Raw genomic sequence first — 71180 nt, 5'->3', positions numbered from 1 at the left:
ATGAGGAGTTGAAATCTTTAGTATTTTCCATTGTTTTTAGCTTATGAGAACGTAGTTAGTTCTGGTAGTTATTCCTTGGCTTTATTATAGTTTTAAAGGTTTTTTTTTGTGTCAAAGTTGGACTTGTCCTTATCTTTTGTCATAGTATCGTATTAAATAAAGAAGTCTTTTCATTAATTTAATGTTTAGTTGGTTACGCTTCCGCATTTTGTCAGAATGACTGTATTGGAAAATACGGGTTGTTACAGCCATTGAGTTATGACAGTTCTTACACGGGCATATTGTTTTCCCCCTCATTTACATGGCACTTTGCCACTTCTAGAAATTGTGCAACTCCTTCTATATAATATCTTGAGAATCTATCCCTAAGCTTAATTAAATCCTTATTCATTGTCCAATATTTCTTTTAAACAAATTTGTAAATGTGTATAGATGGACAAAGTTTAATCCTGTAGGAATTAGGACAAAAATTTAGACTAATTTATTTTCATAAACCTAAGGATAACACCACAATTTCTAATGGCTCAAGCTTGGAGAGAAATATTGAAATTTAACTTAAGAATACTTAACTCTTTTTTTTTTTAATAATACAACTTATAAAGTGGGAGTTAGTATCTAAGCTTTTGACCCATGAATGATCGAATCCCCAACTACGAATAACGTCTCAGAAATTAGTTATGGATCTCCTAACAAGAGAGGACAAATTTTTTTATTAAATTCCCAACTAATTTTTGTACAACTTTTCCACACTTAAATTCTTAATCCAACATGAGTGACAAACTATTCCCAACTAATAATTCAAGGTAAGAATTCTTCACAAATTTAACTTAAACAAGTGTCACTATACAGGCTTTGAATATTGGTTCCACACCATCAGTAGCAAACAAAAAGGAGAATCATCCATCAATATCGTTATGTAAAGCAGGAACATTCTAATGAGCAGGAACGAACTTATATTCTGATGAAAGGGTAAAAGTTTAAGATAAGATTCTCATTGGATCCAATAGGCCTAAATTTGTGCAATAAGATAATTATAAGTGGAGCAAATGTATCACATGAAAATAACATGTACACGTCATTTTTTTCTAATCATATATTTTAACTCGAAAACGTAAATACTATCACCTAATCAAATCCAAATTTACACTTAAACCGATAAAAGTCCAATTAATTTAAAACTTTGAAAGTTTCCTTATTACATTCAATTTAAAAGAGAAACTAAATTGAATAAGGTGTGGATTTAGATTCAAGCTCCCACTTCAAGTGCTTAAATCAAATAAAGGGTTCAATTGAGAGTAGCAGAGAATCTTAGATTGATTTGGTGGACTGGTTCAATCGAACTCAATTGGATTAGGCTTCGTCGGATGGTTCAGACGGCTAGATCCATATCACCTCCTTAGTCTAACCTTAAGTGAACCTAGTACGATAACTTCACCCATAACAATTTGTTCTACCCTTTAGTTTCTTAAAACTAAAGTTACTAATTATTCAAAATTTTAGGCAATATTTTATGAAAAATATTTAAGTTCTTATCTTCTTACTCGCCACCATTAAAATATTGATAGCTCATTTATTTATTTTTTTAAAAATACATTTTCGGTCTCTTTTAGCTATTCTATTTTCATTGATAACAAGTTGAAGAAGATTGGGTAAGGATCTAAATACTATTTAATTTTAAAAACTAAAAGGGGAAGTTCTAGAAATTCACTATTTTTATTTTTAACATTTCACTGACAGTTCAAAAATATTTTTCTAAAAATGAAAAATAAAATCATGTAAAAAAAACCAAAACAAAAAACAGAGTCATCCTTATAGAATTCATTATGCCAAATAATGACATTGAAAAAAAGAAAAAGAATGAAAATTTCTCCCACCCATTTCGTGTCAGTTCTGGTGATTTTCAGCCATCATCAATAGTTCTCTCATTCTCTTATTTCTTTAAATCAGAAACAATGCTATTAGAAAGCATGATATCAGTTAAACTTTGAGGTAAATAGAAAAAGGAAACATAAAAGCTACAAGAACCAAAAATGAAGTTAGAACTCAGAGGTCTTTTGGCCAACAATAGGAAAAACAAATAAACTACTTCAACTAGCTATGAGAAGTCTTCTTAAGAGTCCAAAGATATTAATAGTTTATTTTTCTGAAATCAGATTCTGCACTTTTAGCACAAGAGGATATAGACCAACCTTTTAAGGTAAATAAATTTTCGTTTTTCCCTTTCCTTTCTCTACAGAGTGTTACTTCCAAATAGAAGTCACTGAAAAAAAAATGAAGGTGGAGACCGTAGGAGTGCAACAAATGTGGTTAGAAAGTAACATTTCAACAAGTAGTTTATAGAGTAAAACATTTAAATCGTGGATGCAAAAATGAGAACTGATTTGAATTGTGGATGCAAGAATCTTATCACAATCAAACCAACAAAAAAAACAAAAGAAAGAGGGATTGGCTTACGAAACCAAATCATGGATGCAAGGATGGCATGTAACGCCCCACGTTACTCAGGTTAGGTTACTCTCGAGTCTCGGGGCCTCCTTTCTTAGAAATATTTTTAATTTAATTTAAGTGTTTCATTTCATTTTATTTTGAGCTACTGTGGAAATTATTGTGAGTTATTGGCGTATATGTACTTATTTAATTATTGTTTAACGAGAAGTCCGCTTCTTTGGCAATTGTCCTGGGTCGTTGGACCAACTACTTAATTCTATTATGGAGGTTGGAAATAGGATTCTAATTTCTTGTTCGTGGGCTTTGTTTTGTTTTAACAAAAAGTAATTGGGTAAGTGGGCCTTCCTTATTTTAAAACAAAAGAGAAGTAAAGGGAAAACCCTAGCCCAAGTGGGTTTTCCTTTTAAAACAAAAGAAAAGGAAAGAGAAAACCCTAGCCCCCAAACCCACCTTGTTCGTGAAACACCCACCCCCCCTGTTTTCCTTCTTTCCGTTCTTCCGTCTACCGTCAACCCATTCCTTCTCGAAGCGAGTTCAACGGTCGGCGACCTCGATCTCCGGCGGACGGCAGCAGCAAGCGCACGGTTCCGGGCAACAGCGGCGCGTGGCATCAAACAGCAATGGACGTGCGGCTTCGGGCAGCAACGGCCGTGCGCGCGGTGTCGGGTAGCAGCAGGTGGCGGCGGTGCTGCGTGGGTGCATTTCCGAGGCGTTTTTTCGAAGGCGCATCCCCCCCCCCCGCGAGCGGGTTCGGTCTCCCTTGGTGGTCGGAAATCGCGGCGCGGATCCTTGCTGCACACAGCGTAATGGGTATCAATTTGGTGAGTTTTTGTTGATAAAGTAGCTTGGACTGCAGCAGTTTTTGCTTTCGGCGCCTACCCATAACCATTAGAAGCTCAATTTACGCAACTCACATTTACTCGTGTTAGGCCGGAGTTACCCGCACTTAGACGAAGGCGATTTTTGCGGTAACGGACATTGCAAGATCCTTTATATTGAATTTCGATGGCTGGAAATTTTGTGTTAATTATTTTTATTTGTCTATTGTTGATTAGATGTTGAATTGATGCAAGATCTAGGAGTATAGCAGTGTGTAAGTAGCACCAGGGGGCGAGTGCGTTCGTTATTGAATATTAATGGAATGGTTTTGTGCTGATTTTTAGTTAGAATAATTTATTTCGTGCGTATAGAAATTGTTAGTCTTGGTTTTGTGAATGCCTAGTGATTGTTGTTGAGTTACATGTTACTAATTCTATTGTTAGACATTATGAGCATGGATGGTTTCTTGTCGTTGAATGTGGCTGGTCAGTTCTGATTATTATGGTTGCGAGGGATTGATCTATGACGTTTGGAAACATGTTGAGATGAAATGCATATATTGATTCTTTGTTATTTAGTTTTATGTTGTTTAGTTGGAAACTGTTGGGTAGTGTTTTGTTTGGTACGATTAAAAGTATGCTGGAAAATTGTGTTGTCACTTGGAATGTGGGTGACTTATAGGTTGTCTTGGAAGGGTTAGTGGGAGTTGTCAATAGCGTTGGGTGTGTTGCCCTAAACTCGTAGTTTGTATTTTGTGTAAAAACAAATGTATATTCAATAAAGTTTTATTCTATAAATTTATTGTTGAATTCATAGCATTGCATTGTCCAAAATCCAATAAACTAAACATCCAAGGTTGTTTCATGTAATCGGGACAGTATATATACTGGGTATATATTTGATATATTGGGTATATATTTGATATACCCCTGATATACGAGGTATATGTTTGATATACGTCTGATATACAAGTGGATAATGTCCCGTGAATAACCTAAAGGGTCTATAGTATATGGATAAGGTTGGGTACCTTCTCCTGACAACACTATGGATATGGCCCACTCTGTAAAGGTTACAGACGACTAGATCCAGGTCGTTCATGTAGAGACATGCGAGTGGGGGTATCCTATACAATGAGTTTGTATAAGACCGGACCACGAAATAGCTAATCTTTAGATGAAACACCCTTAACTAATAGATTGCTGTTTCTTAGGATGACCAAGCAACTCATTCTCAATCCTGAGTGAGTTATGGACTCCTGCCCGCGAGGGCTCGTCCTTTAATCTGTATGGTTGAGAGTGACCCAAGTTGCCGACTCAATATTCCTACCATTTTGGGGACGAGACCGAGTGGGGAGCTGAGAACATAACTTCTCAAGATGGAATTCACTCCTTCCCGACTTTAGAGGAGTAGATGAGTGTTCTCTTAAATGCTGACTCCAGGACTTGAACAAGGGGCCCTACCCTCTCATTGGCCCGAGATGGACTTCCGGTTATTGGTAAGACCATAACCGGGTTGTTCATTAGAGGAGCAGTGGTATTTAAGGAGTAAAATGTAACTCAGGGGTAAAACGGTAATCTGACCGAACTTGAGTTACGAGCACTTGTGAAGGATTGACTTGTCATTTATGGTCGTATATCTGTGGACACGAAAACATTCTACAGTGAGAAGAGTGCAACTGCGGGTCTTTAGTGGAGTGACCCGTAGTTAAGGAATGTTAATTAACTCGGTAAGTGAGTTTGACCGATTAATTTTGTATCGTTGGAGCTTCTGATCTGTAGGTCCATTAGGTCCCCTTGCTAGCTCATAACGGGTAAAACGAGGATCAAGGTTTTGGAAGAATTTGAATTGTTCAAATTACTTAAGGGATTATATGTAAATTGATACATTATAATATATAGTTAATTCTAAATTAAAACTATATATTATGAGAGAAATTATTTGAATGAGATTCAAATAAAATTAATATGAATATGATTCATATGAAAACTATAGGTTATAAATTAATGCAGATGTGCATTAAATCTATAGGCTATACAAGAGAGAATATGGTTTAATTAAATATGAGATATTTAATTAAATGTTAAATAATTAATTGTTAATTATTTAATATTACATTTATTTAATTAATTATTATTTAATATTATTTAATTAATAATTTGATTAATAATTATTTAATATATATATTAATTATATTAATTAATAAGTAACTCCCCACGTCGTTTGGTTTTTAGTATGCAGAAGTGTTCTGCAGAAAAGAACGACAGAGGAAGAAAAAAATAGAACTCCCAAGAATCAATCTTTCTTTAGCTCTCTCTCTGATTTTTCCCTCTCATTCCAAATGGTGCTCCCACAAGCACGATCCCGAGACCCAAGAGGATAGCAAGGAAGATTCGGTGGTGGTGTTCAAGGAGAAATTGTTGAAGAAAAGTTCTTCAAAGGTAAGGAAAAACTAGTTTTCCCCTGTATTTTCACTCGTAACACTTTTAATTTTGTTTCCCAAAAATCATGAACGATGGTCCGCTTCCGCTCCGGGTTTCACATCCCTTTAGTCTTGGAAGAGTTAGTGTGAGTTGTCAAGAGTGATGGGATGGGTTAGCTGTTGTTATCATGTGGGTTGTCGGAAGTGAAAACGCATACTAGTCGTTGGGTTATTCAAGGTCTTGTAGTGGATGATTTGGGGGTTATGTGGTAAAGTTTTAGCGAATGACGATGTTGCGAATGCGTGGTTTATAGTTTAATGATAGTGGATGTACCGGTGTTGTGGCCTCGTGGGCAATGGACGAAGCGGTTAAGTCCGTACTGGATGTCGAGGCTTCGGGGGTAGAAGGCCTTGGGGATAAATGACAAGACCGGACACCAAGTTTTCTATAAAGGAGTATTGGGGTATTGGGGATAAATGTCAAGGACCAATACACCGGTAGTCATCGGTGCCTTGAGGATAAATGATAAGGCCGAACATCAAGTTTCTATAGATGAGTATTGGGGTCTTGGGGATAAATGTCAAGAACCAATATGCCGAGTAGTCATCGGTACCTTGGGGATAAGTGTCAAGGACTGGTGCACAGTTCAAGGTCTTGGGAATAAATGGCAAGGTCGAACGCCAAGCTTTTGTAGAGGGAGGTCGGTATCTTGGGGATAAATGTCAAGGGCCGATACGCCTCGAAGAGTTAGACTTGGAGTACTAACGTAGAGGGCAGAACGAATTTTAGCTTGAGTGGGTTAAAAGCTAGTGGGTCGTGTAGTCGAAGTCCTAGGAGTCCTGGTGTTTGGATGCTTATATGGGAATGTTAATCTACTGTTATTATCTCTTGTTGCCTGGTTGTTTGTTTTTGATATTGTGTTTGATGTCGCTGTGATTCCGAGCATGCTGTTGTGATTAGTTAGGGAGGGGTACTTACGGAGTATTTTATATACTCCCCCCCCCCACCCCTCTACCTTAATTGTTTCAGGTGTGAACAGGGCCCCCGACCATGGTGATGACGTGGAGGAGGCTTGACCGAGGAGGGATCACTAGTTGTGTTGGTTAGGATGACGGAAACTACTGTTCATTGCGAGCAGCGTTAGAAACTTATAGTTAGGGGTGTACTAGACATCGAGTTGACTCACTGAACATTTTCCTTTTCTTTATTCATTCTTCATAGGCGTACTAATATTTTGCGGTTATTGTTATTATTCGAGTCACTGATGCACTTTGGATTACTGGACCAAATGATTGTTTTCTTTTAATTCGATTGCTAGCAACTGAGGCGGGCACGAACTTTTATGAATTGGTTGTGTTATGAGTCCCTGATTATCTTTAAAGTAACTGTTTCTCGTCTTTGGGTTGAAAGGGGAAAGGACAGGGGTATGATCTCATTATCTCAATATTTCACGATGTATTTTCAAGGGCATTACACTTTACGTTACCTTTAATGGGGGGGGGGGGATGAATAGGTGATATAGTGACGTCATCTCATTCGTAGTGAAATTTGGGGGCGTCACATGGCAGATGTACGTAAGGACCAACGTCGACTGAGGGGAGCTTTCGACAATGTCTGAGGCGAGTACCAGCGGCGAGAGAGAAGGGAAAAGAGGAATCGGTTGTGTGCAAAGAGATACGAGGAAATAAGGGAGATAAGGGAAGCACACAATTAGGGATTTGGGGAAAATATGGGTGTTTTAAAGATGTATAAATGCCAATGTCTATTAAAATAGCATCTACGGACGGAGCAAATTAGTGTCGATATATTATCAACTTTTCTCGACGCTATTTTAATAGGTGTCGGGAAAAAATATGTGTTTATTATTATTAATTTTTAATTATTTAATTAATTAAATTAATTAACACTACCGTGCAAAATGGGAAGTTGATATGACCCACATCATTTTGGCTAAAGTGCAGGAGTCTCATGCACTTCTTCCTCCTTCCTCCTTCCTCCCCTACACTAAAACTCTCAATCTCTCTCGGTTCCCACAAATCGGATTCCTTGCTAGAGGCTTACTAGGGAAGATTTAGGGGTGATTCCAATTGGTTTTACAAGAAGAAAAGCTTCAAAGGTAAAAACTCATCCCCCTATTTTCTTCTCTATTTTATTTTTTATGTGTTTTAAAGTTTAAAAGGGAAATTCAAGAACGTGCTTTACCGCTTTTGCTCGGGAATCATTGAAAAATGAGGGGGAAAGGGAAGATGACGTGGTTTTTCTTAAATAATAATAAATTAGGGTTTTAAATCTTAGTTAAATGAAATGAAAACCTATTTGCAAAAGAAAACAATTTAATTGAACCAAGATAAAAAGATAAATTTAAAAAATTTAAAACCCAATTCTTTTTATCTTTTAATTTTTGAAAATAAAACCTAACAGGTTAATTTTGAAAACCCCGAGTTTAACTAAAAAATAGCAAATTATCACACTCCCACTAAATTAAAGTCCAAACTAACCCCATGAATTTCAAATTCGATTTTTTAAAAATTTTCAAAAAGGTAGAGGTAAAAGACGCCTCTCATAAATTTTTTTTTTTAATCTTGCTCAAATAATTTTTTAAAACCTCAATTTTAAACCAAGTAACCTATCTAGTAACCTATCTACAAGACTATAATTGAAAATAGTTTTTGTTTATACAGGAATTTGCACAACGGTTCTTCACGAATCGAGCTCGAACCCGGTCTCCAGTTCTGACCTGAATACTAGAGTGGACTTGCACAAGAGGGTAAGCACTCCGACGCTCAAGTCAGTATAGATCGGACTCCTTATTTAGTTCGAGGTGAGATTCAATACCTGAGCGTGAAATGAAGCCCTCTATTTATAGGTGACGGATCCGACAGCACACACAACCGACGGTTACATGTCTTTTCTCATGTCGGACCTGTCGAGTTCCGAGTAGGTCGGACCCCAGTCAGGTCGAACTTTGGTGCCCATACTTCATCTTTTAAGGGGCAAACCCGGTCACCTCTGCGAGGCCGAGGTGGACCTAAGCAGTCCTTTTTATCTAATTTCTTCAAACACGAATAAGGGTCCTCCACGTGTCTTGGGTATCTTTACCCCCAAACATTGGCCCCCTCTCTGTCAGGTTCGAATTCGACCTGGCAGAGAAGTTCATTCGAATTTATCTTTGGACACGTGGCGACTTTTCATTTGTAGAGGGAATATAACCGTTGCGGAAGACGTTTCGACCTGCCAGGTTGTCGGAGCACTCAAGCGTTTCGCCGTTGCGTATCCCGAGAAGATCTCAGCCGCTCGTTGATTACACGTGTACGACGCGGAGGTTTTTCCGATCAGCTATAAATAGTCCCGAAACTTCAGGTCAAACCTTACGTTTCCTGAATTTCTGGAGTTCGACCTGAAAGCAGCTCGAACCCTTTCTGTAGGTCAGTCGCTTTTCCTTGCTTTTGCTCTTCTTTCAGACATGGTAGTTTTCCTGTCTTCCCCCTCTAGTAACGATAGTCAAGGTAGTTTAGGTCAGACAATAAGTAGTTCGCTCCCCAAACCAAGTGACTCTGGGGAGGTCTTAGCTCGTAGGTTAGAGTCCGAGCTTGAAGAAATAGAGAACTTAGGTTCTCAGATGACGGAGAGGACAGTGATACCTCCACCTCGGGCCAGGGTCTGGAGTACGCTTCTAGGATGCCCGAGCATTATCTTGGACCCCTTCGTAGGGGGTTTAACATTCCGAATGACATCCTCCTTAGGATTCCGGAGGAAGGGGAAAGAGCTGACAATCCTCCAGAGGGATGGGTCACTCTTTATTTGAAAATGTTTGAGTACGGCCTCAGACTTCCTCTTCATCCCTTTGCTCAATAGTTCTTAAACAGAACTGGACTGGCTCCTGCTCAAGTGGCCCCCAATGGGTGGGGTGTCATTTTTGCTTTAGCCATTCTTTTTTGGTTTCGAGCTCGGGATGAGGACGAGGCCAAGCTGCTAAACGTTGATCAGCTCCTTGGGTGTTTTGAGGCTAAGAGGATAGCCAAAAAACCAGGTCGGTACTATATGTGTGCGAGGAAAGGCACAGGTGGCATAGTCAAGGGGCCGACCTCCATCAAGGGATGGGTAGGAAAGTGGTTCTTTGCCTCGGGAGAGTGGCTGGCAAAGGATGAGTCAGGTCGTCCCTTCTTTGACGTGCCTGCTAGGTTTGGGAACCTAGGTATGGAGTCTTTCTTGTTTTCTTTTTTCTTTCAGCTTCTTGATATTTGCATCTAACTCAGACTTTTTGTTTACTTTATGCAGTATCAATCAAGCCGATTCCCGAGCTCGATCAAGCCACTTTTGACACCCTCAAATTCTACAAGGACAACTTCCCGAGGGGCCGGAAGATCGGGACCTTGGTCGCCGACAAGCTGCTGCTAGAATCAGGGCTATTGGACTACAATCTTTTAGTTCGTCCAATTGAAGCTTCGAGGCCAAACTCCGAGCTCGGTAAGTCATTCGATCTCAATCTCAATTTTAGTTTCAAGTTTTTACTTCTAACATTTCATCTTATCTGTATTGCAGCCATGGTGTGGGGATTCACGAGCAGTGTGAAACGCATGTCTAAGGTCTGTGCTCACGCCCTTAAGACAGTTCAGAGCTCTGATCCATCTACACCTGCCGTGGATCAGAATGCAGCTCAGGACCAGGCTGGTTCATCTTCTGCAGCTCCAACTCCGGTGATTGAGTTGGATTCTACTAGGGAGCGGTCCAGGGAGAAGCGCTCGAGGAGCAAGTCTGAGGCCTTGGACGTGTCACCTCCTCGTGAGGTGAGAGAGGGCTCTCCTCTGAAGAGGAGGAAGAAGAAGAAGAAGACCACCTCCTCCTCGGACGTTGGACCTCGTGGCCCCCTGCCTTCAAGCCACGCCGACCTCGTAGACAACCCTGAAGCTCGGATGGGGGGCACATCCGACGTGAAGATGCGGTTCAGAATGGAACCATCGAGCTCCGGGGTGAAAGACCAGGTGTCACGCATCTCAGCTGCCTGCTTAGATCGCTGTCTTAGGAGAGCCTCCAAGTTTGTGAGCGACCTAGGGTCCATGCTGCAGCGGACTATCAACCACGCCGTCGAGGTAAGACCTACTCTTTAGCACTTATTTTGTCGTCTTATAGCTTGATTTGGTCTAACATATGCTCGCCTTCCATGTCTTACAGGCGTTAACTGCCTCCATCCATTCAGCAGTCATGATCAAGGCCGAGCTGGATGGAAGGGAAGCCTTGGCAGCGAAGGAGAGGGAGAACTCCTCTGCTGCCTTGGAGGCTGCCACTACGCTCAAGGGCGAGCTGCTGAAGGCTCGGAGGGAGGTGGACATACTGAGGGCTGAGGTTGAAGCCAAAGCCGAGCTGCTGAAGAGGGAGGATGAAAGGCACAAGGCCCACCTCCGAGCTGCCCACGCTATCACTAAGGGGCTGGAGAAGGAGAAGTTTCAACTCCTTAAAGAGAAGGACGACCTGCTCCAGGCCTTCGAAGGGAAAGACGCTACAATTGGGCGTCTTACTGCTGAGTTGAAGGCGGAGAAGGAGCGCCTCTCTAATGGAACTCTTCTTGAAGCAGCCTTCAGGCAACACCCAGATTTTGACGGGTTTGCCAAGGACTTCAGCGACGTAGGCTTCAAATTCCTGATGAAGGGGATTGCTGCTGACATGCCACACCTCCAGGTCGACCTCAACGATCTGAAGAAGAGGTACGCTGAGAAATGGGCTTCTGGGCCTAATGGCACCCCAGGTCCTGCATCCCTGGTGGACAAATATGTCAGAGATCTGGACTCTGACTACTCCGACCTGGAGGAAGACGAGGTCCCAAGTCAGGAACCTACTGAGGTCGGCACCACCCAAGAGGGAGTCCCTTCCCAGCAAAACGATTCTCAGGAGGTCAACCTTCTAGGTTCTCAAGGCGAGCTATCTTCTCACCTCGGGAGCGGCTGAGTCTCATTAGTTATTATTTTGTAAGCCTTTGGGCTGGGCTACAAGGTATATAAGCCTTGGCTCTGCCCTTTTGATTAATGAAATTTCCAATTCTCCATTTCTATTTGTTCTTCTGCTAAAAGCAAGTTGCAACTTACAAATGAATAAATTCATCTCGCACCTCTAACTTAAAGAATCGCACCTCTAACTTAACTTTGGGCTAAGCTTCAAGATAACTCTTTTCACATCATACCTCTTACCTAAGGTTTGAATTTGAGAGTTTCTTTTATTAATCTTTAATATTTCTCCTCGAACTCGGAAGTCCGAAAGAACACTAAGCAATTGGAACATTTCTTGAACCTTCAGCATCGCACCTTTAACTTAAGCGTTCAAAGGATTAAATTTTGGATCATAATTGATTTTGACATCGCACCTCGAACCCGTGGGTTTTGAGGATCGAATTTGATCAATTCTTGCCCTTAATTTGCCGATTTTAAGTCTTATGGGAGTCCGTGGCCCCCATTTAATTTCTAATCGAACTCGGAGTTATGAAATTAAATCACTCCGTTTATTAAAAGTTCTGCCTCTTGAAAATTTTGACAAGCCCATTTTGGGTCTATTTTGACATTTCAAGGGTAATATCGTTTCAAGTGCTCTGCGTTCCATGGATGCGCAAGCACTTTTCCCTCCAGATCGGCCAGCATATAAGTTCCAGGTCGGACTATGCCTTTGACTTTGAACGGTCCCTCCCAACTTGGATCGAGAGTGCCAACATGACTCTGAATTTTTCTGAAGACCAAATGTCCAACTTGGAAGCTTCGAGGTCGAACTTGGGTGTTGTAATGTCTGGCCATTCTGTTCTAATATTCTGCTAAACGCAGCTGAGCCATTTCCCTTTTCCCTTCCAATAATTCCAGGATAAGGAGTAGCTCTTCCTCGTTCTTTTTTGGCTCGTATTGTTCTACCCTGTGATTACGCTTGTTTACATGCGTAAAAAGAAGGTTTTAGATGCTGTTTTTACTATGTTTCAGCTTTGTTTCGGACTTTTCTCGGTCGTTTGAGTTCCAATTCATGCGAAATTCATATATTATGGTTTGTGGTTGGCTTATATTGTATTTATGACATTTTAGGACCATTTGGGAGTGGAAATTAATCAAAAGAAGCAAAAAGACGAAAAAAACATCATGGGAGGCGCCAGGCGCCTGGGAAGCCTGCAGAAAAACTGGTTTTCTTCCAACTTTGCCCTTAATGAAACGCGTCTTCCAATGCGTTTTGGTGGTTCCAACCGATGCATACGTGTAGAAGAAGTGTTCCACTATCAGTTTGAGCACGATTTGGTCAGTCAAAAGAGTTGGAAATGGGTGATTCACCATCGTTTTAGGACCTACCTAACCAAGTCTGCACAGCTATAAATTCCAGCAACTTCTCCACCAAATTCATCAAGCCTTGCTTCCTTCTCTTGATCATTTTTAGTGTTTCTTTATTGCGTTCTAAGTACTTTTGAGTTGCTTTCATTAGTTGCTTTTGGTTTTTAAATCCCGAGTACTTTACATTCCTTTATTGAGCTTTGTTTTGTTTCCATTTGTACTTAGTTATTTTCTACTTATTCAAATATATAAAAATCCAGCACTTTGCTTCTCTTCTCTTTGCCTTTACTTTATTTTTAGTTAAGAGAGTTGTGTTTTTTGAGGAAAGAGCACGTGACATTCCCCCTTGCTTGAAAGAGAAGGGCGAAGCTCTCAACCCCGATAAAAACCCTCCGTTAGTTAACTTTTGTTGTTCACACATGCATTCCAATTTCGACCATTTTACTTGCTGTATTTTCTTCAATATATCTTTCTAAATTCCCGTCTCTAGCCCGGTTATGGATAGTTAGCCTTTTATGTCTAAAAAGGGTTGCTAAGAAGTAGTGTTTTTGCTTTCCATTCATTGCTCAACATGTTTTCTCAAAACGTTAGGATTTAGAGAAGGCCACTGTAAGTCTTAACAAGTCAATACTGAAAAGGTTGCTTATTTGCATTGTTGGGTGGTTAAACCGAGGAGAGGAGCGCCTTAGACATAAGAGTTCCGCTTAAGTAGCCTAGACATAGGACCTTAACCCGAGGTTGCGACTATTTCCATCCTAAAACTAAGATATCTCTCGTAATAGACATATTAGGGAATGTCTTAGGACTTTGAACTTGCTTAGACATAAGTCAAGTGAAAAGCGTAGTCGTTGGTTCCTAAAGTAAAATGCATATCGTCCTTAGCATATCCTTGATTCTTTGTTGGCTAACTTGAAGTAATTCGGGCTAGGTTTTATCATTATAAGTCCAAATCCCAAATCCAAAACCATTATTTGTGACCACTTCCCATTTTACAAGAATCACTCATTTCAACATTCACTATTCTTTGAAACTTTAGAGTTTGGAAATTATTTAGAAGTCCTTGAGGATCGATACTTGGATACTCCATCCATTTTATATTACTCTGACGGGTGTGCGATTGCATCTATATAATTGTTACCACGCTTAGTGTGTGCGTTCAGCAACAACCAGTCAAGTTTTTGGCGCCGTTGCCGGGGACTTTAGTTTTAAAATTATTTTCAAATTCTTTTAGTTTTTATTTTTGTGAATTGTTGTTGGGTGTAATTTCCATCCACCGTTTTTGTTTTATATTTTTGGTCGTTTATCTCACAAGGGTAAGTTAAAGTGCATGAGCACAAGATCTCTTCTTCTACCCCTTGACCCTGAGATTGAGCGGACCCTTCGAAAAACTCGAAAGGAGCAAAGACTTCGAAAACAACTAGAAAAGCAAAAAGAGAGAGAAGGTGAAATCAGTCTTGAAAGTGAGGTAGAGAGTACGAGCACATCAATGGCAGATATTCCTCCTCGTGATCCGGTTGATCCACCTGCTGTTAACGGTAATATGAGGGATCATGCAAGAAATGATGAATTCAACCATATCCAGATGGCGGACAACAGAGACGTGGCAATGCGAGAATATGCCGCCACGGCTTTTCAGAACTTTGATTCAGGGATAGTCAACCCTATTCCAGCCCAGCAAACTTTAAGCTTAAACCAATGATGTTCCAAATGTTGCAGACAATTGGACATTTTGGAGGGCAGGAACATGAGATCCACATGATCATCTGAAATCATTCATTCAAATTGCAAATGCATTTCGATTATCTGGTATAACAGACGATGCTCTTAAACTAACACTTTTTCCATTTTCTTTGAAGGACCAAGCTAGAGCATGGCTCAATGCATTTCCACCGGGATCCATCACCACATGGGGGTCATTAGTGGAGAAGTTCTTAACAAAATTCTTCCCACCTACTCGCCACGCTGATATCAGAGAGGAGATCATCTCCTTTAGACATATGATCGTGAACCTGTTCACGAGGCGTGGGAGAGATTTAAAGAACTAATCAGGAAATGTCCGAACCATGGCTTGCCGGCATGCATCCAGATAAAACATTTCTTTAGAGGTTTAGATCATCCTACTAAGATGATGCTAAACAATGCTGCCAATGGAGCCTTTACAAAGAAGACGTTCAACGAGATAGTTGACATCCTAAATGACTTAGCTTCACACAACGAACTATGGTGTTCGCAAAGATTTAGAGCAGCACCAAAGAAGCAAGATCCAGCTGGAGTTTTGGCTCTGGATATTACGACCTCGATGCAAAAAGAGATGGTTACAATGAACCAGAGGCTGAAAGAGATGGCATTGGGAATAAAAAATCCATTAGCCACGCCGATACAACCTGTGCAGTCAGATTATTGCACTCCTACCCCTGTTTGCCAAGTCAACGATCTCATTTGTTCATTTTGCAGTGAAAACCATATTTATACTAATTGTCCACATAACCCTGTTTCCGTTTTTTATGTAGGACATGGGAACAATAGGAACTTTAACCCATATTCGAACACCTACAACCCAGGTTGGAGGCACCACCCTAATTTCTCATGGGGAGGTCAAGGAGGTTCGAGCGGTTTTAATCAAGGGCAGAGCCAGCAGAACAAGCAGCCCTATGTTCCACCTACACAGCAATACATCCCACCGCCGCAACAGCAGTACAATCAGAGAACACAGACTCCACCAGTTCCAAATAACAACTCAAATCTTGAGAATATGATGAAGGAGTACATGGCCCGAACCGACGCAGTGATACAATCCCAAGTGGCATCAATGAGGAATTTCGAGACCCAATTGGGACAGCTCGCCAATGAATTGAAGAATAGACCACAAGGTTCTTTTCCAGGCCATACTGAATTACCAAAACGAGAAGGGAAAGAACAGTGCAAAGCTGTCACCCTTAGGAGTGGACTGGCATATGATGGACCAACAATGCCAACAACAGATGTACAGATTCGGTCCACTGAACCAACTGTAAAGATACCAGAAAATCCAACAACACCAGAAAAAGAAAATACTAGAAAAGGTAATGAGGACACCCCGAGTGTTCCTCCACAGGTACAACCTTCTTTTACCCCTACTCCCCCGTTTCCACAAAGATTAGTTAAGAAAAATAATGATTCCCAGTTTAGAAAATTTTTAGATATTTTAAAACAATTGCATATAAATATACCATTAGTAGATGCTCTAGAACAGATGCCAAATTATGCTAAGTTTTTTAAAGATATAGTTTCTAGGAAGAAAAAGATAGGAGAGCATGAACTGGTAGCCATGACAAAATGTAGTAGTGAAGCTGTAGGCAGCCCGCTACCCATGAAATGTAACGATCCTGGCAGTTTTACCATTCCATGTTCCATAGGAGGAAAAAACTTAGGTAGGGCATTATGTGATCTAGGCGCTAGCATTAATCTTATGCCATTATCAGTTTTCAAATCTTTAGGCATAGGAGAAGCTAGACCTACTACGGTTACCCTCCAACTAGCAGATAGATCTATCATAAGACCTGAGGGAAAGATAGAAGATGTTTTAGTCCAAGTGGACAAATTCATTTTCCCTGCGGACTTTATCATTCTAGATTGCGAGGCAGACTTAGACGTTCCCATTATGTTGGGAAGGCCATTTCTAGCCACTGGGGATACAGTTTTTAATGTGAGGAAGGGAGAAATTACAATGAGGGTAAATAATGAAGAAGTTAAATTTAACGTTCTAGACGCCATGAAATTACCAGGAGACTTTGAAGAGTGCTCTGCTATAAATAGCTTGAATCCTGTTATGTTTGATGAGTTTTATGACTTATTAGTTACAGAGATTGAAGAAAAGCTTGATAAGATAGCAGAAGGACCAGAAGATGTGATTAATCCTGTTGAAAAAATACAAAAAGAAGAATGCAAGTCGTTACTTCCGTCCATAGTGGAACCACCCACGTTGGAGCAGAAGCCATTGCCGTCGCATTTGAAATATGCGTATCTAGGGGATAACGACACTTAACCAGTTATTATAGCCTCCAATTTATCACCTACTAATGAATATTCTTTATTGCAGATTTTGGAGAAACACAAAAAGGCCATTGGATGGACGATAGCAGATATCCGAGGGATAAGCCCGGCCTTTTGCATGCACAAAATTTTATTGGAAGAAGATGCTAAGAACTCTATTGAGAGTCAAAGGCGGTTGAACCCGAAGATGAAAGAGGTTGTAAGGAAAGAAATTCTTAAATGGCTTGACGCCGGTGTTATATACCCAATATCCGACAGCAGCTGGGTAAGCCCAGTACAGTGTGTACCAAAGAAAGGGGGTATAACCGTGGTGGCCAACGAGGAGAATGAGCTCATCTCAACCCGAACTGTGAGCGGGTGGAGAGTTTGCATTGAATATCGCAAACTCAACAAGGTAACGAAGAAAGACCATTTTCCTCTCCCGTTTATTGACCAGATGCTCGACCGTCTGGTAGGTAAGGATTTCTATTGTTTTTTAGATGGATATTCGGGTTATAATCAAATTACTATTGCTCCAAAAGATCAGGAGAAGACAACATTTACGTGTCCGTATGGTACGTTCGCTTTCAAGCGAATGCCCTTTGGATTATGCAATGCACCCGCGACTTTTCAGAGGTGTATGATGGCCATCTTCTCTGACATGGTAGAAAATATTCTAGAAGTTTTTATGGATGACTTTTCTGTTTTTGGAAATTCTTTTGACGCATGTTTAGTTAATTTGGAGAGAGTTTTGGAGAGATGTGATCAAACAAACCTAGTTCTAAATTGGGAGAAGTGTCATTTCATGGTACAAGAGGGTATTGTTTTGGGTCACAAAATTTCCAAGCAAGGAATAGAGGTAGACCACGCTAAGATAGACATCATTTCAAAGCTACCTCCTCCTACAAATGTCAAAGGGATTAGAAGTTTTTTAGGGCATGAGGGATTTTATCGCCGCTTTATAAAAGACTTTGCTAAAATTTCTAAACCCTTGTGTCAATTGCTAGAACATGGTAGACCATTTGTTTTTTATGATGACTGTTTAAAATCATTTGAAATGTTGAAAGTTGCTCTAAGTTCAGCTCCTATAATTATCGAACCTAATTGGGATTTACCTTTTGAGCTCATGTGTGATGCCACTGATTATGCAATAGAAGCTATGTTAGGACAACGTAAAAACAAGATCTTGCATCCTGTGTATTATGCTAGTAAGACTCTGACCGGTGCACAATTCAATTACACTACTACTGAAAAGGAACTGTTAGCAGTTGTGTTCGCCTTTGATAAGTTTAGGTCTTACTTGATAGGCACAAAAGTCATTGTTTTTACTGACCATTCTGCTTTAAAATATTTATTTGCTAAAAAAGATGCTAAACCACGTTTGATACGGTGGATTTTGTTACTTCAAGAGTTTGATATTGAAGTTAGGGACAGGAAGGGTACTGAAAACCAAGTTGCTGATCACCTGTCTAGATTGGAATCCCCGCTCTGTGATGATGGAACTGTTATACGTGAACAGTTTATTGACGAGCAACTCTTCCGAGTTGATTCAGTTCCGTGGTATGCCGATATAGCAAATTATTTGGTAAGTCGAATAGTTCCTTATGAGTTCAACAAGCAACATGTAAAGAAATTTCTAAATGAAGTTCGATTTTATCGTTGGGATGAGCCTTTTTTATATAAGCTAGGACCTGACAATATCTTACACAGGTGTGTCGCAGAAGAAGAGCACGAGGCGATATTAGACGCTTGTCATATGTCTCCATATGGAGGACATTTTGCAGGACACAAAACCGCAGCCAAAGTTTTGCAAAGTGGGTTCTTTTGGCCCACTCTGTTCAAAGATGCACATAAGTTTTCCCAGGTTTGTGACAAATGCCAACGGACAGGTAATATATCTAAACGCCACGAAATGCCTCAAACCCCGATCCTTGAGATTGAAATATTTGATGTGTGGGGTATAGATTTTATGGGTCCATTTCCATCTTCTAAGGGTAAGCTTTATATATTGTTAGCAGTAGATTATGTTTCGAAATGGATAGAAGCCATTGCAACTGCTACCAATGATTCCAAAGTTGTCATTTGTTTTCTGCAAAAGCACATTTTTACGCGTTATGGAACCCCGCGTTGTCTGATAAGCGATGGGGGGCTCATTTTGTGAATAGGTCTATGCAAAAGTTGCTGACTAAATACAATGTGCGTCATAGGGTTGCAACAGCATATCATCCTCAGTCAAATGGGTTAGCCGAAATATCTAATAGGGAGATAAAAAACAGTTTAGAAAAAACTGTAAATCTTAACCGTAGGGATTGGTCTTTTAAGCTTGATGATTCACTTTGGGCATATAGGACAGCATTTAAGACTCCCCTCGGCATGTCCCCCTATAGGCTAGTTTTTGGAAAAGCATGTCATTTGCCTCTTGAGATAGAATATAAAGCATTTTGGGCTACTAAGAAATTAAATTTTGATTTGTCGGCTGCAGGTGAAGCGAGGAAGTAACAATTGTTGGAATTAGAAGAACACGGGCACTTTTCTTATGAGAATGCTAAGTTGTTTAAGGAAAAAACTAAACAGTGGCATGATAGGCGTCTTCGGCCGAACAATCTTCAAGAAGGTGATCTGGTTCTGTTATTCAATTCTAGGTTGAAACTTTTTCCTGGGAAACTTAAGTCTAGATGGTCTGGTCCCTTTCAAATTTTTAAAGTCTACCATATGGGGCAGTGGATCTAGTTGACTCTAAGGGAAATATTTTTAAAGTAAATGGGCAGAGACTTAAGCCGTATTTTGGAGAACCAGTGGATAGAGGAAAAACCTCTATTCAACTTTCAGGTCAATAAATTTTTGCGAAAAATGTTTTTTCCTTCTTATCCGTTTTTGAAAGAACAAAAGTAAAGGAAGGAAGTCTTTGTATCTTGTATTTTCTCTTTGTTTAATTATAAAGTTTTTCTTATTAAGAGAATGTCTTTGAAAACGTTGAAAAAACAAAAAGAAAGGAAAAAAAACGTTGAAAAAAAAAAAGAATTACGCAGGCGCCTGGCGCCTGCCCTTTGCGAAAATAAATCACGCAGGCGCCTAGCGCCTGCCCTATTTTTCCAGCAGTTCAAATTTCTTTTTCCTTCGTGATTTGGGTTTTAATTTTCGATAATATGGGCTTTATTTTGGGTCAAACATTAATCCTCTATGATTTAACTTTAAAAACTTCTCTTCAAACTCAAATTTTGTTTCCCTAATCCTATTTTGTATTAAAATTTGTTTTCTTTTCCTTTTTGGGTTAGGAAACTTAGTTGAACTTAAATGTCAATCCCTTTCCATTTAGGATTTAGTTTGGGGAAAGCTTAAATAGACCCATTGCCTAAGCTTTACAATTCCACCAAAACCCACATAACTTTCTTCTTCCCCTTGTTTTTTTTTTCGGCAAAACCCACTCCCTTCATCACCCTTGTTTTCGATTTTCAGCCACCACCAAAAAGAAGAAGAAATTTTCAGCATTTGCTTACATCTATGGCTTCTTCTTCTCAACATACTTCACTTTCTACCTCTTCTACTCAAGCTCCAAATGCTACAAGCATTCCCTTTCCACCATTGGAGAACTTCCAACACCACATGGTTTCAGATTGTAGGCTAGCTGCTGTTAGGGGAGGAAACCCGCCTCAAACATTTGAATGTCCTCCATCCCAAGCTCCTACACAACATCCTATAATGAGCCCACATGGTTATGTTAATTTTCAGCAACTACTCACCCTTAATATACCTCAAAATAGTGAGTTTAGGGCTGAAACTCCTCAACAACTTCCTCCAATGATCAATCCGGGTATGTACCAACCGTTTATGTTTAACCCGGTTCCTTCCTATCATTTTCCCTTGTCCCAAATGCAAATTCCAGCTAGTGTTCATCCTTATGGAATGCCAAACCCATCTACTCTATTTCCTAGCCTTCCACCTTATTATGGAATGGGTCATTGGGTACCTCCACATAATTATGGGATGACTTCACCTAGGGTTCCCCCACCACCTCAACTTTCATTCCTAGAAAGAGGACCTCAAGCACCACAATTGAACCCTAACATATTGAGTACCTTCAACATGGGACAACTAAAACCCTTAGAGCCTCCTAGGATGCCAACCCCAACCAATATGCCAATGGATGCAGGAGATGAGCATGGAGGAGAGCAAGAAAAGAGCCATAGCCATAGGCTAGAGCCCGGGGTGTTGATAGGGCAAAAGAGGAAGGGCAAGGAGGTGATAATAGACCCAGAAATTGAGGAAGATAGGAGTAGTAGGCGTCTGACGCCTAAGGATTCGACTATGGAGAACAAGGACGAGGAGCAGTTTTATTCATCTCCATTGATTATCACCGGAAGATGGTAATGATGATTTTCTACTGGTTTCACGAGGCAATTGTTCAAATATACCAGAAACAGAGGATACCGAGAACGAAGTAGTGAGAACAGATACTCAGGAACCTTCCCCATTGGATACACCTACAGAAGGAGCGTTTTGTAGTCACCAAGAGTTGCCTATTGGGGCAACTGGATCTACTCCGTTGGCAACGGATGAGTATGTCACACCGATGGCCACTCTACCAGGGGTAAGGGATGCTCACACTATTCCTTCTAATACAGTTAACCCGCTTGGGGAGAATAGTACTCAAGAACCTACCAGTGAAGAAGATCTTGAGGACACGCAGACGATAAGGGAAATGTTCCAATACAAGAGGCGGGAGAAAAAGAGTTCAAAACATCGTGCAGTTAAGGCTAAGAAGCCGACAGTGCCCATGAATGAACCTAAAACGAGAGCTGCGAAAGCTAAAGCAGCTGAAGCTAAGAAGAAGGTAGTGGCACCTGGGCCAGTTGATACAATTGAACTGGACTTGTCTGAGGGAGAGGAGGTCGAGACGAAATGGAACGCGGCAAATTTAGCCACTCGAACTTCATTAATGAAATCCCGTAAGATTATGACAGAATTGAGATTCGATCTCACTCTAGGAGATGTGCCTGATGATTGGAGGGAGACCGCTAGAGACAAAGAGTGGAGACCACTCATTCAGCCCATACAATGTGAGGCTTTGGAGTTAGTCAGAGAGTTCTATGCTGCTGTCCATCCCCAGTCACATATAGCCATAGTGCGCGGGAAGGAAATACGGTTTGATGCCACTCAGATCAACTACACCTTCAACATTAAGAATATCAGAGATGCTGTGGGCAATAAGATGTTAGTGACTCTGACTCTGGAACAGCTTGATGAGGTTCTACAATGTGTTGGGAAGCCCTCTGCCACATGGGATTTGACTACTCATGGCAAGGTACGACTAAAACCCGAGGATATTTGCCTAGCTGCTGCACGATGGTTATACATAGTCAAAAACAGAATTCTGCCAATGGAGCATGATGAGCATGTCACTTAGGATAGGGCACTGCTGGTTTATGCCATGCTAAAGGGCATAGATGTGAATTATGGAGAATTGATCAATACCAGTATCCATGAGTGTGCCCACCGAACACGTGGTAAGCTTTATCACCCACGATTGGTCACTTCTTTATGCTTGCGACAAGGTGTACAGCTCCCTGAGGATCAAGTTAAGAGAGATACCCCAATTGTGGAAGAGAAGAATATTCGGCGTATTATCGCCCATGCGTTACAAAGAAGGGAAGGTACTGAGATGTCTCCTACATCGGAGATCCGTCGTCTTCGAGAGGAGAACCAACAGCTGCGAGATCAGGTTCGAGAAGTCGTGCAACATATCTACAACTTGAGGGCTTCATTGGATTTTGCGGTTTTACCTTCATGGCCTCCAGCGCTAGCTGCTATCCTTGGTCATCCATCTCCCAGTACTGACACTGATCCTAGTCCACAACCTCCGACTTCATGAAGGGGAGGTTCCTTCTTTGCTATTTTTTGTGTTTTATTCTTTTGGTTAATGACGTAGTTTGCATATTATAGCATTACTACGCATGTTTTTTTGTATTGATTATGTTTCAAGCTCAGTTGAAGCATGATTAAATTAGTATCGTTTATCTTCTGATCACTTAAAGTATGCCTTCACTTAACCTTAGTTTAGCTTTTCACATGCCTATTTTGAAGCATCTGTGCTGTGCATATGATTTCATGTCGATGATGATTATAAGAGATTGTTGAGTTTTATGTTCTATGCCTGACTAAGCTTTGAGCTATTTCCTTTGTTTATGTGATAAACTCATTTTCTTTTATGTCTTTTTGATCTTTAAAAACTTTAAGCATTTTCTTTGCCCCTATATAGGAAGTCCTTGTCTTTTTTACTGTTAAGCCTTTTTCATCCGATGCAAAAGTCTTTTCCCAGTGAGGACACTGTCTCTCTTAAGTGTGGGGGGGACAGTCGTTGTGTGAGTCGTTGTTTCAGAAAGATAAAGTGTTATTTATATTTGAAAAATCATGCTATTTTCTTTTGAAAAAGAGTCAGTTGGAAAGAAAGAAAGTGTTGAAAAGCACTTAGCTTAAAAACCAAGAAAGAAAAAGAGAAAAAAAAAAAGAAGACAAAAGTTGCAAAAGAATAAAAAAGAGTCTTTGTCAGAGAAAATAAGAGTGGGGAAAAGACTTGTGTTAGAAAGAAAAGAGTGGTAAAAACAATGAGAGTTAAAGAAAATGTAGTTATGATTTCCGAGTCCTACTGTAGACACGCATTTAGTTTTAGGTTGGGTGTTGACATTGAAAATAGCAGTAAGGATTGTGATAAGTGACTTCGTGTTTCTCATTGTCGTCGTTTTATGACCTAGCTGTTAGTTTCAAAGTCTTTCTACGAGTAGCTGTGGTTGAAACCGATGTTAGTGTGTGGAAACCTCAGGGGCCAGTAGCCGGTCTTTTAGATGTAAAAGTCTTAGTGTAAGGAGGGAGTGTGCAGATTCCTTAGGGGTATTTGAAAACGTTTTCTGTTTTTGAAAGGAAAAAGGATTTTGAAAGAGAAAGTTTTTATCATTTCAAACTTGGTTTATAGTGACTAAGTTTACAAAGGCAATACAATGGTAGGCTTTGACATCTTTTCCTTGAGACAATTTATGATTGAACATCTCGGTTGCTTTTGCTTTTCCTTGTCCATGTGTTAGAAAGCTGATTAAAGTTGCTAAGTTTTGCTTCAGGACAAGCAAAAAGTTAAGTTTGGGGGTGTGATTATGCTTGTTTACATGCGTAAAAAGAAGGTTTTAGATGCTATTTTTACTATGTTTCAGCTTTGTTTCGGACTTTTCTCGGTCGTTTGAGTTCCAATTCATGCGAAATTCATATATTATGGTTTGTGGTTGGCTTATATTGTATTTATGACATTTTAGGACAATTTGGGAGTGGAAGTTAATCAAAAGAAGCAAAAAGACGAAAAAAACATCATGGGAGGCGCCAGGCGCCTGGGAAGCCTGCAGAAAAACTGGTTTTCTTCCAACTTTGCCCTTAATGAAACACGTCTTCCAATGCGTTTTGGTGGTTCCAACCGATGCATACGTGTAGAAGAAGTGTTCCACTATCAGTTTGAGCAGGATTTGGTCAGTCAAAAGAGTTGGAAATGGGTGATTCACCATCGTTTTAGGACCTACCTAACCAAGTCTGCACAGCTATAAATTCCAGCAACTTATCCACCAAATTCATCAAGCCTTGCTTCCTTCTCTTGATAATTTTTAGTGTTTCTTTATTGCTTTCTAAGTACTTTTGAGTTGATTTCATTAGTTGCTTTTGGTTTTTAAATCCCGAGTACTTTACATTCCTTTATTGAGCTTTGTTTTGTTTCCATTTGTACTTAGTTATTTTCTACTTATTCAAATATATAAAAATCCAGCACTTTGCTTCTCTTCTCTTTGCCTTTACTTTATTTTTAGTTAAGAGAGTTGTGTTTTTGGAGGAAAGAGCACGTGACACTCCCCCTTGCTTGAAAGAAAAGGGCGAAGCTCTCAACCCCGATAAAAACGCTCCGTTAGTTAACTTTTGTTGTTCACACATGCATTCCAATTTCGACCATTTTACTTGCTGTATTTTCTTCAATATGTCTTTCTAAATTCCCGTCTCTAGCCCGGTTATGGATAGTTAGCCTTTTATGTCTAAAAAGGGTTGCTAAGAAGTAGTGTTTTTGCTTTCCATTCATTGCTCAACATGTTCTCTTAAAACGTTAGGATTTAGAGAAGGCCACTGTAAGTCTTAACAAGTCAATACTGAAAAGGTTGCTTATTTGCATTGTTGAGTGGTTAAACCGAGGAGAGGAGCGCCTTAGACATAAGGGTTTCGCTTAAGTAGCCTAGCCATAGGACCTTAACCCGAGGTTGCGACTATTTCCATCCTAAAACTAAGATATCTCACGTAATAGACATATTAGGAAATGTCTTAGGACTTTGAACTTGCCTAGACATAAGTCAAGTGAAAAGCGTAGTCATTGGTTCCTAAAGTAAAATGCATATCGTCCTTAGCCTATCCTTGATTCTTTGTTGGCTAACTTGAAGTAATTCGGGCTAGGTTTTATCATTATAAGTCCAAATCCCAAATCCAAAACCATTATTTGTGACCACTTCCCATTTTACAAGAATCACTCATTTCAACATTCACTATTCTTTGAAACTTTAGAGTTTGGAAATTATTTAGAAGTCCTTGAGGATCGATACTTGGATACTCCATCCATTTTATATTACTCTGACAGGTGTGCGCTTGCATCTATATAATTGTTACCATGCTTAGTGCGTCCGTTCAGCAACAACCAATCACCTGTCTGTTGGTATGCCGATCTCGACTGGTACAACAACTTGGGAACCAAAGGCTAGCGAGAACGGAGTTTCGCCAGTTGACTCCCTTGGGGTGGTTCGATATGACCACAAAACTTCAGGTAGCTCCTCGGCCCACCTTCCCTTTTTGGAGTCCAACCTTAGCTTGAGTCCTCGCTTTATGATCTTGTTTACTACTTCAACCTGCCCATTTGATTTTGGATGTGCAGGGGACGAACTGAGGTGGCTTATGCCCAGCTTTCTACAAAAATCCTTCAACTTTGCATTGTCAAATTGTTTTCCGTTGTCTGTCACGATAGTATTTGGTATGCCAAAGCGGCACACAATGTTTGTCCATATGAACGACGTGACCCTGGACTCTGTGATGTGGGATAGTGCCTCAGCTTCGGCCCACTTAGTGAAGTAGTCCACAGCGACAACGACGAACTTTGTTTGTCCTTTGCCCAGAGGAAAAGGTCCTATGATGTCTACCCCCCACTGCTCGAATGGCCATGGGGCCGAGATGGGGATGAGCAGTTCGGGAGGTTGATGGATAATGTTTGCAAAATGCTGGCAGTTGTCACAAGCTTTCAAGAACTGCTTTGCATCTTGCTCGACACTGGGCCAATAGTACCCTTGTCGAACCACCTTGGCCGACAACGACCTGGCGCTAGAGTGGTTTCCACACACCCCTTTATGGACTTCCCTAAGAATGTAAAGGCCTTCTTCGGGAGTCACACACTTGAGGAGAGCCAGGGAGAAGCCACGTCGGTACAACATTCCTTCTCGGAGGGTGAACCGAGCTGCTCTTCGCGCCATCTTCTTTTGCTCCTTCGGATCTTGCGGTGGGTTTCCTTTTATGAACTCCACGATTGGGTCCATCCAAGTGGGTGATAGAGTATCAACCTCCATTACATCTGGCTCCAAGATTGAAGGAGTGTCCAAGATCTCGGCCGGGACTGATCTAGCCAGGTCGATCTCATATGCTGATGCCAATTTGGCCAAGGCGTCCGCATTAAAGTTCTCAGATCTTGGAACTTGACTGACCTCGTAAGTCCCGAAATGAGCGAGGTACAATCTGACCTTGCTTAGATATTTTTCCATTCGGGGGTCCTTTGTTTGGTACTTCTCCTTGATCTGATTTACAATTAGCTAAGAGTCACTAAATACCTTAATGTGATTGGCCCCCAGTCCTTTGGCAATGCGCAGGCCTGCTAGGAGTGCTTCGTACTCGACCTCATTATTTGACGTCCGAAAGTTGAACCGCAGAGCATATTCAAATCGCTCACCTCCTGGTGCGAGCAAGAGGATTCCTGCCCCGCACCCCCTCTCGTTAGAAGATCCATCAACGAAGATCGTCCACGGGAGGTCGGACTTGACCAACTGAGGTGGTGGAGTGAGCTCTGCGATAAAATCGGCCACTGCTTGCCCTTTCATCGCAGTTCTGGGCTCGAACTGGATGTCGTACTCGCTAAATTCCAATGCCCACTTCATCAAACGCCCTGATGTTTCAGGCTTAAGGAAGATATTCTTCAGGGGCAAGTTTGTAAGTACTATGACCGTGTGCGCTTGGAAGTACGGCCTAAGTCTTCCGGCCGAGGTGACTAAAGCAAGGGCCAACTTCTCCATTTGGGGATATCTGGTCTCGGCCTCGGTCATGGCCTTACTGGTGTAATAAACGGGGCTTTGGCTAGCACCCTCCTGCTTGATTAGTGTCGAGCTGACGGCGCTAGCAGATACCGCCAGGTACAAATGGCGCTTTTCCCCTGGTAATGGCTTTGCGAGTAGAGGTGCCGAGCAGAGATAGTCTTTTAGCTGCCCTAGCGCTTGCTCACACTCTTCCATCCATTTGAACGGTCCCTTCTTCCTAAGAACTTTGAAGAACGGAAGACATTTGTCCGTCGATCTTGACAGGAACCTATTCAAGGCTGTAATCCTGCCATTGAGGCACTGAAGCTGCTTTAGAGTCTTGGGTGTCTCCATCTCGAGCACGACCTTTATCTTCTCTGGGTTAGCCTCAACCCACGGTTATTTACCATAAAACCAAGGAATTTTCCCGAGGAGCCTCGGAAGGCGCACTTGGTCAGATTGAGCTTCATTTGGTACTTGCGTAGCACTCCAAAGGCTTCGGTCAGATCGGAAAGATGCGACTTTGACTGCTTGCTCTTAACAAGCATGTCGTCCACATACACTTTCATATTCCGACCGATCTGCTTGGCAAACATTTTGTTCACCATACTTTGGTAGGTCACACCCGCATTCTTTAGGCCAAAAGGCATCACCTTGTAGCAGTACAGACCTTGGTCTATTATGAACGCGGTGTGATCTTGGTCTGGCAAATGCATTTTAATTTGGTTGTATCCGGAGTAGGCATCCATGAAGGTGAGTAGCTCGTGCCCGGCTATTGCGTCCACGAGCTGGTCGATCCTTGGAAGGGGGAAGCAATCTTTTGGGCACGCCTTATTTAAATTTGTAAAGTCCACGCACATCCTCCACTTCCCGTTGAATTTTTTAACTAATACAACGTTAGAGAGCCACTCAGGATACAGAATTTCTCATATATATTCAGCTTTTAAGAGTTTGTTTACTTCCTCAACAATTACATCACTCCTCTCTTTATTTACAGGTCTTCTTTTTTGCTTTACAGGTCGGAATGATGGGTCTATGTTGAGGCGATGCACCATGATCTTCGGGTTGATACCAGGCATGTCCTCGTGAGACCATGCGAAGACGTTCGAGTTAGACCTGAGGAAGTTGATCAGTTCTTCACTGTCAGTGGCCCCAGCTTGGTTCCTATGCTTACTTGTTTTTCGGGGCTAAGTAAAGGAACAAGCCTGAGCTCTTCTGTTGGCGGGGAAAACTGCCTTTTGCCTTCCTTTGGCAGGTCGGCCTCTGACTCCTGCAGCTTGCCACGATTGGTTTGCTCTTCCAGGGCGCATACCGCCGACCCTTTAAGCGCGGATGCATAACACTCCCGTGAGGTTTTTTGCTCACATCGGACCGTGCCCACCCCATTCAGGGTTGATTACTTCAAGACTTGATGCAGTGTGAAGGGGACGGCCCAAAATTAATGGATGATGGGTCTCCCGAAAATGGCGTTATAGGCCGATCTGCCGTCGATCACTACGAACTCGATCATCTGCGTTACTTGGGTAGCATCTTGCCCGATAGTTACCGGCAGGTCGATGCACCCTTCTGGGGAGACCGATTCTCCAGAGAATCCAACCAAGGGTGTTGGACTTTTCATCAATTGTGCCTTGGTCCATCCCAATGCTATATATGTTGGGAGAGACAAGATGTTGGCAGATGCGCCTCCATCAACCAATACTCTTCAGACCAGGACGTGATCAATGAGAGGGGCGATCACGAGCGCGTCATTGTGAGGCAAGTGGACCCCCTCCAGGTCGGCGTCGTCGAAAGTGATGGAGCAAGTGGGCTTCTGCTCCCTGATGATGCATACCTCGCGCCTGGCCTCGCGAGCTAGCTCCTTCCTCTCGTTTCCGGACTGGCCCCCGCTCGGACCTCCGAAAATAGTATTAATGACCGCAGGTCGGTCCTCTCATCGAGGCGGCATTCTTGAACGCTTCCTCTCTTCTTTCTTTTCGACCGAGTTAGACCTCGGTTTGCCCACGAATTTTTTGAAGTAGCCATCTTGAATGAGGTCTTCAATCTGGCGTTTTAACTCCCAGTAATTTGACGTATTGTGGCCGTGATCGCGATGAAAATGGCAGTACTTATCTTTGTTGCGCTTTTCTGGGTCTCCTCGGAGCTTCTCAGGTCGCTTGAGAAGCTTTTCCATCCCGCTCTCCTCGATGTTCGTGAGTATCTCGGAGATGGGGATGGTGGTTGGGGTGTACCGTTCATAAGGTCGGCTTCGGGTAGGGCTGCTTTCCTACCTACGGTACTCTATTCTGCTACTGGAGGAGGATGGTCTTTTATCTTTGGACCTGACATCAGTTCTCCTCTTCTCTTGGCTGAGTTTTTTCTGATCGATCTGCTTTTCAGGTCGGCTGGTCTTGGTTCGGAGGAGCTCCTGCCCATCAATGACTTTCTTCGCTTTTTGCAATACTTCGGCGAAGGTGGCTGGAGCCTCCTCTCCAAGTTTTATGGTTAAGGTCTCATCGGCCAGGCCAGTGAGGAAGTAGCACATGTCCGAATCATCGGAGCAGTGCACGACCTTCAGATACTCCTCTTGGAACCTTGTGACATATTCTCTCAACGTTTCTCCTTCCTTCTGCCTGATGGTGGCAAGGTGAGTCGCTGTCTTTCTGTCATAGTGCCGAGAGGAGAACTGACTGATGAACTCCTTCCTTAGCTGGGAGTAGGTTGAGATCGACCTGGCCGGCAGTCTTCGGTACCACAGGCGCGCGCTGCCGGTGAACGCGATCTGGAAGGCGCGGCATTTGATTGCGTCTGTCGCCGCTTGAAAGTCATATGGCTTCATAGTGGGAGTTTTGAACTTTGGAGGGATTGGAGCTTCCATAATATCCGAGGTGAATGGCGATTCTCCCAAGTCGCCATCGTCAAACGAGCTCTCCTTCTTCTCGCACCTGGCTTTGAGTGCCTCCACCTGCTCATCGAACCTATGTTTCATCAGGTCGAATTCTTCCCTAGTGATCACAGCTTCTGGTGTTAGGGGCTTGTATTTTGATTGAGCCTTTAGGTTCGAGTTGGAGAATTCTCGGGAGTAGGAGGAGAGTCTTCCGGCTTCCGAGATGCTCTCTTCTTCTTTTCAGTGAGATGCTTTCTCAGATTGTTGTCTCGCAAGCTGTAATCCACCCCTTCATTGTTAGGAATTGGCTCGCGATCGCCAGGCTGGATAGATGAAGCTCCCTTTTCACCGGGTGCGCCCGGGGCTATAGAGGGAGATGCAGTTCGGTTAGCACGCGTTGCCTCGGCGTACAGTTCTTCCATTGTGCGCAACCGATGGCGCATATCATCCAACTTGCGTTGGAAAGTAGACAGAGCTTCAGGGTCTGCTGCCTGGTCGGCCCTTTGGGAGGTCTTTCTCGACGTCCCTCCTCGGCCTATATTGGCTTTTGAGGGTTTCGGGTGAGCAGGTGGTAGCTCTTGGTTTGCATGGCGGGCAGATCTCCTTCTTGCCCTGCTCGGACCTGGTCCTCGACTATTCTTGCATCGAGGTCTCGCTGAGGGCCGTTATCAGCGTTCACACCCCTCTGTTCTGTCGTATTGGCAGAGTTTGCTGGATACACCATCTTTGTGTATATTTTTTTTTAGATCGGGATGACTTGAGATGTCTTTCCCATAGACGGCGCCAAATGTTTATGCAGGAATTTGCACAACGGTTCTTCATGAATCGAGCTCGAACCCGGTCTTCGGTTCCGACCTGAATACTAGAGTGGACCTGCACAAGAAGGTAAGCACTCCGACGCTCAAGTCAGTATAGATCGGACTTCTTATTTAGTTCGAGGTGAGATTCAATACCTGAGCGTCAAATGAAGCCCTCTATTTATAGGTGACGGATCCGACAGCACACACGACCGGCGGTTACATGCCTTTTCTCATGTCGGACCTGTCGGGTTCCGAGCAGGTCGGACCCCAGTCAGGTCGAACTTTGGTGCCCATACTTCATCTTTTAAGGGGCAAACCCGGTCACCTCGGCGGGGCCGAGGTGGACCTAAGCAATCCATTTTATTTAATTTCTTCAAACACGAATAAGGGTCATCCACGTGTCTTGGGTATCTTTACCCTCAAATAGTGTTGTTTTCGAAAATTAAAATAAAATAAACCTAACCTAAGTAATTTACACAAAGTTCCTAAAAAATTTGCAATTAAAATAGGAAAGGAAAAAAAAATTTCTTTCAATTTTCTCAAAGCTCTTCCAAAAACAAGAGAAAAACAAAATGACCTAAACTCCCCTGTAGTGCAAGCTCATTCTCAACATATAGCTCAAAGTCTGACTGCAAAGGTGGTGATATTTGGTTTTGAAATCCTCCCAACAGTCTCATATTCTTTTAAGACGGCTACTCATATGATCCCTTACCATTCAATCACTACAACAAATTTGCCTTTTCATGACGGGCATTGCCCGTCATTAAATAATAACCATGTCGGTCACTGACCGACATCTATACAAGTGTCCTTGTTTCCCTTTCATGTCGGACAGTTTTAAGGTCGGGCATTGCCCGTCATGTATATTCTCTTTCCATCCGGACATGGCCGTCATGAAATGACTATTTTAAGGTCGGGCAGCGCCCGTCATGTATAACGTTTTTCATCACGGACATGCCCGTCATGAAATAATATCCATGACGGGTGACAACCGACATTGTATGTGCGTCATTGTTTGTACGCCATCGTCTGTTCATCATGGAATGACTATATTTCGTGACAGGCATTGACCGTCATTATTTTGTGAATAAATTAATTAAAAAAATATTTGGTTGCCCAGACGTGGCGAACCAACTATATATATTTCCTTCAAACCTATGATAATATCTCAATATACAACTAAAACTTTTAACACATTCATCCATTATAAAACAATATCTATTATAAAACTTAACCCAAAAACTAACCTTAGACTCAAAACACAAATAATCAAAAGTACAAATTTCAACATAACCTCTCCACTTTTAGAATAACTCAAAACTAGCCAACAATATATCTCTCCCTTCCAACCTATTCTATAAAAGTTTAATAAAAACACAAACAATCAAAAGTAAGTACAAATTTCATCATGACCTCTCCAATTTAGAATATAACTCAAAACTAACCAACCAATATATCTCCTTCCAACCTAATCTTACAAAATAATTCTCAATATTATGGAAATTCAAAAACTAATAGGCAAGTAAAACTAACCTTAAACTCAAAAAACAAATAATCAAAAGTACAAATTTCAACATAACCTCTACACTTTTAGAATAACTCAAAACTAGCATGGTTATAAACAAAACAAACACTTCTATATTAACACCCTTCCATACAAGAACAAATGGGACCGCCCGTCCCTCTAACAAAACTACATTCAGCATAAGAATCCAGACTTATATATATTATTATAAACAAAACAATCCAACACTTCTGTATAAACTTCCATATTTAAAGATTAATGGGTCAACCACCCATATATTCCTAAAAAAAATTACACTCAGCAACAATTCAACACTTCATATAAACATCCATATATATTTAACATCTTTCTATACAAAAAAAAAAAAACGAATAAGACCACCATTTCTCCACAAATGTGCATTCAACAACCATCCAACACTAATATAAACAAAAAATATATTTTCATTCTACTAATACTACTACAGAAACAGCAACAATTCAACAATAATATAAACACAAAGTATTTCCATTATACTAATACAACTACAGAAAGTAACCCGACCCAAATACTTACATCAAATGAACAAAATGAGTGAATCCATAAGTAGGCCTACACAAATCTTCCTACAAAAGTTGCCCATTCTATTCGAACCTCGTCAATTTCTTCTTGTCGATATGCATTTTTTCTGTTAGACTACAAAAAAAGAAAGATAATCCTAATATAAGAATAAATACAATATATAAACACATAAAGATAGATAATAATATGTACAAGTTCATTTATTGGAGTAATAGAGTTCTGCACCTTTCCTCGTATATATTTTTGCACATAGTATCGGCACTCTATAGATCCTTCTTGACGAGGACACACTACATCTAGAAGATTTGAAAAATAAAATAATTATGAGTTACTAAAAAAATTTCAATGAAAATTTGATGAAGTTTAACACCATCAGAAAATGATTGCATAAACAATTGGCAACCTAACAACAATAACCCAAACAGAAATATTGGCATCTAAAAAGTTTGACAACAACAATCCTAGTGTCATTACTATTACAATCAGATAAGTAGGCAAACTTACTCTTTGCTTGTACTGATTGTACTTTCTCTGTGAGTTTTTCTTGTCTTGGAAGAGCTTTATTGCAAGATGGTGTACGAATCATGTCAAATAAACCATCCTCAGTGAGAAAAGCAGTTCTATAAAAAGGGAGAGAAAATTAAAATTTAAAAGAGGTAAATGAAGATACAAGAGTGAGTATAGATTTCATTTCAATTACAAACTAAAGGAAAAATACCCCAGCTCTTTGGCTTTGGAAGATTTTCGACCCAATATCTTCATCAAATAGTAGATAATTCTGCAAACATAAATGTCCATAATTTGTCTCCACACAGAGAATTGAATAGCCAACCAAATCACAAAAAGTGTGGAAGTTCATTTTTCTTTTTTGGATAAGTAAAAAGAGTACAAGAATGAGTTAACTTTTTTTCTTTGGCTGATAGATCCAGTTATTCGTCCACCATGGCGTTCAATCAAATCTTCTTCTTCTTCTCGTTCCAAACTGTAATATGGCTCGTGACCATTACCACTTCCATGCTTATAGGATGTTTAACAATACAATGCAACACAAAATACATCGAGATGAGAGCATACTTCATAATAGAGGCAATATGATACTAATATATGAAAGTTTAAAGATGACCATATAACAGGAACCCTAATGATTGAAAATTTTGGATTCATTTCAAAAGAAAAGGAACGTGTAACCAAAAGATGTTAAGAAAAACAATGATTCATTTGCATAACAAATTTCATTGCATTAGGAGAATTACATTTTAGTTTAACAAGACAAAATGTTCGGAAGAAACCAACACAAGTGTGTAAAAAAAAATAGAACTTATGAATTTGAAAACAATAAGTTAAAATAACTCTATTTGGGGAAGAGGATACCCTGGACACGTGGAGGACCCCTATTGGTGCTCCAAGATGACTCATGAGTCATGCCCAGCTCGGACCGCCGAGATCACCACCGCTAGCATCGACAGATGCTAAGTATGAGGGCCGAGGTGAACCTGGCCGAGGTCCGACCTACCGGGAAGCTCGGTGGGGGCCGATGTGAACTACTGTTAGCGGCATGATTATCGGGTGTAACCGTCGGTCCCGAGATTACCGGGTGTAACCGTCGCGAGATTAGCGGGACTACCACCCATAAGTAGAGGACCTCACTCCACGATCAGGTACGATGATTTCTGACCTCGAACTAAACTGGGAGTCCGACCTATACTGACTTGATCGTCGGAGTGCTCACCTTTTTGTGCAGGCCCGCCCAAGTATTCAGGTCGGTCAGAAGGCCGAGTTCGAGCTGCAATCTGGAATACACTGTTGTGCATATCCTTGCATAAACATCTGGCGCCGTCTGTGGGGACGACAATCTAAGTCATCCCAAGTCTTTAAAACCAACACGCGAGCGAACATGGTTCAACCGGCGAACTCGACCAATACGGCAGATCGAAGGACTCTAGCTGCCAGCGATGCCCACCAGAGGGATGTCGGAGCAGCAGTGGTAGAGGGGCAAGGTCACGACGACCTAGCAACAGAACCCCTCCGCAGGTCGGCACGAATCACCGCGCCTGTCCTACCACCTGCGCACCCAAGCACATCCAAGGCCACTCGTGGCCGAGGTGGGACCTCTAAGAAGGGTGCCCGGGGTCCAGCCCCGACTCCAACAAGTGAGAACTTCGACGCACTCCAGAGAGAAATGGAGGCAATGCGCACACAAATGGGGTCATGGAGGAAATGTATAACGAAATGATATTAGCTGCAAGGGCAGGGTCTCGATCTGAGAACCGAGTAACGCGCGTTGACATACGCGAGCCAAGGGGTTCCCACCTCGGCCCAGTCGAGGAGGAACATCCCGAAGACATCGAGAGCGAGGGACACACTCGCCGGGGGGGAGACCTCCGCGAGCATCTCAATAGAAAGAGAGGCTCATCTCTCCGAAAAGGACAGTCACCATCCCGCTCACACAAGAGCTCCAACCAGCAGGCTGAATCCTCTCACAACCCAGCAACTCCTGCAGGAGTGATTACAAGGGAGGAGTTCGACCAGCTGAGGGGCCAGCTCGACGCTCAGGTGGAGGCCTTGAAGGCCAAATGCGAGCAGAAAGAAGGTTCACTGAACGATGGCAACTTGGGAGAATCGCCCTTCACCTTGGATGTTTTGGAAGCACCGATCCCTCCGAAGTTCAAAGCTCCTACTGTGAAGCCTTATGATGGGTCGCAGGACCCCAATGATTATGTTGAGTTCTTTGAAGGGCTCATGGATTTCCAAGCGGCATCAGATGCAATCAAATGCCGCGCCTTTCAAATCGCGCTTACTGGCAGCGCGCGATTGTGGTATCGGAGATTGCCAGCCAGGTCGATCTCGACCTACTCTCAGCTGAGAAGGGAGTTCCTCGCCCAGTTCTCTTTTCGACATTATGACAAAAAGACAGCGACCCATCTCGCCACCATCAGACAGAAGGAGGGTGAGACGCTGCGAAAATATGTCACCAGATTCCAGGAGGAGCAGTTGAAGGTCGCACACTGCTCCGATGACTCGGCCATGTGCTATTTTCTCACCGGTCTAGCCGACGAGGCCCTCACGGTTAAACTTGGAGAGGAGGCCCCCGCCACCTTCGCCGAGGTGCTTCAAAAGGCGAAGAAAGTCATCTATGGACAGGAGCTCCTCCGAACCAAAACCGGCCGACCAGAACGAAAGATCGGCTGGGGCAGAAGTGGAAAAGATATATAAAAGGCAGATCCCAAGTCCAAGGACAAGGAATCCTTTTCCAGCGGCCGAGCTGAGTATCGAAGGGCGGAGAACAGACCCACCAGGAGCCGACCTTACGAACGCTTCACCCCGACCACGATTCCAATTTCCGAGATCCTAACGAACATCGAGGAATCCGGAATGGAAAAACTACTCAAGCGTCCTGAGAAGCTTCGGGGAGCCCCGGAGAGGCGCAGCAAGGACAAGTATTACCGCTTCCATCGGGAGCACGACCACGACACGTCGGACTACTGGGAGTTGAAGCGCCAAATTGAGGATCTAATTCAAGATGGCTACTTCAAGAAATTTGTGGGAAAGCCCAGGACCAGCTCGGCAGAGAAGAAGGAAGAGCGAAAGCGTTCAAGGACGCCGCCCCGACGTACTAACCGACCTGCGGTCATCAATACCATTTTCAGAGGGCCAAGCCGGGGTCAGTCCGGACATAAAAGAAAGGAGTTAGCAAGTGCCGCCAGGCGCGAGGTGTGCATCATCAGGAAGCAGGGGCCGACCTGCCCAATCACCTTCGACGGTGCAGACTTTGAGGAGGTCCACCTGCCCCACAATGGTGCACTTGTGATCGCTCCCTTGATTGATCATGTGGTGGTCAGGAGGGTGCTGGTAGACGGAGGCGCATCTGCTAACATCCTGTCCTTACCGACCTACCTCGCCCTGGGATGGACGAGGTCGCAATTGAAGAAAAGCCCGACACCGCTAGTTGGGTTTTCTGGAGAATCGGTCATCCCAGAGGGTTGCATCTACTTGCCGATCACGCTGGGGCAGGACCAAACTCAGATCACCCAAATGGCCGAGTTCGTGGTAATTGACGGTAGATCGGCCTATAACGCCATCTTTGGGAGACCCATCATCCACTCATTTCGGGCCATTCCCTCGACATTTCATCAAGTTTTGAAGTATCCCACCCCCAATGGCGTGGTCACGGTCCGAGGAGAACAGACCGCTTCGAGGGAGTGTTATGCCTCCGCACTCAAAGGCTCATCGGTCTGCGCCCTCGAAACTCTCGCCGGTAGGGATGGAACGCTCGAGTTCGAGGCCAACCTGCCGAGGAAGGCGTTTGCCGCACCCACTGAGGAGCTCGAGCTTGTTCCTCTGCTTGGTCCCGAGAAGCAGGTAAGCATAGGAACCAAGCTGGGGGCCACCGACAGAGAGGAACTAATCCACTTCCTCATATACAACTCGGACGTCTTTGCGTGGTCCCATGAGGACAATCCTGGCATTGACCCACGAATTATGACGCATCGCCTCAGCATAGATCCATCATTCCGACCTGTGAAACAAAAAAGAAGACCTATAAACAAGGAGATGAGTGATGTAATTGTTGAGGAAGTTAGCAAACTTTTGAAAGCTGAATACATAAGAGAAATTTCGTATCCCGAATGGCTCTCCAATGTTGTATTAGTTAAAAAATCTAACGGAAAGTGGAGAATGTGCGTAGATTTTACGAACTTAAATAATGCATGCCCGAAAGATTGCTTCCCGCTGCCTAGTATTGATCAGCTCGTGGATGCCACAGCCGGGCACAAACTGCTCACCTTTATGGACGCATACTCTGGGTACAACCAAATCAAGATGCATGTCCCCGATCAAGATCATACCGCATTCATAACATACCAAGGTCTGTACTGTTACAAGGTCATGCCCTTCGGTTTAAAAAACGCAGGAGCAACCTACCAGAGAATGGTGAACAAAATGTTCGCCAAGCAGATCTGCAGGAATATGGAGGTGTATGTGGACGACATGCTCGTCAAGAGCAAGCAGTCGAAGTCGCATCTCTCTGATCTGACCGAAGCCTTCGAGGTTCTGAGGACGTATCGAATGAAGCTCAACCCAGCTAAATGTGCCTTTGGAGTCTCTTCGGGCAAATTCCTTGGCTTCATGGTGAACAACCGGGGAATCGAGGCCAACCCCGAAAAGATTAAAGCCGTGATCGAGATGGAGGCGCCTAAGACGCTGAAGCAGCTCGAGTGCCTCAATGGCAGGATTGCGGCCCTGAACCGGTTTGTTTCAAGATCGACAGACAGGTGCCTTCCTTTCTTCAAAGTCCTACGAAAGAAAGGGCCGTTTGGATGGACAGCGGAGTGCGAACAAGCATTTCAGCAATTGAAGAGCTACCTCTGTTCGACACCTTTGCTCGCCAAGCCCATGCCGGGGGACAAGCTCCAATTGTACTTAGCAGTGTCTGACAGTGCCGTCAGCTCGGCCCTAATCAGGCAAGAGGAAGCGCGGTAAAACCCGGTCTACTACACAAGCAAGGCTATGACCGAGGCCGAGACTAGATACCCTCAGATGGAGAAGTTGGCTCTCGCTTTAGTCACCTCGGCTCGACGGCTTAGACCATACTTCCAAGCCCATACTGTGGTGGTGCTCACTAACTTGCCCCTAAAAAACATCTTCCATAAGCCAGAAGCTTCTGGACGCCTGATGAAGTGGGCAATGGAGCTAAGTGAGTACGACATCCAGTTCGAACCCAGAACTGCGTTGAAAGGACAAGCGGCGGCAGATTTCATAGTCGAGCTCACACCACCTTCTGGACTGAGTGAGTCCGACCTACCGTGGACAATCTATGTCGACGGATCCTCCAGTGAAAAGGGGTGCGGGGCCAGGGTCCTCTTGCTCAGACCAGGAGGCGAGCGATTTGAGTATGCCCTGCGGTTTGGTTTCCGGACTTCTAACAACGAAGCTGAGTATTAAGCATTTATTGCCGGCCTGCGAATCGCTAGAGCATTGGGGGCCTCTTGTGTTAAGGTCTTCAGTGACTCCCAGCTGGTTGTAAGCCAGGTCAAGGAAGAGTACCAAGCCAAAGACTCTCGAATGGAGAAGTATTTGGGCAAGGTCAGATCGCACCTCACCCAGTTTCGAACTTACGAGGTAAACCGGGTTCCCCGAGCAGAAAATTCTAATGCTGACGCCTTGGCCAAGTTAGCGTCAGCGTACGAGACCGACCTAGCCAGGTCGGTCCCCGTCGAGATCTTAGATAATCCCTCGATCTCAGAGCCAGATCTGATGGAGATCGGCGCTCCAGAGTCCTCATGGATGGACCCGATTGCGGACTTCATTAGGGGCAACTCACCACAAGACCCCAATGAGCGCAGAAAGTTGGCAAGGCAAGCAGCTCGGTTCGTGGTCCGAGGTGGAGCATTGTACCGACGAGGCTTTTCCCTGCCTCTATTGAGATGCCTAACCCCTTAAGAGAGCCTGTACGTCCTCAGTGAAATCCACGAAGGGGTGTGTGGCAATCACTCAGGCGCCCGGTCGCTGTCGGCCAAAGTGATCTGACAAGGATACCATTGGCCGACCCTCAGCCAGGACGCCAAGAAGTTCGTTAGAACTTGCGACAATTGCCAACGCTACGAAACCATAATCCACCAACCTCCCGAGCTGCTCACCCCCATCTCGGCCCCGTGGCCATTCGCGCAGTGGGGGGTGGATAGCATTGGTCCTTTCCCTTTGGGCAGGGGCCAGACCAAGTTCGCTGTGGTTGCTGTGGATTACTTCACAAAGTGGGTCGAGGCCGAGGCGCTCTCCCACATAACGGAATCCAGAGTCACGTCCTTCGTATGGACAAATGTCATATGTCGCTTTGGTATACCGCAGGCCATTGTGACAGACAACGGGAAGCAGTTTGACAACGCCAAGTTCAAAGACTTTTGCAGCAAGCTTGGCATAAGTCACCTCAGCTCGTCACCCGCACATCCGCAAGCAAATGGGCAGGTGGAGGCAGTGAACAAAATCATCAAGCGAGGCATTAAACTTAGACTGGACTCCAAGAAAGGCAGGTGGGCCGAGGAACTGCCAGAGGTTCTATGGTCGTACCGGACCACCCAAAGAGAATCGACGGGTGAGACCCCGTTCTCCCTGGCCTTCGGTTTCGAAGCTGTAGTCCCGGTTGAGATCGGCATGCCATCCGACAGAGTAGAGCGTTACGAGCCTACGGAAAATGAGGAAGAGCTGCTCCTCAACCTCGACTTGTTGGAAGAAAGAAGAGCAATGGCCCAGCTACGCCTGGCGGAATATCAGGGCAGAATGGCCAGACATTACAACGCCTGCGTTCGCCCTCGGACCTTTCAGGTCGGACATCTGGTATTAAGGATGGTCCAAACCCATGTGGGTGCCCTTGATCCGACCTGGGAGGGCCCGTTTGAGGTCAAGGGCATAGTCCGACCTGGGGCGTACATATTGGCCGATCTAAAAGGAGACGTCTTCCCGCACCCGTGGAACGCGGAGCACCTGAAGCGTTATTATCCTTGAAATGCCAGAGGGGTTTTCAATGGATCTGTAAACACTGTTTCAAAAGAATTATGATCGGAATGAATGTGATGATTTAATTTCATGCTTCCGAGTTCGACCAGAAATTAAATGGGAGTCACGGACTCCCACGCGATCACACTCCAGCAGTCGGTTAAAATTCAATCCTCCAAAACCTAAGGGTACGAGGTGCGATGCCAAAACCACTGACGAACTTAAAATTCAAACCTTCAAGGTAAAGGGGCGATGTAAAAAGTTCACAATGATCAAGCCTCCGAACTTGAGGGTACGAGGTGCGACATGAAGAATAGTTGCAGACTTAGGATTTTAGCCTTTTAACGTTTTTAAGTTAAGGGTGCGATGTTAAAAATCCATAGTTGGTGCAATGCATTGAATGCTAGACAGAGATTCAAATTCGAACTTTCAAATTATAATTGAAGGCGCGACCTCAAAAGTAAGAGGTGCGAGGTGACATTGGCTGCAGTTCAAAGAAAAAGCAAAGGAAAGATGTTGCCGACGACAAAGTAAAAACAAATGGGAGCCTCTTTATTGGATGGAGAGCAGAGCCAAGGCTTATAGACCTTGCAGCTCTGCCCTGACACTTACAAACAAAAGAGAAGAGAAGAAAGACAGAGAAAAGCCTCTTGAAAGGTGGTCGCCTAGGAGCCTGCTTGAGGAGCGCCCTCTTGAGTGGTGCCGACCTGATCCTCTTCGAGGTCGGAGTAGTCAGAGTCCAGATCTCTGACGTACTTGTCCACCAACGCTTGGGGGCCAGGGGTGCCGCTAGGCCCAGACGCCCACTGCTCAGCGTACCTCTTCTTCAGACCACCGAGATCGATCTGAAGGTCAGGCATATCGGAAGCAATGCCCTTCATGAGAAACTTGAAGCCCGCGTCGGAGAAGTCTTTGGCAAATCCATCGAAGTCAGGATGTTGCCTGAACGATTCCACCAATAGGGCTCCATTGCTGAGACGCTCCTTCACCGTCTCCAGCTCGGCAGTCGCATGCCTCAGCTCCTCCTCCTTCGCTTCAAGCGCCTGGAGCATGTCGTCCTTCTCCTTGAGGAGTTGGAACTTCTCCTTCTCCAAGCCCTTGGTGATAGCGTGGGCAGCTCGGAGCTGGGCCTTGCGTTTGTATTCTTCCTTCTTCAGCAGCTCGGCCTTGGTCTCCACCTCGGCCTTCAAAATTTCCACCTCAGAGTGAGCCTTCAGCAGCTCATCCTTCATGGTGGAGGAAGCAGCCTCCAAGGCAGCAGAGAACTCATCTTTCTCCTTCGCTGCCAGAACTTCCCTCCCATCCAACTCGGCCTTCACGGCCAGGGCCGATTGAATGGAAGCAACGAACGCCTGAGGAAAGGTACAAAAAAGAAGTTAGACCGAGCTACCTGTTAGGTAAATCGAGCAAAAACACCAATCTTACCTCAGCGGCGTAGTCGATGGTCCTCTGCAGAACGGACCCTGGGTCGCTCACAAACTTGGACGCCCTTCTTAGGCAGCGGTCCAAACTTGCGGCCGAGATGCGAGACACCTGGTCCCTCACCCAGAGCTTGACGGCTGGACTCTGAACCGTGCCGTCACGTCGGACGTCCCGCCTATCCTGGCATTAGGATCGTCCACCCGATCTGCGAAGCTCGCAGGCAAGACCCCACAAGCTCCGACCTCCAAGGGGGAGGTCGTCTTCTTCTTCTTCTTCCTTCGCTTCAGAGGGACTTCCTCCCTCACCTCCTCGCCCAAGGGCAAGGCGTCCACCGCCTCGGTCTGATCCTTGGGGCGCTTCTCCCTCGAAGGACCCCCAGAAGACTCCAGCTCGATCACCGGTGCTGGATCTTCCGAAGCAGGCCCTACCACAGTAGGAGTGGCAGGTTTCAAACTCTGGGCGGCCTCAAGAGCATCGGCTCGGCCCTTGGACTTGCGCTTCACGTTGCTTGCAAATCCGCAAACCATGGCTGTAAAATAAAACAGGGGTCAACACAAGGTTAGAGGAAAAAGGGGGGAAGCAAGCTCGGCATACCAAGTTCGGAGTTCGGCCTTGAGGATTCAATGGGACGAACTGCGGGGTTGTAATCTAGCAGCCCGGACTCAAGCAGCAGCTCGTCGGTCACCAAGGTTCCGACCTTCCTACCCCTCGGAAAGCGCTCCTTGTAATATTTCAACGTGTCGAAGGAGGCTTGCGTAAGCTCGGGGACTGGTCGGATTGAAACTGCACAAAGATAAAATTTGAGTTAGACCTGAATGACAGAAAAGAAAATCGCAAAAAGTAAGAACTACTCTGTACCTAGGTTCCCAAACCTAGTGGGGACGTCAAAGAAGGAACGACCTGACTCGTCCTTTGCAAGCCATTCCCCAGAAGCGTAGAACCACTTCCTCACCCATCCCTTGATGGAGGTCGGCCCCTTAACTATACCGCCTGCGCCTTTCCTTGCGCACATATAGAACCGACCAGGCTTCTTAGCTATCCTTTTCGCTTCGAAGCACGCGAGGAGCTGGTCTACGTCTAACAGCTCGGCCTCTTCACTATCCCGAGCTCGTAGCCAAAAAAGGATGGCCAAAGCGAAAATGACACCCCACCCATTGGGGGCCACTTGAGCCGGAGCCAGCCCAGTTCGGAAAAGAAATTCTTAGACAAAAGGGTGAAGGGGAAGTCTGAGGCCGTACTCAAACATTTTGAAATAGAGAGTGACCCATCCCTCTGGAGGATTGTCAGCTCTCTCCCCCTCCTCCGGAATCCGGAGGAGGATGTTCTCAGGGATAGCGAACCCCCTACGAAAGGATCCGAGGTAGTGCTCAGGTATCCTAGAAGGGTATTCCAAACCCTGACCCGAGGTGGAGGCATCACTATCCTCCCCGTCATCGGAGAACCTAAAGTTTTCTATCTCCTCGAGCTCGGACTCTAACCTACGAGCTAAATCTTCATCGGATCCTAGGTTGCTGCTAAAAGAGGACGACATGGCAACTACGTTCGAAAGAAAAAGTGAGGGAAGAGACCGACCTACCAAGGGTTCGAGCTGCCTTCAGATCGAACTCCAAGAATTCAGGGAACGTAAGGTATGACCTGAAGGATTGGGGGTATTTATAGCCCGTCGGAAAAATTTCCCCACCGTACACGTGTAATCAACGAGCGGCTAGGATCCTCCCTAAGATCCGAAGCGTCGGAATATTTGAATATTCCGACGATAAATCTACCGCAACGGTCATATTTTCCCACGAATAGGAAGTCGCCACTCGTCCAAAGCAAATCGAATGAACTTCTCTGCCAGGTCGAGATCGGACCAGACAGAGAGGGGGCCAATGTTTGGGGAAGAGGATACCCTGGACACGTGGAGGACCCCTATTGGTGCTCCAAGATGACTCATGAGTCATGCCCAGCTCGGACCGCCGAGATCACCACCGCTAGCATCGACAGATGCTAAGTATGAGGGCCGAGGTGAACCTGGCCGAGGTCCGACCTACCGGGAAGCTCGGTGGGGGCCGATGTGAACTACTGTCAGCGGCGTGATTATCGGGTGTAACCGTCGGTCCCGAGATTACCGGGTGTAACTGACGGTCCCGAGATTACCGGGTATAACCGTCGAGAGATTAGCGGGACTACCATAAGTAGAGGACCTCACTCTACGATCAGGTACGATGATTTCTGACCTCGAACTAAACTGGGAGTCCGACCTATACTGACTTGATCGTCGGAGTGCTCACCTTTTTATGCAGGTCCGCCCAAGTATTCAGGTCGGTCCGAAGGCCGAGTTCGAGCTGCAATCTGGAATACACTGTTGTGCATATCCTTGCATAAACAAACTCAATGAAAGTTGGCACTTTCATAATACCAACAAGTCAAAACATTATGGAATCTCTAAATCTACGACCTTTTTTCTTAACCAGATATCTCATCCTCCTTTAATAAAAATATAAAAAATTAAGAGAGAAGATATCTCATCTTCCAAGTTCTACGTTCAATAGCTAGCTATATAACACAAGGCTAAGTAGAAGGTCGTTGGGAATTTAAGCAAGAATTTTGTCCTGAAGGGAAGTCTACTTCTAGCAACCCACTTTTTTCTTCTATAACACCTAGGCGCTCTAGCTCATTCTTAGAAATGCATATTTTCCATTTATTAGAATACCAAGAGTTACTCTATTCCAACTTTCTCATTCTTATAGAATCAAGGCCAAAACTAGAAACAATAAATATCGAGATAATATGCTTTTTAAAATCTCATCTCAGGAATGCACTCACTCAAGTCCAATTTTAAATATAACTTAATTTTCTTTCAAAAATACCAAATACACCAACTCATGCAAGAATTATGGTTCCATAACCAAACATCCATTCACATAATAATAAGTTATTATAAACAAAAAGACCAACAAAGTATTGCAACTAAAGAAACTAGAGATACATAAAGAGTACAATCAGAAAAAACCAAATGCCATAGAATTCTCTCAAAACAAAAGCAACCCAGATGAGCAGATACTCAAATCATTCAACAGAAAACCAAACCATGAGGAAAAAACATCACAGAAATTCAAACAAAACCATAAATACGAGGAGTACAATTAGTCCAATTTGTCCAATACCGAGAAGGGGAAAATCAGAGGGGAGGATATAAAATCGAATAACTTAGAAGGCAAAAGCAATATAAAAGGACGAAAGTCGTCCAAAAATGAAATGGGGGAAGGGAAATATGCACTACTGAGTGTGAGTTATGTAAACATCAAGAATAAGAAAAGTTTCAGTTGAGAAGAAAATTATATGTACTAACTTCCTTTATCGTGGCTATTAAAGAAATAATGCGAGTACCACACTAATAGTAATTGAAACGAACACTCTAACTTACCATTGTGGAGTCCATGGTGGAGTGCAAACAGCAAAACCACCATTCTATTGTGAAGTTCATCGTTCAACTAAGTTTCGTGTATCCCAATGATCACAATCAAGTTACTCAAGTATGCAATAGTCAATCAACAAAATTAGCAAGTTAACAAACATTTATCCTCAAGAAATAGGGGAGTGGGTACTTGATATTTAGGGCTTTCAACAGGTGGTTCATAGCCTGAGAAGAACAATAAGGGACTCTCCTTCTAGGATCTTCAAAGCATCGAGATCCCTCTCTTGCACAAATTCACGAAAGAATAAAAGTTCATTTAGATTATAAATCGTCCAAAAAACAAACAAGAAAAGAAAATCGCAATCGTAGATGAGATCGAGCATAGATATAGTAGAAAGTCATATTAAAGCAGGGGAAATCGAAAGGAAAATGAGCTTCCCGTCTTCTCGTCCTTTTTTCCAGCAGATGATCTAAAAATAAAAACAGAGAAAACAGAGAAAAGAAGATCGAGAGGAAGGAGAAAAATATGGAAAAATATAGGGACCAAACTGAATGTCGCTCGGAGGGATGAAGGTGTTGTGCTTGAAGAGATGAACGTCGCCATCGATCGAAGAGATGGAGGTCATCGTTGGAGTTCTCTGTCGCTCCCACTGCCATTCGTGCACCCTTCCACAAAGACTATGGAGCTGGGAGGCAGATATTTTTTGGGTGAAAACTAGAGTTAGGTTTAAAAATTGGGTAATCTTTAATGTCGGGCTTGACCCGTCATTAAAATTTTTATTTTTATTTTTATTTTATTTTAACGCCCTTTTTAACTGGTCCGTCCTTGTTTCCTCCAAGTTTTTTTGTCCGTCATCATTTCCTCCATATTTTTTTTTCCGACATTAAAACTCTGATTTGTTGGAGTGAATCGTGAAAAATGTTTGATTCTTAGTAGTCTTAACTATCTTGGAGGATCCAATTGATTTATCACCTTTAATAGATCTAACTTGTGCGTTTCTTTATGGTTTTTTTTTTTTTGAAAAAATCATTATCCACAACAAAAATACACAAAAAAAATTTTCAGAACGTAAATCACTTTAATTTAAGTAATCTTGAAAGTAATATACAACTCCCCCGTACAGATTTAACTTTAAAGAACTTTTGGAAGCTTTTGACTTTCAACTCATTTCCTCGAGCTAATTTGATCTTTCTTCCACTACTGTCATATCATAGTTTCTTTTCTTTAAAGCCCAATATGTTTGATAGTTCAGCTCAAGGGGTAGGTTGATACTTTTCTACATTCACTTTTGAGAATTGAAACTTCTGTTTCAATATAAAATCCTTCGTTAGAATATGTCGCATCCTCTTTTGTTCTTTATTTACTTCATTCTCAAGATGTATGGTGAATTCCTCATTTTTTTGTCTTGAATAAATTTTCAAGGGAAATGAGAGAGTGATTAATAGCTACGAGTTACGGGTTTAAGCCTACTGCAATCTCTCTCGTCATTTGAATCTGTCATGTACTATTCCTTTTTTGTTCCCTTTTCTTCATCGTGGAGATTGGTCAAGTCTCCTTTATGTTGGTTTTGATTTTCCTCTAAAAAATGCTGAGGGAAGGGAGAAAGTGGTCCCACATCTAAAGGTGAATTATCTTGAAAATAAGTTTGAGGGAAAGAAGAGAGTGGTCTCATATCTACAAACAATGGTTTGGGACCTTATATTCATTTTTTTTGTACTTAACTCAATCGGTTGATCCAATTTAACTTCCTTCTCCATGCCTACATTGTTGGTCACATCAAGGATTGATGGATCATCATTTTCTACTTGGAGCTATGGTTATTCGTTGTAACACCCCGAGTTTTTTGGGTTATCTTTATCTTAAGTTTTAAATTGGGCATTTAAAATTTTCCCCTAAGCTGATAATTAAATTCTTGGATTTCTAATTTGGAGTTCTAACGTTGGATAAAATAGAATTTAAGTTTGATTCTGTTAGATAAGCTAAATTATGTTTTCAATTTTTGGGAAGAGATATATAATTAAATCTTAATCTAACGTTTTGGAAATTTAGTTATCTCGTTTGGATTTTATTACTATGTTTTAAATATAAGTTATGATCCTAAATTATTTTCCGAAGTCTTTTAAAGTGGTTTTCCTTTTAATCATTTGTTTAAGAAAAGTTCTCCTTATTTATAAGGCTTTTAACATTACTTTGGGTTAAGTATTTTTTTTTTATGCTTTGGAAAAGAAAGACAAAACCCTAGAATATCTTATTCTTCCTTCCCCCTACCTCAGCCGCCTACTGTGGTAGATCCGGCGAGAAGAGTCCACCCACGGGCATCCTTCTGCCTCCATAAGTAGTGATGCGAGCTAGTCTCCACGGCAGTGTGTTTGGTTTTCCGGCATTCTCTCCGACGGCGTCTCCACCACGAATCGATGATTTCTAGCGTGGTCTGCACCAAAACCGACGACCCAAGACCCGCAGTGTCATTCTCTCTGTGCAGCAACTATGGTGACCCCGAACCCACGGTGGCGCTGCCTCCACGAGCCAGATTCGATGCGTCACCCCCACAGCAACCGCGGTGTTGGCTCAGATCCGGCAACCCGAGCCCAGATCTATGATGTTCAGCCTCGATTCGTGAAGATTCCTTTGTTCCAGCATTGACCCATATCCAAACGAAGCCGATTCACGATACCCACCCTTGTGCGAAGTCGATTTGCGATACCCACCCCCGATGGCATCTTTTCAGCACTCACCCACACCCTAACGGAGATTTATTTGCGTTATCAATTGTTTTTCGGCATCAGACCAGCACGTTTGAGCCTTTTCGAGCTCAGTTTTGCACTACCGAACTCATTCGACATCAATCCAACCAAGCCCCAAATTGTTTCATCATGGTTTAATAGGTAATAACTCGCTTGAACCTTCTTTCCAATTGGATTTAAGTGTTTCTATCTAGTTTCTAACATAAGTTTGGTCTCTTTTTTTTAGGTATCGATTATTACAGTATTAGTGACGTGTTAGTTTGTGTAAGTAATTTCTTACTGAGGTGATTATTTGTTGTGAGTTGATATGTACGAAATATTTGTTTGTGTGTCTATGAATGTTGTTGCATGATTGCTTGCGGTTGGTACTACATTATACATATTGGCTGTATTCTGATTACTATTAAACATTTTAGAGTGTTGGATACATTTCTGGATATATGTTTGCTACGTCTCTTTTGTGAATTATCTACGCTATGGTGTGTAAATCATGCTGAATCTTGAGAGAAAGGTGTTCTTGTGATGTTGGATGGCCATGTCTGGATGATAGTGGCATATGTTTTTGTGTATAACACATATTGCATTATTGTGAGATAGTTTATGCATGGGTCATGACTTAAAAGCATGAAGGACTATGGTGAGAGTTTCAGGATATAATGAACTGTGTGGATGAGTAACACGGCCAGAGGGATGGCACGTCACTAGTTGGGTATCGAGACTCCAGGTGCAAAGTTCGGGGATCGATACCCCAACTTGGTAGAGATGAGTGTCGAGGCTCCAAGTACAGAGGTCGGGGGTCGGCATGGTGATTCTAATTGTTGAATTAGTATTGGGTCTTGATGTGGTGGCGATCAAGGACCAATACGTTGAGTAGTGGTCGATACCTTGGGAATAAATGTCAAGGGTCGATGCACAGTTCAAAGCCTTGGGGATAAATGGCAAGGTTGAACGCCAAGATTTAGTAGATGAGTGTCGAGCTTTGAGAATAAATGACAAGGGTCGATGCAACTCGAAGAGTTAGACTTGGACGTCTAACATAATGTGATAGATTAAAAGTTGCTTAGAGGCCAAAGATCAATACGTTGAGTAGTAGTTGAGGCCTTGGGGATAAATGGCAAGGTCGAACGCCAAGCTTCTGTAGATGAGTGCCAGGCCTTGGGGTTAAATGGCAATAGCCGATATGATTCTATGAGTTAGACTTAGAGGACTAACATAATGTGATAGGTTAGAAGTTGCTTGGAACCAAAGGTCAATACGTTGAGTAGTAGTTGAGGCCTTGGGGATAAATGTCAAGGTCTAACATCGAGCACCGTAGAGAAGTGTCTATGCCTTGGCTACGCGAGGTCAGGGGTCGGTACGACTCGAAGTTATAGTTGACTAGGAGGAGACTTGACTAGAGAGACCATTTAATATTGCGTTGTTAAGTTTCAATTTGAATAGGATAGTTATAGTTGTTTATTTGTAGCTTGAGTTTGTTATTAGATTAACAAATTGTTTTGCTAAGTTCCTTATTTAGGGGATGTTTTAAGATTGACAGTTCGTTATTCTGGCGAACATTAATTTTGTTTAGCTACTTGAACTGTGGTGATGTAATATGTTAAAGATATTTATCGGTATAATACATCTGTTCAAGTTGAACTTGAGTTAGGTTTTGGTTCGCTGCCTTTTTGTGAAAGTTAGATTCGTGTAGTGGATGGTTTTATGAATAGTAAAGATTTCATTGAGAGATTTTATAAGGTTATATTGTTATTAAATTATTACCTATAAAGAATTTGAGTTTCGTTAGAACTTTAGTGGTGTTTGGTTTGTTTAGTGCAAGTTTTTTATAAGTGTTATTATTCAGAGTAGCACAGCGGAAGCGTGGTGAGAGGTTGTCATAGTTTGTATGTCTAGTGGTTTAATTCTCTAGTACGAATGAGACTTTTTAGGTGGCTTTCAGTAACGGTCCCGTTGGGATGTTGAAAATCCTTGGGCGTTACAGTTGGTATCAGAGCAGAGTTGGTCCTGTAGACTGGCCTAGCACCTAGGTCGTTTAGGGTTATGGTCTTTCTTGGTCTCCTCCCCATCACGAGGTACATTGACTTGATATCTTATAGTTGTTTACCTTATGGACTTTGTATCCTCTTATTTTTAATTTATTTGCTTGTGTTGACATATTTGTTTTATGTTAATACTTAGGTTGCTACCTTTCATTAAGGGCTAGTAGTCTTAGTCGTTTTGGGTTAGTAGCTTAGATGAGTAATCTTAGTATACTTTTTCCATCGATGGCACCTCATAGAGTTAAGAATCAAGCATGCACGTTATTCTTGAAGATGATGCAGAACACCATGAGGAGCTGCAACACCTCGACTTTTCAGGTTATTTTTATTTTAAGATTTAAATCGAGCATTTGGATTTCTCCTGTAAGCTACTAATTTAAATTCTTGGATTTTCTAATTTGGAGTTCTAATTTTGGATAAATGAGAATCTAAGTTTAATTTAGATAGTTAAGATAAATTAAGTTTTCAAATTTTGGAGAATGATTTTTAATTAAATCTTAATCCTAAGTTTTGGAAATTTAATTCTCTCTTTTGGTTTCTATTATTCGGTTTTAATTTTATGTTAATATCCAAATCCTTTTTCAAGTTGGTCTCCTTGTTAAAAAAGGATTAGGAAATCCCCTCTTATTTAAGGTCATTAGTCATATTTTTGGTTTAACAAAATTATTTTATTTTTGGTAAAAAAAATAAGAAAACAAAAAAGGAAAACAAAAAGGAAATTGAAACCCTCAACCCCCTTTCTTCTACTTCTCGAAACGTACCCCCAGCCGTCAGCCCCCTCTCCCTCCTTTTTTCTCCGTCCAGCCCATCTCCTCTCTTTGGTGACGACAACAGTGGCGACCGGTGGCGCTTCTGCATCCGGCGAACTCGTAGCAGCAGCAAAACTGGGCCGACGTTCCTCGATCAGTTGCAACACAGATCTTTCGCATCGTTGCGATCTCTCCTCGGTAGCAGTGGCGACACGTTTTCCAGTCAACAGCAGCGGCGCGACGAGTATTGCAACAACCACGATCTTCTTGGTGTTTCCTCGGCGTTTTCTAGCGTGGGTGTCAACACTCGAGCAAACCCGACAGTTCGACTTAGATCTGACAAGCAGAGGCAGCGCGTGACTTCCCTGTAGCAACCTGTGAAATTCCGACAGTGACTCGGTCGTGGGTGTTTTCGATGACCCCATACAGCCAAGGTTTTAAAAGGCTTGAGGCGGGCTTGCGGCTTTTTCTCAAGGAGAGGCGAGGCGTAAGCCTTGAGGCGGTATGAGGCGTAAGCCTGATTTTAAATAGAAAGATAAAAAGAATAAAATTTATAAAAGATAAAACATTAAATTTTGTATTCCTAATATTATAATGTTCCTATAAAAGCATAAAACACACATAATAATGACAAAAAGAAAAATCTTGATAGTCTATCCAACTTTCTTGAGATAAAAATCTAAAGCTCGTCTACGACATCATTATCACTGTCACTAATAGGATCTTCCATAGAGTCATCGTCATATCTAATTGCTCCATCCTCATTTTCATTGTCACTTTCAATATCCACCCATTCCTCTTCATCCAATGTCATCGGCATCTTCCCTTTATCTGTTTACGAAATAAATTTTGGAAATTTAAAAGTCAGAACCTAAGTTAATATATGTAACTTATAAGTTAACATTGAAATTTAAAATTAAAATAATTTCTCATCAGTCACATACCTTTACTTCTAGATTTTGGTTGTTTTGTCTTATCACTAACGTCTCTCTGTTGAGTACTACTTCCTTCTCCAAGCTCAAAAATATTGATGTTAGGATCATCATCATGCTCAATAAAGGCATCAAGTCCAAATTTACCATTCCTAGTGTTCTCAACAATCCACTCATCATCAGACGCCAAATCATCTAGTACCAATGGATCTTCTTCCTCTTTGAGAGCCTTTCGCTTCAAGTGCTTATCCTTTAATCTTTTATTGTACATGATATAAACTAAGTTATTTAACTTAGTTGTACTCAAACGATTCCTTCTCTTTGTATGCACCTATCAATATGAGACATAATTTATACTAAATTTAGCACCAAAGTCTCAAACAATTGGTTGCAAGTTAAAAAGGAAAATTTTCTATAAACCTGATTAAATGTACTCCAATTACGATCGCAACCAGATGCTGAACAAGTAAGACTCAAAACTTTGATGGCAAATTTAGCTAGTTCTGGTGTGCCATCGCCAAATTGAGTCCACCAATCAACTACATTGTCGAATATCATATCAAGTTAGGAAACCAAAACTAAAAGAAATAATAGGTTATATTTCATCTTCACAATGCTTACCTGGAGATCGCTTTTTGCAAGATGCTATTGCCTGTTGGAAGCCAAAAAATCCTTCCCTCCTTCGAAATGAATCAATCTGAAGATCAGCTTTTACTCTTTCAACTTCATCGACAATCATTTTGTCCATACATGTATATAAACCCAACTTGATCTCTGGATGAGTGGAAAAATTATTATCATATTGGAAATGTGGATTCAAGAAATATTCTGCGGCATGTAAATGTCGGTGAAGTTGAAATTCCCACTTTTCATCAATAATGTTCCATATCTCTTTGTAGCTTGCTTCCTCCCCTCCAAGATTTTTGGCAATCTCCTCCTTTGCTGAATCCATGGCACCATATATAAATCCCATTGCAGGCACCTTTTCAGAATCAACCATTCTCAAAACCCCAACTAAAGGTTTAATTGTCTTAATTGCATATACCACAGCCGGCCAAAAATGTTTGTCACTTAAAATTATTCTCTTAACTTCCTTCCCTTCTGGCTTTTTTGCCCAAACACTATCCTGCCATTGCTTAGAAGTAAACATTGCTTGTAATGGTTGTTTAGATTGGCAAATGCTTTGCAATGTCAAATAAGCAGTAGCAAATCTGGTGGTGGCTGGACGAACAAGCTCTCTCTTCGTAAAAGACCTCATCAATGCTAACACCCATCCATGATTATAGATAAAGTTGCTTACTTTTTTTGCTTTTATCAAGGCATTCTTATGTTGAGGCAGTTCACCAAGCTTCTCAAGCATCAAATCGAGACAATGGGCAGCACATGGAGTCCAATACAAATGCTTTCGTTTTTCCATCAACTTTTTTCCTGCCGACTTGTAGGTTGATGCATTGTCTGTCACAACTTGAACTACAAGATTCTCTCCAATTTCATGTACTACGTCATCCAGAAGCTGAAATATCATATTTGCATCCTTTACAGCATCTGAAGCGTCAATAGATTTCAAAAATACCGTTCCACTTGGTGAGTTTACAAGAAAGTTAATCAAACTTCTTCCTTTCATATCCTTCCAACCATCAGATAAGATCGACACTCCAGTGTTTACCCATGTCTTGCATATGTCATTCACAATATTACGTGTAGTCTTCATCTCCTCTTTCAAAATCCATGAACTCAGTTCATGCATACTTGGTGGTTTCAAACCTCGACCAAAAAAACCAATGGATCGACACATATTTACAAAAGAAGGACTTCTTGCCACGTTAAATGAAATACCATTTTCAAAAAAAAACCTCCCAATGTCCATACACACAGAATTACGAGCCTCTTTCGCATTTGTAGGAGTGACTTGATTTTGAACCTTATTTCCACCATCGGCATCAACATCACCAACATCAGTCACCATGAATCGATCCATTGGTCCTCAAATTCCTCTCGAAGAAATATCACAACTACTTGAAGTTGCACCATGATAATATGCACCTCCTTCAACCATTTCTTCAAATTCCTTCTGACTAGTCATCTTAGTCGTTTCTCCTTTTTTGAGATAATCTTGAATCTCTTCTTTAACCTCGTCAGGAACTTTATTACATGGTGCAACATTTTTATGTGTTCCTCCACGATGATCTTTCATTCTTTTAACACCTCCTTTAATAACTTTGTTACAAAAATTGCATTTCATATAAACATAGCATTTTCCTATTGCACCTTCTTGCACCTTCTTGCACCTCAATACCATACTTCCATGCTGGATCTTTTCTAGCCCCTTTATTTGTTTTTTTAATATTTCCAACCATCTAAATAACAAGAACGATGAAAGTATTAGGAAAATAGAAAAGGAAAAAAAAATAGAATAAAAAAACCGAAAAGAAAAAGAAATAAACAAAATAAAAAAATTGAAAAAGAATTCAAAACGCTAGTAAGTAACAAGTAACAAATAAACGAAAGAAAAGATCAAAGAAAATAAAACAAAAATGAAAACATAGATAAAAGGAGAGAAAAAAAAACAGAACTTAAATAAACAAAGTTAAAATAGCAATAAAATAGGATTGATAAATAAACGAAAACTTAAAAAGTAGAAATAAAAATGATAGTTAAACGAAAGAAAAAAAAGAAGAAAAAAACAAATCTGAAAGTTGAAATTCGAATTTTGGAAGTTTAAACTGGCAACCAAATCAAGTTATAAAACATTAAAAAAAAATAACAGAAACGTGAACATGGATAGGAAAAGAGAGAGAATAAAGAAAAAGTCATACTTTTCTGTTGTAGCCCCACCACTACCGCTTGATTCCTATCACCGCTTGAAAGTTGAAATTCTGAATTGCTTTGCCTTGTCTGTTAGTGCTTCTTTGGTTGGGTTTTATTTGTTTTTTTTCCAATTCCTTTTCAAATCTTCCACGACTTTTCGTTCCCAAATGGTAATAATAATATTATATTAAAATCTTCCTAGATCTTTGAGATTCCAAGGCAAATAAATAGTTGCCTTTTCAGTTTTAGTCTTTTACAGTGATCGAGGATGCTATTAAAAGCTCATCACCATAAAGGCCGGTCAAAATAAAATTCATCAGGTCAAAATAAAAGGCTTACGCCTGTCAAGCCTTAAAGGCGTACGAATAGAGGCTTACGCCTCTCTCATGAAAGGCGTAAGCCTCTTTTTATTTATATAAGGCGTAGGTATCGAGGCCTTTTTTCCCCGCCTCGCCTCAAGGCGCGTCTCAAGGCGCACGCCTCGTTCGCCTTTTGAAACATTGCATACAGCATAGATCCGTGAAGCCCAGCAAGTTCCCATACTTTCCTCTTGGTTTCGGTGACTTTCAGCATTACCCGTTGCTTTTTGACATCGAGACAGCAAGCTTAAGGCCTTCCCAACTCGATTGTGAGAGCCCAAACCTCCTCGACGTATACCCACTTCGAACCCAAGTTGTTTTAGTGTGAGTTAGTAGGTAACGACTCACCTAAACTCGATTTCAATTATATTTAAGTGTTTCTAATCGGTTACTAACCTTGAGATCATACTCCTTTTGTTTTAGGAAGTCTTCGACAAGATCAGGAGCTTTAGGACATTTGTTGTAAGTAGTTCTTACTTGTGGGGATGTTTGTTGTTTGAATATGCATGAATTGTTTGGTGTGTTTTATGTGTTTTACTATATTTAGCAATGCTTGTTAAATATTGATGTTTGATGTTTTCCTATGAATGTTGGATATTAACTACTCTGGATAAATTGTGTTGAGCTCTAATTGTTTAAAATTTGTTTGACTATGCTCTGTTATGACTAAACTCACTGTGGAGCTGTTGTTAGGAATTATTATGTTGGGATTAGCATGTTGGCATTATTGATTTATTGTTGGTGTGTTGGGTTATTTTTGGATTATTGATTGACGCATTAGTGTAATGTCATGTTCATAAAAGCATACTGAGTTGTGAAAATTGATATGTTGTGAAAGCATGACCGACATATTGCTTCATTGTTAGAATGTTGTTTATGTTGTGGATGCATGCTAAATTGTATTAGTTGCAATTATGGGACCAACCAGTTACACTGCAGCTCTTGGGAGTGTCCTAGTCCTGGATGAGATTATTCCAAGGGATAACCAAGTTGACCAAGAGTTAGGCATCTCACATGAAGTTAAAAGGAAGTTCCCATTGTCTTCGTCAAGACAAACTGTTAGGGCCCCTCAACAGCAGACACAGACACGGGATACTCCCTCATTGTGTTCCTTATGTTATAAGCATCATACTAGGCTATGTTGGAAGAAGAAGAGGATCTGCTTTGAATTCAAGAAGGCGGCCCATTATATCAGAGAATGCCTGATGACTGAAGCAAGTGCCTCAAAGGACAACCAATAAGGGAGCACTATCTCATAAAAGACTTAGATGCTGTTGCTACAGATACTTGTTCCGACCCTATTATCGTTTCTTTTGTTCTCTCTTGGTAGTGATATTATTTGGAATTATCATGGCTTTGAGTATCCTTGACTTCGTGATTTATTTATTGATTCTCTATACTTTTGTGTGTTAAGTGAGCCTTTGTTGGAACTGTTGGGTTTGTTTCGTTGTAGGCCCTCACACCGTCAGGCTCGGTATTAGTGGTGAGTTAATTTGTGAAGTGGGGGAAAAGTTCTCTATAAATGCAGTTTGTCAAGAGTCCAACAACTCCTTTAAAGGCAAAAAAGAGGAGCAAGGCAGCTAGTTAGCATAAGAAGGTGAAAACTCTTCGGATTAGACAGAGACCGGTTAAAATCTTGGTTAGAAAAACTAAAACTTTAAGGAGGCAAGAATTTTTCCTTGGTTAATCAATTACAAGGAAGAAACTAAGCAATTTAAGAAGATTTCGGACAAACACCAAGTATCTGTCTTGTCAACTTTCAAGGACGAAAGTTCTTAAGGTGGGTTTCCTGCAACACCCACATATTTACCATTCTTTAGATACAAGGTACATAAAGCAACATAACATGGAAGAACTCAATGCCGAGCTAAAGAATATTAGAGACGAAATCCACGAATGGGTCAGGGAAGAATTGAATATTAGAAAATAAGAGACGAGATTGAAGAACAGGTCATGGAGGTGAAGAATGCAGAGCTAAAGAAGATGAGACAAGCATTGATAAGATTTAGGGGCAAGTCACGAAAATTTTCAATATCTTAAAGAATATTGTTATAGTTTGGGATATTTCTCAACCTAACAATTTAGTCGAACCTCATAATAATTCACCACCTAGAGTGGACCCACCTCTTTGTCAACAATAGAGAGCTTCTCCCAGCATAATTCGTCACATGAAGCTCAGCTTTCCAAGAAAGGTCAATAAGCTCGTACAAAGTGTCAGGTTGAATTCACATTCCAAGATGGACAAACATCAAAGGCCAATTACTCAGATAATTTAAAAGTTAAAGAAAAAGAAAATGTTACCAATAGAAATGCTGAAGAAGTTGGGGAAATTTCCTTTATAAACCAACACAAGCATGATAGAAGTATGACCCATTCCGATAGGGAATAGAAAAGGGAACTACAGGGCAAGAAAGTGCACGGAGATGGAGAGAGGCAAACAAACAACTGACAGTGCCTTTCATTGATAAAGAGCCACAAAATAAAAGCTCCATTAAAAGGAATAATAAAGTCCAGGCAGTAATCTTGAAGCGCAAGTGGAGATACCAACAAGGATCTGCGGTATACAATTCGTCTACAATACCCATAAACTCATCGGCTCTGTAGAATGACCCACATCTAACATTGCCAGCATTACCTGACAATCATAATAGTCGGAGGCAACTAAAGCAAGAGAGTTTTCATCCAATCCCAATATCCTATACCGAGCTATTATCACAATTATTTTAAAGTCATCTACTAGCTCTGGTACCTATAGAACCATTGCAGCCACCTTATCTAAAGTGGTACGACCAGCAAGTTCGTTGTGGTTACCATGCAGGAGATGTACGTCATTAAAAAGAGAACTTTACTTCACTAAAGCATAAAGTACAAGTTCTAATGAAAGCAGGGTGGCTCAGGTTTTCAAAGAAAGATGACCCACACATGAAGCACTAGAATCATGAGTGCGCGAGACTATGAAAATCAATGTTGGTCTATTGCTTTGCATTATCAATAAAGTCTATTTCTTATATGAAGTCATCTTTGAGATCGCTTGCTAGTTGTAGAAACCGTATTTGGTCCGGCTTATTTTTAATTTTAATTTTAATTTATATTATTGTATTTTACTTTATTGTGTTTTATTTTAAGAATAAGATAGGTTTACTTTATTATTAGTTTTAATATAAAGTTTAAATTAACTAAAATTAAAATATTAGATTTATTTAAATGTTTAAGAAAATAAAAAATGGTTTGTTTAGATTTTGTTTTATTAATTAAAAAAATAGATAAATAAAATTAATTTGTTTTAAAAAGATTTTGTTTTAATTAAATAAAGATTTTATTTTAACAAAACCTTTGATTTTTAACCGTTTTTTTCCTCTTTGATTTTTTCCTCGTCAAAGGCACTTAACGTGGCATCTTCTCCCTTCCCTTCCCTTCTTCTCTTCCCTATTTTCCTCTATTCTCTTGCCTCTTTTTCTTTTTTACCATTATCTTTAGATGTATTTAAAGAGGGTTGCAGTTGAGAGGAGGGAAAAGACAGAAACACACAGTGGAGAAAGTTAGAAACTCATCACCGTATCTTCTTCTCTCCATCTCTCTTATCCCACCATCACCACTTTTCTCCTTCATACCCACGACCTCCGACGAAGCAAGGGAACGACACGAACGACAGCAGCAACAACCTTCTTCACAACTTCTTCCAAGCCTGCTGGCACTCTAACGATCTCCTTCCGGTAGTGCGTTTTACGTAAGTATAAAATACGTTGGAATTTTTTTTTAAATAAGGGAAAATTGGCTTTGAAAATCATGCTTTTAATTTGAAACAGATTCTTTTGTTTCTATCAAAAGATTTTTTTTTAGAAAAAAAGTTTTTTTTTTTTTACTTTTTTTTAAAAGAAAATGCTTTTAGTAAGAAACTTTTTTTTAAGATAAACAAAATTTTCTAAATTAATTTTAAATGAGTTTTTGAAAATAAAATAAAGATTTTGATATTTTAAAATAAAAGGTTTTCTTTTTCTAATAAAGAAGAGTTTTTTAAATGAAATAAATATAAACTTAATTTTATTTTAATAAACTATTTTACTTTAAAATTTTGGTTAAAATACATTGAAAAAAAAAAGGAGTTTTATAAAATAAATCTTCTTTAAAAAAATTTGGATTATTTTAAATTTGGATTCAAAGTTTAAGAGATAAAAACGAATATTGTGCTGCAAGATTTTAAAAAAAAAAGAGGAGATAAAAACAGAGTATTTTAGAATAAAATCTCATTTTTTTTTAAAAAAATTCGTTTTAATGGTATGGTGGTTATGGTTTTCAAAAAAATCTTAACAGAAAATCAGTTTTAGCAAATAAGTTTTGTTAAAAGTAAATTTGACTTTAGTTTTAAATAAAGGTTTTTTTTCTTTTAAATAATCTTGTTAATTTCGAAATAAATAAAAAATGTTATTTATTTTTGTTGAAATTGAACAAATTCGTAGGTTTTTTTTTTAGTTAAAAAAAATAAATTAAAACCTTTGTTTTTGTAAAAGAATACAATGTTTACATATTAGGACGTTAGAATAGTGGTAAAGGTTTGAGTTTTTTTAATGTACATGACCAAGTACGAGTCTTTGCATGCCTCATTTTATCATTGTTTTTACTGAATAATTATTTTAAATAAAACATTTTATTTAGAGTTTTTTTTTTAAACAAAATTTAAAAGTATAAAATATGTATTTTAAAAAAGAGCATAGCTTATATTTCAAAGTGGTGGCACACTGGTGTGATGTTTTAGTGTCAACACTCATGTCGCAAGTTCAAGTCTTAATCTTTCATAAGATTAGAATTATTTTTTTATTTATTATTATTATTTTTTTTCTAAATAATTATTTCAAAAACTCCAATGACGGGAATTGGAACCTTCCATTATTCTCGAGGTGTCAAAATTTTTCTAATGGCTTTCGTGCCACTCATATCTATTAATTCATATCTTATAATAAAATGTGAATTAATATAATACGAGACATTTAAAATAAAAAAAGTATATGTTTTTTGGACCAAATAACATAATAGGATAATTTTTTACAAAATGTGGTACCGTTTTCGAACGGGTGTTGTAGGGTGCTAACACCTTCCCTACACTCAGTCGACTCCCGAACCAACAATCTGTTTTCGCAGACCTTGTCTTTATTTTTAGGTGACCAATCACACCTCGTAGATGATTGGTGGCGACTCCAAACCCTTATCTCGAAAGAGACCCTTAAGGGGATGACGCCGGCCGCTCCGCGTCGCGATAACGTTGCGACAGCTTGGCGACTCCACTAGAGACCTTTGAGAGTCAAGCCATTTAGTTTGTCATTTATTAACCTATTGTAATATGTTTTTGGGTCCATTTTTTTGTTTGTTTTTTTTCTTCATTTAATTGTATTATTATTTTATTTTGCATCACCATGCGTCTCACACACATTCACAAGCCTCCTACCCGGGCTTTACCTTTTAGGATTAGATCGGAGACTGAGTAGTGTAACCTTCGTGGAATTTCGGTTCCCGTGTAGGTGCATGAAATTCTCCACTCAAGTCGACCATACTGCCAAAGCATATGAAAGATTTGTGGGCCATTATCCTATAGGATGCATTAGTACATAACTTCACACCATATTCATATTGCATTTTATGTGGGTTGTTCCGTCTTCATGGCATATTGTTTTTTAATAAAAAATTAGGGTTGATTTGGACTTTTAACCATTAGGTTTTAAATGAACCACTTAAAAAAAAAAAGAATAGAAAATGATTTACCTTATTTCTTCCTAACTACTTGTTTAAGTTTTGGATAGAAGTACTGCCTTTCAAAGGGGTTATAAATGTCCCTGTTGTAGGCACATAAACACTTTCAAACTTATTCACTCACTTAGGAGTTCGGCTTTATAACCCTAGAGTTTAATTTTATGTACATATTTATGTTTCTCTCTCTTAGGGTGAATTAGAGTCTACCATTACATTTGCATGCATTTGGAATGTATTAATGATTGTATGAAGTATTTATCATATTCTTGGGGCAGTTTGTAGCATATTTAGATAATTTTTTTTCTCCTCCAAAGAAAATAAAATAAAAAAACTTATCCTGCTCGTGCATCATTCTACATGTCCATATCATAAATTAAAAAAAATATATCTATCTTTTTTATGCATCATTTTACATTTTTATATCATAAATTAAAATTTATCGTTGTAATGCATCATTTCATATGTCTAAATATATATATTAAAAAAAAAGAAGCAATATTTTAACAGGCATTGTTTCGCATAATTCCCGATCTAACATTTGCATCCCATCGTCTCATGCATATCAATTTCTATCTTTAAAAATCAAAATCTATGCATTCTCCATTACATCATAATTAACACGAACTGTTAGAAAAATAGCTCAAGAACCACATATTTACTATTCTTTATATACAAGGTACATAAAGCAGCATAACATGGAAGAATTTAATACTGAGCCAAATAATATTAAGACAAAATCTACGAGTGAGTCATGGAAGAATTTAATGCCGAGCTAAAGAAAATAAGATACGAGATTCAATAACAGGTCATGGAGGTGCAGAATTTAGAGCTAAAGCAGATGAGACAAGACATCGATAAGTATCAGGAGCAAATCACGGAAATTTTCAATGTCTTAAATAATATTGTTACAGTTGGAGACATTTCTCAACCTAACAATTTAGTCGAACCTCGTAATAATTCATCACCTAGGGTAGACCCACCTCTTTATCAATCAACATATGGATTCCCCCAACACAGTTCGTCACATGACGTTCAACTTTCCAAGAAAGGCCGACAAGCTCCTACAATCTGTCAGGTTGAGTTCGCATTCCAAGATGGTCAAACATCAAAGGCCAATTTAAAAGGTAAAGAAAAAGAAAATGTTACCAACAGAAATGCTGAAGAAACTACAGGGAAAGAATATGCTCAAAGATGGAGAAAAGCAACAGAACAGCTGCCAGTGCCTTTAATTAATAAAGAGCCACGTTCTGAAATGAATAAAATCTCTGTTAAAAGGAAAAATAAAGTCGAGGCAGTAGTTTCGAAGCGCAAGGAGAAGTACCAACAAGGACTCGTGGCATACAGTCCTTCTACGGTACCCATAAACTCATTAACTCTGCAGAATGATCCACAAACATTAACTGACAATCATAGTAGTCGGACACAACTAAAGCGAGAGAGCTTTCATTCGATCACAATATCCTATACCAAGTTGTTATCCCAATTATTTCAAGGTAATCTATTAGCTCTCGTACCCGTAGAGCCATTACAACCACCTTATCCAAAGTGGTACGACCCACAAGTCCGTTGTGATTACCATGCATGAGCTGTAGGTCATTCAACTAAGAATTGTACTTCACTAAAGCATAAAGTGCAGGTTCTAATGAAGGCGGGATGGCTAAAATTTTCAAAGGAAGATGGTTCACACATGAAACACTAGAATCATGAGTTCACGAGACTATGGAAATCTGGATTTAATATTTTCCCACTATCAATAAAGTCTATTTCTTATTTGAAGTCATCTTTGAGATTGCTTGCTAGTGTTAAAATGACAATGAAGCTTTAGTCACCTATGATTTAGCTAAGTCCTTGTAAAAAAGAATGTAAGTGTGTGGAAATTGAGCTATTTTCTTAAAAAAAAAATCTAAGTCATACATTCATTCATGCATCACTCATATCATATCATTGGTTGAAAAACAAAAGAACAAAAAACAAAAAAGAAACAAAAAATGTTACATGTTTCGAGATTTTCAATAATAATTTTAAAAAGGTCTACCCTTATCACTTTTGTTAGTTAAGACCTTAGCAAGAATCATAAAACAACTACAATAAGTCACTTGGAGGAAAAAAAGTGAGAAAATGAAAAGGTGAAAAAGGAAACAATGTAAAAAAAAATGTGAAAAAATGAATGCTTTCGATGCTCTCTCAATGAGATATAAATTTTTGCCAAATCTCAACCATTTTTTTTCCTCTTTGAAACATATTTCTCAAAGCTTTGTTGTCAGGCTAAATCCCTAAACCAAAATAGTTTTATCTTGGCCTCCCTATTTCTTCCCATGTGCGAACCAGTAAACCACTAAATATTCATACTGGGATAGGGATGTCTTTCGAGGTGAGAATCTAAAACAGAGCTGTAAAACCTTGAGCCTAGCCTGCTTTGAGTCTAACCTACCGATATATGGTAAATATGGTCAACATTAAGAGTTGACTATTTACTGGAAAAAAATCCTTTGCTTAGTCCCTCACATACACTTTTGTGATTAATATCCAAATATTACTCATCATAAAAAGCCTTTTGCTAGGCCTACCACATCATTATCCACATAATGTTGAGAACTTTGAAGGTAACTGAAATAACACTGAACTATTATGATTGACTGCTTCATGAATTGGTACTTGTAGTTGCTCAAAAATTTCCCTACTAAGACTTCCTTCTTTCACTTTCTATTTCATCGTGTTCTCCTATCTCAATTCTTGGTCTCTTATCTTCTTTTCAGTAAAAGTGATTCCAAGACTGAGGATAATAGTTTTTAGAATTGAGAAGTTAGCAACCTGACAAATAGTCTCAAGATCTTAGTTTGATAAGTTTCGTTTGAGAACAGTTTTTACTGGAGCAATAGCAAAGACATAATTTGGAACAACAATTAGAGTTGCAAAAGGCGACTACGCATGATCAACTTTTTATATGTGATTGCACCTTTTTTTTTTTATAAAAGGGTTGTGTCTGGCCAAAAAAAAAAAAGAAAAAAGAAAAAAAACTTCGTCTAAGGCCATGATAGTGCTTTAGTTCAATGATTGGAGCAATCTTCTTTGCAAATCTTCAGACTGGGACAAAGTCGAGCAATGCTACGTCAATGCAAATTTGTAACTACATTGTACAAAGCTTTGAGGAAAAGGTAATCTTCAGACTGATATTGTTACATTTCTCCTCGCACAAAATCTTCTTCACTTTGAGAAAAAAAGAGGTCATTTGCATTCAAAAGTGACTACATCAACTGCACTACGGAGCTCAGGTTAAAAGAGAGCCTTACATTCAAAAAGTGGGTTGTAGCAACATGGCCATAAAGTGAAGCTAAAGGTGAGAAAGAATATTTTTTTCAAAGATCTTAGGCTAAACTCAAAAAGGGGCAAGATACACGAGATGAACTCTTGGGGAGTTACGCAACCCATTCTCAAGGTCACTTATCCAAAGAACTAGACTCTTCTATTCACTTGGTCATAATCTCTTATAAAAGCTTCAAAAAAAATTCAATCTTTTATTGTTCAAAAGATTTGACCAAACGATGATACAGACACCGTGAATAAAAATTATGGGGAATTTGAAATATTTAGACAGATTGGATGACCATTGGGGTTCCAACCTTGCGGAGACTATCAACGGATGAGAAAAGAACAGTACACTGGTATGTAATGAATAATTGTTTAGAGATAGAGGATTATCGTAGGTTTGTTTTTTCCCAATGATTACATCATTTGAGAATAGTTTGACTTTAAAAATGTTTCTCACTATCTTGCTCTTAAAAATAGGCAACATTTAAGAATACTACATCCATAAACAGTAAGCGCGTCCGACTTATACAAAAAACATCAGTGTCAATTTCTCGATTGGTTTAAATATCATGTAAGTGTAATTTAAAGTTTCTACATTAGGACTTTACTTAAAGTGAGCTTTAATGACGAGTCGTGTTCATTTAGAGAAACACTTACAGGTTTTGGAACTACGAGAGCGTGGAAATATATATGATGATCTCTACTCTTTAGCAATGCGACCGGCTTCCAACATGTGCAGTTATAGTGGATGCATTGTGAATCGAATGCGTTTTCACAATATTGAGCGCGACAAACGTCAGGTTACACAGAACAGTGGTGTAAGGGTACCAGGAGAAACTGGAGGAGGTGACAATAATTTTTATGGTATCTTGACAGAGGTTTTAGACTTAGATTACTGTATTAGAAGACGTGTCATCACTTTTAAGTGTAAGTGGTTCGACACGGTGTAATGACCCTAATTTTTATATGTCATTAATAATATAAGATTGAGATAATTACTCATAAAACATAATTTCATTAAAATAAAATAAGATAAAAACTTGTATTTTTCATCTAAAAATGAAAACGATAACTTAATAAGACTTAACTTATAAATCTTTAGCAGCGGAAATCACAAAGTTATTATCCTTAAATAAAACAAGTAAAAATGTGGTATAGTCATAATTAAAAGTATATAAATAAAATTCAACTGTGTCTCATATCTCCTCCTCGTCAATGCCCAGGTCATCCTCGACGTTATTCTCGTCAACTATATAACTATCTGTAAAAAAAATTGAAACAACATGGAATGAGTATAAAAAAATACCCAGTAAGTAGTTCCCGTCATAAGGAACCTTTCATGCTCAAACACACACATCATGCTTATATGCATGATATCTCAACCTAACATATAAACCAACGAACAACTTAACTTAAGATACTTGTGCTTGCTAGCATAAACTTACATATCTAAATCCTTAATTTGGCGCCATGCTATGCAGAAATACCCCATACCATAACCGTCAATTCCGCATATAATATTTATAGGGTAATTACCCCCCATAAATACCATTAACATGAACTAATTTGTTTCCTAGGGCCCAGCCTTTAGCAGAAACCATACATGTCATATCATACATCTAGCTGCATAACATAACTGCTTAATTTGGGTATTTCATGCATAACATTAATCTTAGCTAAATCCATGACACATAAGACTACTAACTTCACTACGAATGCAATGCATCACACATTATGTTATGCTTTACCTAAACATGATTTTCTATTAAACATACTTAAAATGACGTGAGAAAGCCATAGAATCATAACATGCTTTGTAATACATAAAATTTAACTACAATCACCTTTCAATAACAAAATATATTTAAGAACAATGAATAACATAATTCAATAACAAAACAATGCAACACATAACATAATTCACTTACAATCAAACAATAATACAACAAAACATACAAGGCGGTAACTTATGATAGAATCCACTTACCTGAACTTCGCAAACTAAAAGAAATTCCTTAAAGCTTCCTAATAACAATTAACACAACTAAAATTAAGACTCAATTACCTAAACTAAGCTTTCTCCGATAAGTTCTCATAACTAGATAGGTTCACTATTCTACTAGTAGAAATCCTTTAATAATTAACCTAGTCCATAATAATCATAAAATATATATATAAATTTGTGAAAAGTAATTTTAAATCTTCATATTAGCCTCTGATTTATATACTATAATATCGATAAAAATAATTTACTGATTTTGCAAATTTACAAAAAAAACTAGAGAAAACACATAGCATTAGTTTTCACAATTTTAAACCGTAGGTAAAACTAATCATAAAAATCAATTTTAATGCATCCAAATACATTTTAGGTTAGTTTAAAGGTGCTGGTCATGGTCTCAAAAATTCAGAATTAACAATCCAAAATTTGATACTAAACAAGCTAAAACTATGAAAATAACAGAAACCGTTAAAAACTGTTATGAAGCTATTTTATGAACATTTTTAGGACCTTTTAAGTTCAGATTTTCAGATCTCAAATCAATAAAAATAAGACCTAAACAGTACCTATTTTATCTTAATAATGAACCCTTAAAATAATTTACACAAGGAAGAATGATGCTTACCGATGGTGCGTTTTCCTCTCTACCGTAAAGAATAAAAAGAGAAAATTTCCAGCAACTAAGAGATCTTGAAATGATGATGGAAACCTTAGAAAATGGATATGAACATGCTTAGATTCTATAAAAATTATGAGGAAAAATCTACTTACAAAACTAGACTAAAAGAAACCGTTCTTACCGAAAAGACAAAACTGCAATGAACGATCCTAGAAGGGACTTGGAAAAGCAACCACAACTCCTCTAAGGTGTGATTTAAAACATAGGGTAGATGATTGAGAGGAAATTTTCAGATTTGTTTAGAAATGTTCTTAGAGGAAAATGAATGAAACAAACATAGGTAACTTAAGGAGAATGGCTTGGAAGATGAAACAAACATGAATCTTGGAAGATGAAACAAACTTCTTCTCTCTCCTCATGCATGGCTAATTACTTAATGGGATTGTTAGTGTTTTTTGGTCTTCCTAACTAACTTAATTACAAGAGACAATTATTACATGTGTCTCTTGGGTGAAAGGTGGGTTATATTACCTAATCATGGTTAGTGGAAGGTGAGTTATATTGCCTAATCATGGTTATGAGTTAAGTAAAACTTTCTATATTCCCCTAGTTAAGTTAATTTAATTAAGGTAGAAAAATAAAGAGTAAAATAAATGGTAATATGGGGCTTTACTTGGTTAATTACCTTAAAATAAAACTTTGGATAAAATGTTTGAAACTTTATAAATACTCAAATAATGCTACCATTGCAATTACCATATTTCACAACATTTATCTAATTACTAAAGTAGTATTGTTAATTTTGTTACTTAAATACAATTATAATATCGCTAATCTTATTAATCTCTTATGCATATTTATTTTTTATTAACATACATAATTAATTAAACATTGATAAGATGAATCACTAAATTTTGTTGTAAATTTCTTTTTAATAAGTAAATAAAATTAACTTGAGCTTAATTAGTTAGAGTATTAGAAGCCTACAATTATTAACTAGAATTGAATAAAAGTTTATTGGCATAAAGCTAATTAGATTTGACTAGCTTACCTAAAAAAACAATAATAATATAAAGTCATGAAAATACCCTTATAGGTAATTCGGGGCATTACACACGGACTCAAAAAAAATACAGTTGTTGATTTAGGCTTTACGTCAATTAACACATCTCGCAATTGGTACGCGGATGACCCGTTCGTTCTTGATAGTGAGGCTCAACAAGTTTTCTACGTGGACGACCTTAAATTAGGAAAAAATTAGAAAGTGGTACAGATAGTTCAAACTAAACGCTTGTGGGACATCCCAAAAGTAGGTGACACTGAGAATGACGAAGTACAGTCTTTGGAAGTAGAAGGTGGTATTGAAGTTAATGAAGCTATCACAGATCAGTCATATTATAGAGACGACGTACAATTGTGGACCGACAAGTCATTCAAGAATAGGCAAATATAAGTACACCATCAATCACGGATGATGAGTTTATAAACGACGAGGATGTTGAAATATCTAATGCTAGCAGTTCAAGTCCTATTGAAACTTCTGTACCGAATGAGTTAGGAAGTGATTGAGTATGTAATATTAGTCAGTTGTTACTTTTGTAATGTAAATGCGTGTAATATAGTTTGCTAATTAACCTAACTTTGTAATCTTGATGATGTTTTGAGTCATATGTTGTTGTAGGTATGCCGGGAACTAGTCAACAATTGGCCGATGATATATTCAAGGATGCACAATGGGATGAAGTGTTTAGTGATAGACATGAAGAAGACACCTCCCGTTAGTATTTCATAACTATTTTGTGGTGTGTTAGTACTTCATAAATATTGACTTAACCAGATTATTTTCTGTAGGTAACACTGGTCGATTGGGTGTACGGATGCATACTCGTTGCGTAACGCCTCGCGTTCTCTGACTCGTTTTTTTTAAGAGATAAATAGTGTATTTGGATTTTTCCTTAAGTTGATAACTTTAATTCTTGGATTTTATAATTTTGAAATTTTAATTTTTGGCTAAATTATAATTAAGTTTAATTTCATTGGATTAAGATAATTTAAGTTCTCGATCAGTGTAGGAGATTTTTAGTTAAATCTTAAATTCATAGTTTTTGGGACTCTTAATTTCTACTTATTAGATTATTATTCTTGGCTATTAGAGTTTAAGTTAGCTATTTTATTTCGGGTTGTTGTGAGTTTTATTTGATTTCTGAAGTGAAATTTTGGGCTTGTTGTTTTGGGCCTTTGTGTTATTTATTTGGGCCTCCTTTAAGATTTGGGGTTTGAGCTATAAATTTTAAAACAAAGTAAAAGAAAAATGAATTAAATCAAATTAAAAGAAAAAGAAAACCCTAAATCTAATTTTTTTTCCCCTTTCTTCTTCTTCCTCCTCCCCTTGTTGAGCCGCCACCTTTTCTTCATGCAGCCACTGCCCCTCGCCGGCGTTACCTTCGGCTACGCCAGACCTGCGACAGCGTGACGTGACCCGATGGCAGCAGCAACGACCCTCCACGGATGGCGTCGATTTACGATGTCTCTCCAGTGGTGCGCCTTCAACGAACAAGAAACACAACGATGGCATTCATTTTCTGGTGTAGATTAGGCAGCTCGAAGTAACGCGTGGTTGCAGAACTCACGGCGACGGTTTCTGCACCTATTCGCTGTAGCTACAGCATCTGGCCACGCTAGATCTGCAACGGCGACACTCCACCCGTGAGCTCTCCGACAATCCACACCCCAGTGGCGGCACAGTGTGTTCAGCGGCGACGCGACTTCGAAAACCCCTTCCGGTGGTCGTTGACGGTGTTCCATCAGTAGGATTTCATCCTACACGCGGCGGATTACGTGTTCTTAGCTCATATCCGGCGACCCACGGCGTGGGTGTTCCAATGACCACGAACAACTCCGATTTGTGGTGTTTGCTCCTTTTGGGCAATGTTAGACAATTACCCATACATAACCGGAGCTTGATTCATGATACCCACTTCTTACGGCATTGGTTCGGCATTGACCCACCTGCAATCGGACCCAAATCTCTGTTACCCATCAGTTTTTGACATCGGTTCAGCAAGCCTAAGGCCATTCGAAGTCGAATTTTGGAGCCAGAACATCGTCGACGTCGACCTACTCCTAACCCAAGAGGTTTTATGGTGAGATAATAGGTAACAGATCATCTAAACTTAGTTTCGATGCAAACTAAGTGTTTCTAATATGAACTCTAATCAAGTTTGGTTTGCTTTTGGATTTAGGAACCCTTCAACGAGCTTAGTAGCGCTTTGGGACTTTGTTGTAAGTAGTACCAGGGGTGTGCGCGTTGTGTTGTGTTATTGGAATGGTTTATTGCTGCATTCTAATATGAATCATGTGTCATTTATATCTATAGTTGTGGGTCATGGTTGGAGAAATTCTGATAGATACGGTTGGCTTTGCATCTTGCTGTGTTCCTATATATTATGTAAATGTGTTGAGTCATGATCGTTGGATGCAGTTGGTGGTTTCTGATTAGAAATGGTTGGAAGTTGTTATGTTGGGTGATCGAATGCATGTTCTGAATCTAGATGTATGTGCTAGTTTTATGATTACTGGAACATGGTAACTATTGAGTTAGGAGACATTTACTTTCTAGTTTGAGAACTGTGTATTTATTTCTCTCATTGTATGAATGAAAAGCATATTGAAAATGGTGTTGTGAATAGAAGTGTAAATGACTTGTCAATGCCCTGAAAAGATTAGTTGTGATTTATTTGAAGTGATAGGACAGACTGGTTGTTTTGTTTGTTGTGAGTGATTACGCTTGTTTACATGCGTAAAAAGAAGGTTTTAGATGTTGTTTTTATTATGTTTTAACTTTGTTTCGGACTTTTTCTCGGTCGTTTGAGTTTCAATTCATGCAAAATTCATATATAATGGTTTGTGGTTGGCTTATATTGTATTTATGACATTTTAGGACCATTTGGGAGTGCAAATTAATCAAAAGAAGCAAAAAGACGGAAAAACCACATGGGAGGCGCCAGGCGCCTGGGAGGCTGCAGAAAACTTGGTTTTCTTCCAACTTTGCCCTTAATGAAACGCATCTTCCAATGCGTTTTGGTGGTTCTAACCGATGCATACGTGTAGAAGAAGTGTTCCACTATCAGTTTGAGCACCATTTAGTCAGTCAAAGGAGTTGGAAATGGGTGATCCACCAGCGTTATTCAAATTTATAAAAATCCAGCACTTAGCTTATCTTTACTTTGCCTTTACTTTATTTTTAGTTAAGAGAATTGTGTTTTTGGAGGAAAGAGCACGTGACACTCCCCCTTGCTTGAAAGAGAAGGGCGAAGCTCTCAATCCCGAGCAAAACTCTCCGTTAGTTAACTTTTGTTTTTCACACATGCATTTCAATTTCAACCATTTTACTTGCTGTATTTTCTTCAATATGTCTTTCTAAATTCCCGTCTCTAGCCCGGTTATGGATAGTTAGCCTTTTATTTCTAAAAAGGGTTGCTAAGAAGCAGTGT

At 40.5% G+C, this 71180-nt stretch overlaps 3 protein-coding genes, 1 long non-coding RNA gene, 1 other non-coding gene and 1 pseudogene across 20 annotated transcripts; 1 reads left to right on the top strand and 5 right to left on the bottom strand.

Moving 5' to 3' along the window:
* LOC148209108 (uncharacterized) overlaps nt 1-391 on the bottom strand; it is a 17744-nt pseudogene extending 17353 nt beyond the window's left edge.
* A 14552-nt stretch (nt 392-14943) lies between these two features.
* On the bottom strand, nt 14944-15049 carry LOC148209107 (small nucleolar RNA R71). The gene has a single exon (XR_015787483.1). It is a non-coding gene; the product is annotated as a small nucleolar RNA R71 (small nucleolar RNA).
* Nucleotides 15050-25695: 10646 nt separating this feature from the next.
* LOC148209106 (uncharacterized) lies at nt 25696-27132 on the bottom strand. Its single transcript, XM_088117415.1, has 3 exons — nt 26932-27132; nt 26386-26832; nt 25696-26265 (listed from the first exon to the last, which is right to left on the bottom strand). Exons 1-3 carry the CDS (start codon nt 27130-27132, stop codon nt 25696-25698), a joined length of 1218 nt encoding a protein of 405 aa, XP_087973541.1.
* Nucleotides 27133-32979: 5847 nt separating this feature from the next.
* LOC111020912 (uncharacterized) lies at nt 32980-47791 on the bottom strand. 14 transcript variants are annotated; one of them, XR_015787015.1, is made up of 8 exons: nt 47653-47791; nt 45574-45666; nt 45393-45459; nt 33977-34090; nt 33792-33851; nt 33578-33631; nt 33299-33369; nt 32980-33187 (listed from the first exon to the last, which is right to left on the bottom strand). XR_015787015.1 is itself a non-coding variant. In XM_088116854.1 (3 exons), exon 3 carries the CDS (start codon nt 41791-41793, stop codon nt 41227-41229), a length of 567 nt encoding a protein of 188 aa, XP_087972980.1. In that variant the 5' UTR covers nt 41794-41913; nt 41987-42766; nt 47653-47780; the 3' UTR covers nt 41215-41226. The 14 variants fall into 14 exon arrangements, 2 of the variants coding, with proteins under 2 accessions (XP_087972980.1, XP_087972981.1); XR_015787013.1 differs by lacking the exon at nt 45393-45459 and adding an exon at nt 45933-46069 and having other exon boundaries at nt 33977-34055; nt 47653-47789; XR_015787024.1 differs by having other exon boundaries at nt 33578-33693; nt 33977-34055; nt 45393-45666.
* Nucleotides 47792-48044: 253 nt separating this feature from the next.
* LOC111024257 (uncharacterized) lies at nt 48045-56428 on the top strand. 3 transcript variants are annotated; one of them, XR_015787026.1, is made up of 3 exons: nt 48045-48269; nt 48355-50485; nt 50972-56428. It is a non-coding gene; the product is annotated as an uncharacterized LOC111024257 (long non-coding RNA). The 3 variants fall into 3 exon arrangements; XR_015787027.1 differs by having other exon boundaries at nt 48355-55351; nt 55439-56428; XR_015787025.1 differs by having other exon boundaries at nt 48355-56428.
* LOC111025802 (uncharacterized) lies at nt 51454-52135 on the bottom strand. Its single transcript, XM_088116856.1, has 2 exons — nt 51861-52135; nt 51454-51747 (listed from the first exon to the last, which is right to left on the bottom strand). The coding sequence occupies exons 1-2, from the start codon at nt 52117-52119 to the stop codon at nt 51596-51598; spliced, it is 411 nt and encodes a 136-aa protein (XP_087972982.1). The 5' UTR covers nt 52120-52135; the 3' UTR covers nt 51454-51595.
* Nucleotides 56429-71180: the final 14752 nt, after the last annotated feature.

Source organism: Momordica charantia (genome assembly GCF_013281855.1).
Source record: "Momordica charantia cultivar OHB3-1 chromosome 9 unlocalized genomic scaffold, Mcharantia_2.0 BLBB01000009.1, whole genome shotgun sequence".
In the NCBI taxonomy this organism is placed as follows: Eukaryota; Viridiplantae; Streptophyta; class Magnoliopsida; order Cucurbitales; family Cucurbitaceae; genus Momordica; species Momordica charantia.
This window is presented reverse-complemented; position numbering and strand designations above follow the sequence as displayed.

What these genes read in the sequence shown, in the direction of transcription:
- LOC148209106 (XM_088117415.1), bottom strand. Translation starts at nt 27,132, where the DNA reads ATGAAAGGGCAAGCAGTGGCCGATTTTATCGCAGAGCTCACTCCACCA. An exon ending in TTCGGACGTCAAATAATGAG is followed by an intron (nt 26,833 to 26,931) that starts GTCGAGTACGAA and finishes ATTGTAAATCAG; the next exon opens with ATCAAGGAGAAGTACCAAAC. An exon ending in TTAGGGAAGTCCATAAAGGG is followed by an intron (nt 26,266 to 26,385) that starts GTGTGTGGAAAC and finishes GACAACTGCCAG; the next exon opens with CATTTTGCAAACATTATCCA.
- LOC111020912 (XM_088116854.1), bottom strand. Translation starts at nt 41,793, where the DNA reads ATGAAGGATGAGCTGCTGAAGGCTCACTCTGAGGTGGAAATTTTGAAG.
- LOC111025802 (XM_088116856.1), bottom strand. Translation starts at nt 52,119, where the DNA reads ATGTACAATAAAAGATTAAAGGATAAGCACTTGAAGCGAAAGGCTCTC. An exon ending in ACCAAAATCTAGAAGTAAAG is followed by an intron (nt 51,748 to 51,860) that starts GTATGTGACTGA and finishes TTTCGTAAACAG; the next exon opens with ATAAAGGGAAGATGCCGATG.